The sequence below is a fragment of the Hipposideros armiger genome, unplaced genomic scaffold, assembly GCF_001890085.2.
Source record: "Hipposideros armiger isolate ML-2016 unplaced genomic scaffold, ASM189008v1 scaffold_1001, whole genome shotgun sequence".
Taxonomy (NCBI): domain Eukaryota; kingdom Metazoa; phylum Chordata; class Mammalia; order Chiroptera; family Hipposideridae; genus Hipposideros; species Hipposideros armiger.
The window spans coordinates 261,121-322,639 of record NW_017732351.1 but is presented as its reverse complement, the minus strand read 5'-3'; the positions used below and the strand labels follow the sequence as shown (position 1 = coordinate 322,639).

Sequence of the window (61,519 nt, the reverse complement as noted above, 5' to 3'; positions counted from 1 at the left end):
CAGGCGACTCACAGCAGCCCAGCTCCAGGTTGAGCTGTTGTTCAGCATCTTAGCTGTGGAGGGCAGTGTCACTGGCCCTCATATGTGGGATCCGAACCCGGGCCCTCTGGCATCTCAAGCCAGCTCTTAACCAACGCGCCACTCGGCCGGCCCCAAATAGTATATTTTAATCTTCAAAAACTGTCTATGAAGATTGATGGAAATGTAATCTATCTGTAAATTGGCATTTGTGAAATAATCACATGAATCTACATTTGTATAATGATAACATGTACCTACAAGAAAGCAGAAAAATAATCCCCAAAAAGGAAAGATTTGGAGCTCATAGCTAAAATTATAAAGGGCATGTGGTTGGCTGTAGAGTGAGCCAAAGTTGTGCCTTTAGGAAAGGCCTTTCTAGAAAAAGAAGATCCATGTGGAGTAGGGGGTCCATAATGCCTTCTGCTAACTCAAAGTCATCTTTGAACTCACATATATAGAAGTCCTCAGCTTAGAGATTGGTTACTGAGGAAATCAATATCCCAAATCTAAACATTAACAATTCACAATGCTCTAAATAGTCTCCTCTCAGTCTGTAAAATTGCAGAAAGCAAAGTTACAAAAATATTCAAATTATTACCATGTTTTCATTGACAGCATCTTTGGAAAAATCATGTCATGAATACCCTGAATAATCAACCTTAATGAAGGTATAATGGACACGATAAATTGGATTTCATGCAGACTACAGGTTGTATTACTCTGAATAAGTATCATCTGTACTTGCCCTTTCCCTAAAGGAATGCAGAGTGACAATTAGGTCATGATGAGGGATTACTTTTAGCTTTCTTCCCTTTTAACTCCCAAGGGTTCACTTTGTATTCCCCAAAACTATTACTTGAATAAAATATCTCTTAGTCTTCTAATTGTATGCTTAACATATTATAGAATTCTTTAATGAAATAGTTCTCCTCCACCCCGTTATAATTAAAGATGATTATAAATCTCACATGTGTTTTTTGAAGGCTATATAGATTTCTGTCCTTTTTCATGAAAGTCATATTTTGAGTTGTGATAAAATTGTAAGACGGTGCCCAATTTTGCCATTCCTTGGTGTACACATTCCTTCTTCCAGTTATTCAAACACTAACCTAAGTGTTGCTGTGAAGGAATTTTGCAGATTTAATTAAGGTCTCAAATCAGTTGGCTTTAAAAAGGGGAGATTATCTTGATGTGCCTAACCCAATCACGTGACATCTTAAAAAAGGACAAGGCTCTACCTGGAGAGAGATTCAGAACGTGTGAGATTTGATGGGAGGGAGATTTACCATTGACCATTGCTGGCTTTGAAGATGGAGTGGGCCACATGGCAAGAAGATACATTTCAAATTTCATAAATCACTTTGAGTTCTAGCCTTACTCCTGTGTGTGTGTGTGTGTGCGTGTGTGTGTGTGCGTGTGTATGTGTGTGTGTGTGTTTGAATAACTTGGAAACATACTGATATGATTCTCTGAAGAAATGAATGGTCAAATAAATTAAGAATGAATGAGCGAGTGGCTAAATGAATAAATAATAAATCTATTTAAGAATTAAAATGTAATCAATGGAGAGGGCATCTAGCATTGAGAAAAATAGTGTCCTAGCAGTTAGAAGACATGAGTGTGAGATGACCGCTGGCTCTATTATTATATTGGAGAAGTCACTTAATCATCTCTGGGCCTCAGTTTTCTCATTTGAAAAGTGTGTTAAGGTATATTAAATAGCTGCTAAGTTTTTCACTTCTGGTTTTAGGTTTTATGCCATTTAAGAGGCTAAGTAATGTCACTCCCCATGAACCTTCTCCTTCTAGCACCTTAGCCATTGTTCATCAGAGGACACACTGCCTTTCCATAGCCAGTTATCTACACCCTTTATAATCAGTGTACATGTTGTGAATATTTTCCACACCAAACAAAATTTATTACTTATGGCAAAATTACCAACTTCTTAATTATTTGGTCCAAACAGTTTCTGGTTTTCATTCTAGCATTTATATATGTACAAATATTACATATATATTATATATATTACATATAAATATTACATATATATTGCATATATATATTTACATATATTATTCAAAGGAAAAAAATTCTGTAAATCAATCACTATTTATTAAAAGCCTACTTAGTGCAAAGGATTGCACTACATCTTGGGAAGAAAATATTAGAAATGCCTTCTGCCCCCAGAGAATTTGGCTTATCAATATACACATGAGAAGATAAATTCTAATGAAAGAAAGAAATAAAGTGGACTACACTGGCAAATTGTAGAGAAGGAGCATGAGAAAATGAATTAGGTGACCCAGGCCGTTTTAATCTGCTTGGCTCTAACAAATCAGGTATTCTCTCTCTCAGCCTCTGTTATTTCATGTAAGGCTTATATAATAGCTGCATGACTCTCAAGGATTTATAAAATTCTTACTCTGTACCAGCCATTAGGTTTTAATGATAAAAAGATGAACAAGACTAGTCCATCCCATTGAGGACTTGTTCACAGCTACGTATAGGTTAATATACATGGGAAAAAAAATACTTGATACAATGGGATTAGCACTATTGTTAATCATAGGGTGCTACAGGAAAAGTAGACTTATTCTGTACTCCTAAATTGTGGGAATTCCCTCTAATCCTGATGTGATGCAATATAAAATACACAGCATCACTTCTGAAGTATTCTTGCCAAATGAGTTTAACCAAAATCTATTCAAGTCTTTAGATCTAAATTTAAGCTTACAGGAAATGAGGGGGATAGAAGAACAAGTTAAAACACAGCACAAGGAAGCATTCAGACTAGTCCAGAAGATGGGACATTCTAAAGAAAACTGACTTGAGCTTTTCAACAAGTCAGATTCATTAAAAAATAAAAAGGAAGCAGGACTCTTTTTATATTAAAAGAGACAAGACATAACTAAGGTGCTATGTGGTCCTTTTTTTTATGAAAAAATACTTTATTTTCTACAGTATCTGTGAAAAAGTTACACTCTTTACAGTTTAAAAAACCTCTTTAATGTCTGGCTTAATTGAAAACTTCTGGATTGTCATATATCTTCTGTATTCAATCTGTTATGATATCTTGTTTTGGCTGAAAAAAAAATTGACATGAGATATGTGGTCCTTAATTAGGTCCTGGTTTGCAGAAACCATCTGTAAATATAATAGGGACAATAGAGGAAATTTGAAGATGGATTGAGTGTTATTGAGAAATATTGTTAACATTTTAGGAGTGTTATAGTATTGTGGTTATGTTGGAAATATCATAATTGTTTATAATAATGATTTGGTGAAAGGTCATATTTTACTTCACATTAAAATATAGTAGCAAAAATGAATGAAGCAAAATGTCAACATCATGATGAATGTTAACAGCAAGAATGTTAACAATTGATAAAATGATGTGATAAATATAGGTGTGTTTTATATCATCCTTTCTAAATTTTTGTGTCTGAAAATTTTCATAACAAAGAGTTAAAAATGAAAGTTAAATGAGATAATAGATTTGAAATCACTTTGTAAATTCTAAAAGAATACACAGATAAAAGAAATTTTTTTTAAAAAGTATGGAGAAAGAAGGAATGGTCCTTTTTCAAGCACATGTGTTACTTTGGACCATACTGCTAAGAGAAGTCAGGACTGGCCACCACATGGAGCCAGGAAGTGCCTCTAGCATACAAGCCGGGAGCAATATAAAGGATCCCAGATCCTGATTTTTTAAAAACCTCCCTTCACACCAAGATGACACCGACCAAAAGTGAAGACAAATGTCTTCTCGCTGGGACAGGTAGGCTAAAGCAACTTGCTCTTATCCAAAGAGAACCAGAAAGCCTGTAAACGTTACAACAGGAGAGTAACGGTAAGTTTTTCCTTTTGCAGAGAGGTAGGATTTGGCACCCGAAGCAGAGGTTTGAAACCATGGATGCTCGCCCTTCTAATTGTGTTATTACTGATGGTAGTGGCCGTGACCATTGGTCTTCTGGCTCACTTCTTAGTCTCTGGTAGGTAAAACTATGGATTTCACTCAGTTTGATTTCATTTTTCTATCAAGCTCATATTCATATACATAAATGTAATTTTGTCCAAAAAGCATTTGTACTTTTACATGTAAATGTCCACATTCAAAATATTTTCTTATTTATTCAATCATTTCATCCACAAATAATTACTGAATGCCTGTTATGTGCAAGTACTTTTCTGGGTACTCAAGATACAGTGTTAAGCGAAGCAGACCAATTTCCTATCTCCTTGGAGCTCACAATCTATTATTCTTTCGAGAATCTACACAAAAGATTAAAATAACAGTAATTTTCTGAAATTTACTAGTAATCATAACAAACAATTCTAATCATTCATTGTATATTCAAGTTTAAAAAACTATGATAAATGAGTTATTTCGTTATTAAAATTGGTTCTTTTACTCATCATTTTTTTGTCCACCAACATTTCAAGGACAAAATAAAGCACATGTCCAATCAAATAATGAATTTTGAAATGATTAGTAAACTATACATATAGCACAATGTTGTTACTTCTTTGTAGAGAAACAATTTCACTCTTTCCAAAACAATATTCAGGCACACTTTTTATTGCCTGATATATTTATAATTGCACAAATAATATATTTCAGAATTCTCTTTTTATATTGCATCTTCCTCTACACACTGTACACCATTTAAATTTTTTGTCAAATCTCTACAATGTCACTCTGACACAGATATATGTGATAAAACAGCTCACTTTCCTCATACTTGAATGGGGAGTAAAGATTCTATTAGAAGCTTTAAAGGACTTAACATAGTTCTGGGACCAATATCACAACTTCATCTATACTTTAATTCTCAGGTCAGTTAATTTGATGGTACAAAAGCCCCTTTACTATAACTATAAGGATCAATAACAGTATGGATTATATAGATAAGTATGAGGAGGACCAAAAAGGTATTGCAAAGTCCAGAGATGTCCCACTTAGGAGATATGCCACCCTGAGATCCTTCTTTCTTTTCTAGGTCCATTGCTAGACACCCTCATTGTGTCCTCCCTGAGCCAGGCTCCCCATGGATAGAGGTTGTTTTGTGGTTGCTCTATGCTCTATCTTTAGCTCTAGTTCCTTTCCTGTCCAACCCCCACCCCCATCCCTGCCTTCACACCAAAGATTACCACATTCCTCAGGAGTCTCCAGTGCCCTCCAGTTTCTTGCCTTTTCTGGCAGCCAAGACGAGGTCTGATTGATTCACCCTGGTTACACACTATTCTCACCTCCAACAGACAGCTTTTTCCCTGCCTTTCTTTGCATTTCTTTCTTTGCATTTCTTTCTTCCTTTTTTTATTACTTTCAGGTGTACAAAACAATGTAATAGTTAGACATTTAAACCCCTCACAAAGTGATAACCCCCCTCCCCACAATCTACTGTCCCTCTGACATCGTATATAGCTGTTAAAATTCCACTGACTTTATTCCCTGGCTCTCACATTACAAATCAAAATTTACAAGGATTTTCATTTACCTCTACTTCCAGTAGAGTATAATGCCCCCTCAGTAAGGGGGCAACATGGTAATTAAATGTCTGGGTTTAAAACTTGGAATGGTGATTTACTACTTGTATACATAGAGCAAGTTATTTAATGCCTCTGTCCCTCACTTTCCTCATTTGTGAAGTGGGTTTGACATTAATCTTAGAGAGCTGGTGTGAGGAATCAATACAAGTGACCAGCACAGTGCTTGGCACATAGTAGGCACTCAATAAATACCAGCTACTGTCATTAACATAAAACAGCAATCATTATTTTTATTATGCTTTTTATGAAACGAAGTTAGAAAGAATCTCAGTAATATATTCAAGACTTTATATTAGCCTCATTATAGTTGAATCCTGAAATCTATGCCCAAACCACTTAACAGCCTGCTTTTCCTTTTCATCACAGAGCAGAAAATAGAGTATTATCATGGCACCTTTAAAATTTCAGATGTACAAATCCATAGTAATTCTGGACAAAACAGCACATACCAACTTAAGGATTTACGAGAGATGAGCGAAAACTTGGTAAGTCAGACAAAATATTTTCTATCATAGAATAATACAGATGGAAGGGATTTTGTGGATCATTTCCCATAATATTTTCAAAGCATGGTTTTCTGACCACCTGCATCAGAAGCGTCTTGCAGATCCCCAGACCCCACTCCACAGACACTGAATCAGTGTCTGATGGGATGGGGAGGTGAGGAGAGGGGAGTAAGGTAATCAGCATGCCTAACAAATGGGTGAGTCTATAAACCACTCTTTCTAATTCAATCACTTCATTTAAAGATGAGAGAACTGAGGTCAAGTTACCCTAGCCCATTACTCAGCCCATTCTGCCACACTATTACCCAAACGCGAAAGCTTAGCCATACCAGAAGCAGTTATTTGCAAGACCACATGCTTTTTTTTGTAAGACCACATTTTAAAATTTAAAGTATTTTTAAATATATGAAAAAAGGAAAGACAATCATAAATGTTCATTTTATCTTACAAATATAGTAATAAAGTTAAAATACTCAGACCTATTGTGCAATTTTTAAATGAAATGCTAATAGTTCTGTTAAAACTAAAATAAAGAATTGGTCTTCAAAGTAAAAAAGTAAACTCAGCTGTATAACTATTCTGCTCAGGATAACTGTGAACCCTCAGTCAAACACTAAGTTCAAGTTAACTTCCCTGACAAGGAAACACAGAAGCACAGTTATTTTAAAGGAGTGAAAATGACAGGTGTATTAGTTTCTTTTAGTCAAAAACCTTTTTTTCCACCCAAACACTTTCTTTCTATCTCAAATCAATTTTCTTTTTTCCATATCACCATCTGACCTTTGTCATAGGCACACTCAGTTACAACAACCTTATAATAATCAATATGAAGATGGAGATGGAGTTTATATTTTCCCAATTATCATTAAATCTTGCATGATTTTTCTATCTTGAGGTTTCATCACCCAGATCAATAATTAACATTTTAGATTGATATACATCCTTACACTTCTATATTCAGAGCACCTTAGAAAATAGAATTTGCAGCCATTTCTTGAGGAACGTCAGTACTTCCTATATTCTTCTACTCCTAAGTGACTCCATATAACCTCCTCAATGAAAACAAATATTAGTATGCCTTAGTTAAAAAGGTATACAAATTCTTTGAATAATGGGAAATGTAATTCATTGGGAAAGTTTTAAATCTGTTTTCTTTGTTTTCTGCCTGATGTTGTTGTTGTTTTAGGCTAAAACATTGTCTTTACTGACATGAATGAACAGGAATGCAATAGGCCTTTTAAAAGGAAGTGAAAGATATGCTAAAGTACATCTATAACAGAAACTGTCTGAAAGTGGACTTTTAAGTTGCAATAAAGCATGCATTTCTAGGAATGAAGAAACCTCAGATGCGAAGGCTAAGTTAGGTAATAACACATTATCATCATGAATACATACAAAGCTCTTCTCTAGTTGTCATAATTTATTCTCCTTTATTCTCATAACACCCTCCAATTCATCTCCCATCTGCAGGTGACTATTCTGTATTCCATATGTATTCTTTTGTTTATTTTCATTTTTGCAAAAATACACTTTCTTGTTTTGTGTGCACATGCTTTTAATTACTCTTTGTGCTATAAATCACTTAGTCAGTTATGGCTGCTATATCAAAGTACCATGGACTGAGTGGCTTATAACAACAGAAATTTATTTCTCACAGTTCTGGAGGCTGGAAGTCTGAGATAAGAGTACCAGCATGGTCAGGTTCCACTGAGGGCCCTCTTTCAGGTTGCAGACCACAGACTTCTCAGTGTATCCTTACATAGTGTAGACCAGGGAGTTTAAGAGCACTCTGAGTCTCTTTTATAAGGGCATCAATCCCATTGATGACCTAATCACCTCTCAGACGTCCCACCTCCTAATATCATGACATTGGGGGTTAGGATTTCAACATATGAGTTTGGGGGGAAACAAATATACAGTCCATTCCATTACTTTTTTTTCATACATTTTTACTCGGATCTGTTAAAATCTATCTATTGTATATTGCTAAATGTACATCTAACTAATTGCTCTTAACTGTAACATGATGACTCACAATGTATATCTACCATGATTTACTTTCTGCCAATCATCCAAAAAAATGCTGCACTAAATAGCCTCCTACTTATCTCCTTATGAACACATGCAAGTTCTTCTGGAAGCACCATTATTGGGTAATTGGGTGTGCATACACCTAATTTGACTAATTGGTGCTAAATTGCTCTTCAGAATAGCTGAATCAATGCACACTCCCATTGGCAGTGAGTGAGGATCCCTATGTCCCCAAATCTTTGCTAGCACCTGGTATTATTTGGCTTTCTAATTTCTGCCAGCCATTAAGTTGTATCTCATTCACAATTTAATTTCCATTTTTTATGTTACTGATGGGTTTGTGTATCATTATATATACTTGCTAGCCTTTCGCACTTTCATTTCTATAAATTGCCTATACCCATCCTTTGTTTTCTATTAGGGTTCTTTTGTTTTATTAGTATTGCTTTGCAGGTGTTCCTTATATTTTCTAGATATGAGCAGTTTACTTTGTTGTAGATATTGTACTTATCCATTCTGTCTTCTATTAATTCGGACCATGTTGTCCTTGTCCTTCATGAAACAAAAATTTATAACTTTGAAATAATCATATCCATCAAATTTCTTTGCCTTATGATTGTGTTTTCAAAGTTCTTTTAAAGAAGTCATTCCCTCTTTCTGAGTCTATAGTAAAATATTCTTGTATATTGTCTTCTATTAACTTTAAAGTTTTACCATTTACATTAGGACTTTAATGTATTTAGAGTTCACCCTTGAGTATGATACTAGGTAGGGACCCAGGTATTATTTTCCATATAATGAGTTAGTTTTCCCAATTTAAATTAACAATGTGTCCTCCCATTATATGGTGTGATTATTCAGCTCTTTACACTTCTTGGCACCTGAGTTTTGCAGAAAATGAAACATGATCTGTTCCCAATCTCTTTAGAGAGATAATGGTAACACACATGAAATTGAACAACATGATACAATGTAATTAAGGATTAAATTGTATGTTTAGGAAAATAGGTGCAAAAGGACTTAAAAGAAAAGGAAGATCAACTAGGGTTCCCAGGGTCAAGAAATGCTTTGTATTATTTTAGTCCCATTTAAATAAGACAGGTGTCCCTTTCCCTCCACTCCCCACTAAGTAACCTTTAGAAGAATTACAGGAAGGGTTCATAACTCATCCTGAGCCACTCCTGTTTGTTGTTGCTAAGTCCCAATGAATCAAACCAGATCCTTCTCTCTGTCCTATATGTGCTAACTAGATAGCCAAGAAAAACAGGTTGCAAGTCCTGTTCTTCCTCATAATTTGGGATTTACTGATTTGAATACAAACGGAGATGCAAAAGTAAAATGAATTCATGCTCAAATACTGCTGAAACCCATTCCAATGCCCTGAGATAATGACACAGACATATCTCATCTTTCACATCATTCTCCAGAGAAGGTTTCAGTAACCAGACACCAGCAATTCATGATACTCCCAAATAATAGGTAGATTCCTTGCATCATTGTTTGAATAGGATCACTGACTGAGGGAGTATTTCATTTGGAGAAATATAGTATTTCAGAAATATCAAAAAATATTTTAAATTATAAGGTCATTATAAGTGTGAAAGTTATAAATCTGTAACACCATAACAATAACAATAGCTGACATGTATTGAATGCTAAGCACCACACCAAGCACCTTGTATAGATTATTTCAGTTAGTCCTCAAAAACAGCCTTATGAAGTAGATATAATTATTATCACAATTTAAAAATGAAAAATTCAAGTTTCATAAAAGTTAATTTACTTGAAAGCATATAGCTAGCAAATACAGAGGGTGCTGAAAAAATGTATACACATTTTAAGAAAGGAAAACTGTATTAAAATTGTATTACTTAATATATACCAATAACAAAAGATGAATACAAGTCACGTTTGACTTCTGCAATTACAAGAGGTGCTCAAAGTAGTTACCATCAGTGTCCAGACACTTCTGACTACAGTGAACTACTGCCTGAGCAATGTTGACCAAAGCTTCCACTTGTATACATTTTTTTGGCACCCCCAATATATAGACTTTGAGATTACATATCCTTAATAAACTTCTATCATCCATAAGGTCATCTGTATGGCTTTATTTCCCTACTATTCCACAAAATACCATAAATCAAGTCATTAACCCAGGTACATTAGTCTCTGTGAACTATACTATTAAAATAGGCCAGTGACTATCATCTGCATTAACAATGGCAACAGTTGGGAAATTTCTTAGGGTTGCCTTCCCCAAAAAACCACTCCTGTGGTTTTTTTGTGTGTTACTCTTGCTTGTGTGTCCAAGGCAGTTCTAAATTTTATCTTCTTTGTACCCAGGAAAACCAAAAACAGGGCCTGAAATGATCCTCAAAATATCTTTGAGATTATGTGTCTAGAGTTGTAGAAAAAAAAAACTTTGAAACAGAAAGTGATGCAAGGAGATGAATGTAATTAGGACCACTCTCTAAATGAATTAGAAGACAAAAGTGAGATTTGGCTCTGATCAACATTGAAGCAGGAAGTTCTATTGAGAAAAGGCAGCTGGGTCAAGGTAAACTTAAACTTAATGAAGGTATTAGACATTTAATGCTAGAAGGTGCATGAGGTAAGAGAAGTAAACGATGGCTCATGCTTGGTGTAGGGCTATGGCCTTGTGCCTAGAAAGAAGTGATTGGATTTGGAAGATCTGAGAAAAAAAAATAAGTAGATGTTATCAAGAAACTTCATATTCAGAGGTTGGAAAAATTGGATGTAGAGTGTGAGTTAGTCCTTACTTGAGAGCTCAGATCTACATTTATTTTGTAATTGAAGATGCAACTTTACAGAATTCATTGATTAGTCCTAAAAGTCTTTTGGTACTTTATAGGATTTTCTCTATATAAGATCGTATATCTGCAAATAAAGAAAAATTTACTTTTTCCCTACTACTGATTTCTGGTTTCACACTGTGGTAGTCAGAAAAGATAATGGTATGATTTCAATCTTTTAAAATATTTGCTGAGATTTGTTTTGTGATTTACCATATGATCTATCCTGGAGAATTTTCTATGTGCACTCAAGAAGAATATATATTCTGCCACAGTGCAATAAAATGTTCTACATATGTCTGTTAGGTACGATCCATTTGGTATCATGTTTGGTCAAGTCCAATGTTTCTGTTTTTCTTTTAATAATCTATCTATTGTTGAAAGTGGGCTTTTGAAATCCTCTATTATTGCTTTATTATTGTCTATTTAGCCTTTTCGATCTGTTAGTATTTACTTAATTTAGGTGCTCTGGTGTTGGTGCATATATATTTATGATGGTAATATCTTCTTAATGAATTGACCCCTTTACCATTATCATTCTTTGTCTCTTGTTACTGTTTTTGACTTACAACCTCTTTTGTCTATATCATTTTTTGAAGAGAAAGACAACAGTCAAAGCAACTGTAATAGAGAGGAAGGAGGTTGATGGATAAATATACATATATATGTATATATATATATATATATATGTATGTATGTCTAGCATAAATAATTTATTATTGAAAGAAAGATGTGGATGGGTATTTTCTGAAGGAAGGTTTTTAAGAAAGGAAGCAATTTAGCCATCTCTAAATTTCCTGATAAAGTTGTAAATATAGCAGTCTTCACACTATAGATAATCTATTTATATTATTATTCATCATTCAGGCACTACAGAGCCTAAGAAAAATGATTCTCTCTCTCTCTCTCTCTCTCTCTCTCTCTCTCTCTCTCTCCCTCCCTTTCCCCAGAATAATCAGATTTAGACATTTTGAGGACAACATACCTGGAGAGGACAAGAATCTTCTAAATAATAATCTTCCCTTGCTTTGGGCATTCTGGTTTAAACACCTGCAACACAACTTTAAATAGATAAAAATACTTATTTTCCTCTTTTAAAAAATATAATTCAGAGATCTGGGCTTTTGCAGAATATTTAAATTTAATAATGTATTACCCATAATTTATCACCCTTAATTGCAAACATTTTAATTCTATGAATTTCTTTTGCCTGCCAATCTCAGGAATATAAACCTATTTGGGATAAGGTTAACAAATATATTATTTCTAGTTATATATGATTAGTCACAGATGTCTGTTTGTTTCCCTGACATTCTACTAAGAAACATTGAGGAAGAGCTAGTGCATTCAAATAATTTTGATAACATCACATAATGTCACAACCTACTGGATATCATTTCTTCCTGGTTTAGAATAATCAGAAAGTCACCGGCCGAGGCTCAGTTGGTTAAGAGTGCGAGCTCTGAGCAACAGGGTCACCAGTTCGATTCCCACATGAGCCAGTGAGCTGCCAACAGGTGGCAGAGTGGCTCAGCTGGTGATAGCATGTGCTGCTAACAAGTTTGCCAGTTCAATGGGCTATGCCCACCCACAACTAAGACTGAACATGGCATTTTAAGCTGAGTGACCGCGAGCTGCCACCGGGCGGCCAGGTGGAAACTGGATTTGGAGCTGAGCTAGCTACACCCTCCAGAACTAAGATTGAAGGACAACAACTTAACTGTTCCACTTCCCCAAATCCCCAATAAAATCTTAAAAAAAAAAAAGTCACTTTCTTTTTTTTTAATTAAAATATATTGGGTGACAATGGTTACTAAAATTACATAGGTTTCAAGGGTACAATTCTGTAATACATCATCTATATATCACATTGTGTGTTCACCACCCAGAGTCATCTTCTTCTATCACCATATATTTGACCCCATTTACCCTCATCTACCCCCTTACCCTCTGGTAACCACTAAACTGTTGTCTGTGTCTATGAGTTTTTGTTTCTTTATTTGTCTGTCTTGTTCCTTTGTTGCTTTCAGTTTTATACCCCACATATCAGTGAAATCATATGGCCTTTGACTTCTTCTATGTGACTTATTTCACTTAGCATGATAATTTCGAGACCCATCCATTTTTTGTTGCATGATATTGGCAGAAAAACAGACACACAGACCAATGGAATAGAATTGAAAACCTATAAATAAACCCACATAAATATGAACAGATATTTTTTGACAAAGGAGCCAAAAGCATAGAATGGAGCAAAGAAAACCTCTTCAATAAATGGTGCTGGGAAAATTGGGATGCCACATGCAAAAGAATAAAACTAGACTGTTGTCTGTCACCATGTACCAAAATTAACTCAAAATGGATCAAAGACCTAAACATATCACCTGAAATAATAAACTACGTAGAAGAAAACAGGTACTAAACTTATGGACCTTGAGTTCAAAGAGAATTTTATGAATTTGACCTCAAAGGAAAGGAAAGTAAAAGCTAAAATAAATGAATGGGACTATATCAAACTAAAAGGCTCTGCACAGCAAAAGAAACCATCGACAAAATAAAGAGGAAACCAACCAAATGGGAGAAGATATTAGCAAACAAGGCCTCCGATAAGGGGCTAATATCCAAAATCTATAAGAAACTCATACAACTCAACAAAAAAACCAAACAATCCAATTTAAAAATGGGCAGAGGACCTGAATAGACATTTCTCCAAAGAGGATGTACAGATGGACAACAGACATATGAAAAAAAGCTCAACATCACTAACCATCAGTGAGATATCATCTCACACCAGTTAGAATGGCTATCGTCAACAAGACAAATAATAATAAGTGTTGGAGAGGCTGTGGAGAAAAAGGAACTCTCACACACTGTTGGTGGGAATGCAGATTGGTGCAGCAGCTATGGAAGGCAGTGTGGAGGTTCCTCAAAAAATCAAGAATAGAATTACCATATGACCCAGCAATCCCTCTCCTGGGTATCTACTCAAAAAATCTGAAAACATTTATTCATAAAGACATATGTGCTCCGATGTTCAATGCAGCTTTATTTATAGTGGACAAGACATGGAAACAACCAAAGTGTCCTTCAATAGATGATTGGATAAAGAAGATGTGGTACATATACACAATGGAATACTACTCTGCCATAAGAAAAACGCCATTTCCGAAAGTCACACTTTCATGGCACTTCACCTACACACTCACAGGCCCCGTATGATGCTGGATCCAACTGCCTTCTCCAATAGACACAGCACTGGGTTCAAAGCTGTGGGAATTATAAAGAAAACTTGTGAAAATAAAGTGACTTGATTCCCAGAAGACCTCAACAAGCCTCAAAGTCCTATAAGCCTCATCAGCGCTCAGGTTGGTCCTGCTCTATATAGGCTTAGGATAGTGATTCACAGTTGACTTACTGAATCTTGAGTTTTGCCAAAATCTAGAGTTTTAAATAGATACAATAAGAACTTTAAAGGATTGGAATATAACTATTGAGATTATGGTGCTTACTTCTGGTGGCAAAGAAAACAGGTTACCTTTGGAGAGGAGGTATAATAGCTACTGGTCCCCTTACATGCTGCTTGCTACATGTAAGTGGAGAGAAGCTCTTAGTGAGAAACCACTTGTATGCTCGCCCTGAGGTCAGCTGGCTCACTGCTGTGTCACCTTGGACAATTTACTTACTTATCTATATAAGGTGGATAATAATCGTATTCACCTTGGAGGGTTGACGTGAAAAGCAAATGAGCTCAAATACAATGGAGCTTGTGCCTGGTGCACAGGTGGAAGACAACAATGAAAACTATTCCTCCATTATGACTAATGTAGTCTCATCATAGAGGAACTTTCCACAAGGAATCAAATTACCTGAAAATGTCAACAAGCAGAAAAAAATTACCTTCATATGATCACGGTCAATTTTCTCTTTTCTCCAGGAGCATTGATCTCAATCTAATGTAAAGCTCTTTAAAATGTTTTATAAAAGTATTCTGGTAAATGCAAAGCTTTCTGATAAATTCTCTCTTTTCATTAATTCATTCAACAAAAACATGCTGCATTCCTGTATATTGTGGAGTATGAAGATCTACAGTAGATCTTCTCGGATTATTGTAGAGTATGAATCTCTGTCCTCATCCATAAAGGGTTTGCTGTTTAATAGAGGAGGTAACATATTTGCATAAGTAACTATATTAAGAAATAGAAGGTGTAAGAGGGATAAGAAAAATTAAGACAAGTGGAAAGATTACTCTGAGGCTCAAGGAATAACGCCTCAAAAAGGTATTATCTGAAATAGACCTTGAAGGAGAGTTGTGATTTAGAAAAGCAGAGTTAGCAGAATGGGGGAGGGTTACAGACCAAAGCAATAATCCGAGAAGTGCAAATGCACAGGAAAACAAGGGCCATGCCTGAAACCATTGTTGCCGAGCCTGAAAGGTAGTGATGGTGAAGATGGGGCGGGGGTCAGTGACAGCTGGAGACACCCTTGGACCTCTGACTGTGACTAGAGGCCCAAATGAAATTGTGTTCTATTCTCTACTTCTACTTTGAGTTCAGCTGTGGTAGTAAGGCAATGTCCATTAAGCCCCATTTAGGGCTAAAGGTGTGTCTTTTAAAAAAGCATCTTTTGTACACCCTTTGTGCAATACTCATTATAATTAGGAGAAAGAAACAGGAGCTGAAGTTTTCTTCATAGAATATTTTGGTTCCTTTAGTTCTCAGGGGCTCATCTGTTGTGAAGGTGGAAGAAACTGCTTTTATAACCCATTAGCCAATTCTCAGTGGCATGCCTATCTGAAGTTTGTATTCTTAGCCCTGAAACTCCCCCTGTGTGAATACAAAGACTGCTGTGAGAGGAGTCAGTTGGGAGCATCTGACAGTGAAAAAGCAGGCAAGGTGTGTAAACAGAGTTAGTTTGGGAATGATTAATGAATGGTTGGGTGAGGTTTGTTTGTTTGAGTTGACAGCCTCTCCCTAACTCTTTCATTAAACACCCAACTAACCTCAAATTGCCCTCTTAGAACTTAATCTCAGTGCAATTTCCAGCATTTCAAAATCATCAAACATGAAGAGGTACTATCCTGAAAGGGGGGGGGGGTCTTCTGTTTAATATTAGGAGACTAGCTCCATATACAAATGCACCAGATGGGAAGTAGGATAGATTTATAAATCACTAACTCTATTAGGTAGTGTAAATAATAGATTTATAACAAGCTGGTACACAGTTTAAAAAAAAAAAAAGTGTCCTCTGAAACTTCTGGGAATTCAGATGCCAAAATGTGTTGGCAGAGTGTCTCTGATGAGGTAGGCCTTAATCTGCCAGGGAAACATGATTTGGGGGTCTCTAGAAAGCAGATTCATACATGAACTCCATTCAGGAATAAAGTTTCCTTTTGTGTTTGCTCTGCTTTTCCCCCAGTTGTAAATTCCTTTAGTGAAGGAACCCTTCTAGCCAGTCTGAGCCTTAGCATTTCTCAAAATGTTTTCCTCAGGCTACCTGATCACCTAAAGATTCTGGACCTCTCCCCAGACCTAATCAACGAGGCTGGGTCCTGGAATTTGAATTATAAAAAAAAAACTTCTTTATTTCTGTGATTACTTAAGTTACTTCTACCTAGACTCGCCTTATGTATCATTTCAGCCCCTATCTTCCCAGACAAGTGAATCATTCAAAGATGGAACTGGTACTGGGTTTAGATATTCTTCCCAGCAGGCATGTTGCCAGATGAATGTCATCCAGAGTCAAAAACCTAATCTAATACCTTCACCAACAGGTTAATAATGGCCAAGGAATCAACTGTTGTTGGAATTTCAGAGGATAATTACACATCAAACTTCTTTAAATACCCAACTGCTATTTTCTTTTCTTCTTTTTAATATTTGCCACTTTTCACCCTGTTGTTTTTTGTTTGCCTTTGCTTTTCTTTTGGATTTCCCCAAAATACTGAGTAATAGTATCGGCTGTGGGTGACAAGAACAGAAATGCTTATAACAATGTCATACTTGTGAAAACATATATCCAAAACAGTTTCATTTCTAGCATATAAAATCCACACCTCTTCAGCCCATTTAAGCTTTCCTTAAATACAAATAAAGGTATATTTCGAATACTAGCAATTTCTTTTTTTCTAAGTACTGTCTTTGATCTTAAGTATACAGCTATTACCAAATACATATCTTTACAACTTTTATACTTCATCTTTTAAAGTCAACTAACTAGTTATAAGGTACTGTTATGTGTTCTACAAAAGAAATTGAAGTAAAATGTATATCACTTTTAACAGGGAGGTTGTGTGATTGATGAGAAGAGATGGACTTACAGACAGAAGATCTAATTTTAAGTCCCAGTTTATTATCCAAATGATGCCAGAGAAATTCATATGTCTCCAAGCCTCAGTTTCCTCTTCAAACAAAATAAGAATCAAAATAATTCTTATTTCATAGAGTTATTGTAAATATTAAAGGACATCATGAATATTTTGGTTCTCAGTTAAGCATTTATGAGTCCTGATAATACTAAGGAAGTCCTTGATCCCGGAAACAGCCTTCCATTTATTTTTAACTTCCGTATTTTTCAAAATGAAAATTGGTCTTCTTGCTTCTTCCTAAAGGATGTAGGACATGTTTTTTGCACCTGTGGTTCCACTTCTATCAAATGTGAAATACAGGGCCAGCATTCAGGTGGCACAGGTGTCACCAAGTGGTCACTAGGGGATATTGCAAGCCAAATCTAGGTGTGATAAGCCGCAGCATCATAATGCTATGACAGGCAATTAAAACTGTGCATACAGACCAAAACCAGTAATTTTTCTTCTCCTTCTTTGGTGACATAAATTCAGTAACACAACCTTGATCTAATATGCAACACCACCTTACTCTTTCTTCCTCCCTGATTTATCCTAGAGCTTACAATCAACAACAATTAAAAAACCATTGGCTATCTCCTAAATCCCTAATGCCTCTTCCCTGTACTTATAGTCAAAGGCCTGCAGAGAAATCTGAGAACTGCAATGCCCAAATGGAGGCTAGGGAACAACCAACAGTTGATTACCAAAATATATCCAGCAGTTTACATGTGCTTAATCTTTAAAACTCTATGAGTAGCATACAATATCTTTCTTTTACAAGTTAGGAAACTAAGGCTCTATTGGTTCAGTAATTTTCCCAAGGTCACTCAATTTGTGACTAGCAGGATAGGCTTCAAACCCAGGACAAGGCCAAAGTTCTCTCCACTACCTCTCAAGGTCTCCCTTCATGCTCCATCTCTGCTCTGTATTTTTCTGCTTTACCTTCTATGGGGTTTTAGGAAGATATATATATATATATATATATATATATATATATATATATATATATATATATATATATATATATATATATATATATATATATATATATATATTTTACCCCAGATACCTACACCAGCATATCAGAATCACTTCGGGAGAGTCTTACAAATATGAATGCCTAGGTTCCCTCCAGACCAATTATAACCAAAACCCTGGGAAAGGAACTCCAGCAACTGTCATTTTTAAAAATTAAATACCCTGCAGGGCCGGCCGAGTGGCGCGATGGTTAAGAACTTGCTTGGGATGCCAGAGGGCCCCAGTTCGGATCCCACATATGAGGGCCAGTGACACTGCCCTCTGCAGCTAAGATGCTGAACAACAGCTCAACCTGGAGCTGGGCTGCTGTGAGTCGCAGGCGATGGCGTGGGCTGCAGCCCCTGCTGCAGTGGGTTGCCATGGGCTACCGTATGTAGCCAGCAGCCAGCGTGAGCGGCCAGCAGCCGCAGTGAGCAGCCCGTCCAGAAGCCAGCGACTGATCTGCCTCGCCCGGGAAGAGCGCAATGATGGTGCCAACTTGGGCCAGTGAAGCAACATCCTCCACAACTAGACTGAAGAACAAAACGACAGCAACTTGTGTGTTCCCCTTCCCCCAATTCCCCAGCACTGTTCCCATCCTCTCAATTCCCCAATAAAAATCTTTAAAAATAAATAAATAAAATAAAATAAAAAAAAGAACTGGCTTGGGACGCCAGAGGGACCCGGTTCGGATCCCACATATGAGGGCCAGTTACACTGCCCTCTACAGCTAAGATGCTGAACAACAGCTCAACCTGGAGCTGGGCTGTCCTGAGTCACTGGTGATGGCGGAGGCTGCAGCCTCTGTGGCAGTGGGTTGCCATGGGCTACCGTGTGTAGCCAGCAGCCAGCGTGAGCGGCCAGCAGCCAGCGTGAGTGGCCAGCAGCCGCAGTGAGCGGCTGTCCAGAAGCTGGTGACTGATCTGCCTCGCCCGGGAAGAGCGCAATGATGGTGCCAACTTGGGCCAGTGAAGCAACATCCTCCACAACTAGACTGAAGAACAAAACGACAGCAACTTGTGTGTTCCCCTTCCCCCAATTTCCCAATAAAAAATCTTAAAAAAAAAAAAATATCCTGCAAATGATTCTGTTTTACTGTGAGGATTGAGAACCACTGGTTTAAATAATGATATTACTCATGTTAAAATTTTTTTTATTGCTTTAATATTTAATCAGCAGTAGATTCTTATTATAAAGTATCTTATTAACACAAAATTTCTCTTGTAATAACAGGTGGATGAGATATTTATAGATTCGGCCTTGAACAAGCATTATATCAAGAACCGAATAGTCAAACTGACGTATGTATGTTTGGGCAAAGGTGGAGTCACAGCCTCGAGGGGCAAAGAACAAATGAGACAGAAACCCTCATATATTGTGTGCCTCTATGTACTAGGCTCTTGGCTACTGTTCCTCATACATATTATCTCTACTACAGTCTTGATATAGGGTTGCCCACCATTTTGTAAAGGAGAAAACTAAGACTCGGAGGTTAGGTGTTATGTTCAAAGTTCCCACAAGTGTCAGTTTCCCCAAGTGACAGAACCAGGCTTCAAACACCACCTATTAATTCCAAGGCCTGGAACTATCAGAATCTGTGGCCTTGGGGAAACCCAGGAGCATATCACTGCAGAAACCAAGTTGTATTCTTTTGACAGACACGTCATTTCAAAAATATGAAGAAGGAAAAGTTGACTCTAATATGAGATCTTAAGTTTTAGCTGTATTGAAGCCCTAGTAGCAGGAGGCATACCCAAAGAAAAAGATGTTTCTGTTTTAATAAATTTTCTGTTTTATGTGGTGTATAGACAAGACTCATGTCAGTTGAAGAAATTGCTCATAGGTTTCATTCAATTGTGTTATTTGGAAAGCACATAGCAGCAGAAGATATATATATAATAGGTACAAACCTATGGACTTATATGACTCATCTTCTTAAAAGAAAATGAATATATTAAGGCAGATTTATTTGAAGGAAATAACCACTTTTTTTTTTCACTAATAGACTAATGCCTTATTGGCAGACGTATTCCAATTTCCTTATACCTTTATTGAGTAGTGACCTCCAAAAAGATTTTATAATATAAATTGGATAAATTTTATAACATTGAAGAGATAAAAAGCATGTATTTGCTGAAACTTTCTAGATTCCATGCCCTCTATTTTCTGATTTGAAACATAACATTCTAGCAACATTATCATAATTTTATGAAGTTCTTTGTGTTAGTAGCCATTAGTCCTATGTAAGTTTTTGTGTGAGCCCAGAGAAATTCCACCAGGCAAACAATGTTTTCACTTTGATTTAAGAGGGAAAATTACTTGGTCATATGTTTGCCAATTTGACATAAAGTTCTGATTATTTATATCTTCACATTCCAGAGCCTAAATGGACCACAATATGTAAAAATCTGCAGAACTGATATGATTTCCTCTTTTCTGTAGTCAAAGGATTCAGGAAAATAGGCCTTTAGTGTTTTTTAGAGCTTGAATCTTTTGAAGTATAAAAATAAGAGACATGGCAGGTCAACACATAGGTTTCAATTTTTTTAAAGACCTTTAATTGTTTTCTTCTTTTTAACTCTAAGAGTATGTAAAAATTCAGCCCCACAGGTAAATGGACTTAAATCTATTTATATTAAAAAAGTTCAAGAAACTAGATATGTTTAATCTGGAGAAGACATCAGGGACCACAATATCACTGTCTTCAAATATTTTATATGGATGAAGGAATTGATTGTTTATGTTATGTCCCAACTGGTAAACCTAAGTTTAATGGATAGAAGACATGGGAAGACATATTTCAACTCAAAATGATGAACTCTCAAAATCAGAGCTGACCAAAGAGAAATATGCTTCTCTAAGGAAGTAAATTTCCCATTATTTTAATTACTGAGCTAGGGTTAGAGGACTACTTGTCATGGATGCTCTAGAGGTGATTCAAGTATCAGACGCATGAGCAATTGGTCAAAAAGATCACTAAAATTTCTTCCAGTCCTCAGTGTTTATGATTTCAATGATAATTATTTGATGTCTGAATCTTACCTAACTGCTGTAACAAGCCTTCAAATTAATGGGGAAAATGCACTCAAAACATAATAAAATTTGAAGAGGGAGCATGAAGAGAAAATGATCTTGGGTCAGAGAGTGACATATAAAAGGGTGTCATGTGAGAGGATTAGCCCTTGACACCTTCAGCAAATCAAGTGTAATTCAGGGGAAGAAAATACAGGAAAGACAGTAAGAAGATACCGGATGTATTCTTTGAATAAGCACCTTTCTCTTGTGTATCATAGTCCAGAGGAAGATGGTGTGAAAGCAGATGTTGTTATGGTCTTCAAGTTCCCCTCTGCTGAGCAAAGGGCAATAACAATGAAGAAAATCCATAGCATCTTAAATCAGAAGATAAGGAACACAAGAGCCTTGCCAATAAATGCCTCATCAGTTCAAGTTAATGGTAAGTAGGTGCCTTTCTATGCAATGTGAAGTTCTCTTTTAGGTTCATTTTATGTCTAACCTTAAACTTAGATGCCATATTTCCATTCCAGATATTAGCTAGAATTTAGATGAAAGAGAATTTCAAATTTTAAAAAATGACATTTTTAGGTTTTACTATTCTCTGAAGAAAGCATGTCTGAAGTTAGTTATGAAGTAGTTTTCCTGTAGTAATTAACTGGTGCTCATCCCAGAATAAAGGCAAACTTTTACCACTAGCAGGGAGTTAATCTGACCTAGCCACTGCCTCCATGACTAAGCAAGTGAAAATACCAAGCATTTAGCAACAACTTCTTTTTTGGGTGGGACCTTCCAGAAACAGAAACTAATGTGTTGCCTTTTTAAAATATGGATAGTCTCTGTATATACTGAAATTATGAAGTTTTTGTTAACTTCTTTCCTATGGGCATTACTTTGGAGCCACTATAGCCATCTTATAAGTATGCTTTAAAAATCACTAACCTAGAAAAAAATTTTTTGAAACTATTATACTATTATCATTCCTCTAAAAAGAGAATCAACCCTTATCAAGGCCCTTCTCTATGCCCTTTACATGCAGCATCTAATTTCTAGATTCCTATGAAGTAGGCAAATTCACTTTAATAGATGTGAAAGAGGGGCAAAGAAGGTAAGGACTCTAATAATTAAATGGAGATAAGATTCAAATCTAGATCTGTAATTTCTTGAGAGGCTCCATTTAAAAAGGGTTTTGTGGTCAAACACATTTTAGTAATTCTGTATATGATGTTCATCTCTTGGAAATTCATCCCTTATATTAGCATATTAAAGGCTCTGAGGAATCCAGACAGACAGAAACCTGATTACCTTAGTACATTAAGATGCTTCCACAAGCATCTACTTCCGGCAGACAAGTGCAGATTTCCCCTACAAATTCCAATGGGTACCACATGTAGAGTCACGGAAAATAATCAGAGTGATTCATATCAGAGGTGAAACAGGGCGCCCTGCCCTTGTAAGGGTCTGGCTGGCTCTTCAAGAGGAAACCTGAGCAGGAAATGAAAATCTGAGGGAACGGGATGGGCAGTAGTTTGCTGATTGACAAAGAGACAGCTAACTCCAGGAATAAAGCTGAGGACCTCTCCCAAACCATGAGGGAAGAACCTGTCAAGGGCTTAATCCACTTTCTTTGTTAGATGGGAAAACAAATGAATCGATGTTGTGAAATAATGGCAATTCTGATAAATTACACGATGTGTTCCATGTAATTTCCAATAAGCTGCTAACTTGCCAGTAATTAAAAAGCCTGAGCTATCTGAAACCAGAAATAAAACACGAAATGCTCAAGGGCTGCCTGGGCTTTTTGTTACTTGCAGGCTCAGTTTGAGAGCTGCAGATTATTTTAATGATGTAGTAGATTAAAATGCAGGATGTGCTGTTGGAGAACCTGATGTGAGTTGCCTGATTAACTTTAACTCTAATGAGTGATTGCAGGACCACCCAAGTATTGGCCCATGCCTTTGCCCCATTTTCTCCTCTGTAAAATTGCAATGATAATGTTTGCTCCTCCTGAAATCATAGAAATGCCCTCAGGATCTATAGGAAAACAGAAAATATAATATGGAACATATAGGCTGTTACCACTTAGAAATCAAGTAAATCATGCATATGCCTTAGAAACCTGAAAGCATTTATGCGAGTGATTAACTGATTGCAGGAAAAGCTAGAACCTTGAGGGTTCCAAATTTCTAAATGTAAAAAGAACAGTGTTTACTAGCACTTAGGAAAGGCCCGTTTAGTGGAAATCTCAAGGCGGTTATTCTAGGTAAAAACATTGTTCTCCAGAAACACTTAATTTTGGGGACCACCAAGGAATGAAAAACTGACAAAATTTTAGACTGTCTACAAGTAACCCTGCAGTCCAAGATTTAGCCATAATTTATCAAACTGTTTTTGTTTTGACAAGTAACTGTGTGGTGGGTGTGGGTCCTTCATGGGATGCAATGTGTCAAAGCAAAGCTGAAATCAACATCTTTGCATTGCAAACACCATGGCAATTCGGTGGGTATGTGCTCCAGTTCCCATCATGTTTGAGCCCAGCATGGAGAGGGCCCTGAATACTAATTACATTACTCCCAACTCAGAGGTGTGTTAGAGGGTTACTTTCAAGACTCGGGTGTTAATGTTTCTTTTCACTCCTAGATGCAGAAAGAAAAAATATTTTGTCAAAATAAGAAATCATCAATAGCTAGTTACTTGTGTATGGGTAGTTTACCTCCAGATGTAACCATTCTCCCTAAAAATTCAACCCTTAAAATCCAATTACACTCACAACCACTAAACTTAACCTGGTATCATTCCTGGAAAGAGATGATTTGCATCTTGCTCAGAAGTTAACACTAAATCAGAAGTTCTAACATTATACTATTTTCCATTTTAGTGCATTGCTAACATGGGGCATATTAAAATAGGTTTTTTTTAAATGAAACAAGAAATTTACTACCTTAAAAAATATATTTGATGGAAAATTGAGTTCCTTCCATAGCATAAGCATTAAGAATCTGTCCTGAGAAATTGATTCTTCACCATATGACGATTAGGGAATGCCTTTAAGGGTATCCTTGAATTCAACATTTTCCAACCCCCCACTTTGCAGAGTTCATCATTACTAGTTTCCCAAATGGGATTTATAGAAGGTGAGTAGAAAGGAACATTCTTATTTTGTGCAATGGGAAGTTAGGTACAGGGAATACAAGTCTGAGAAACGTGACACTGGTACAAATTAGTAAAAGTGAATCCTCATTCTGCTCAGTAAGACATTTTATCTTGAAAATCATCAGTCTTCATACAAGCTTCTACCAACTTAAGTTTAAATGTATGTGTTTCCTTTATCAGATTCCTAACTTTGTTGGAAATTAACAGAATTTAATCTTAGTTTCTGTCCAATAATTGCTTTTCATCATATTCAGCACATATTGGATAGGAATACACAATAGTTTTTTCTCCAGGAAAAAAAAACATTTTGATAATTTAGGAACTGTGTTTTAGAAGAATTTTAAATACAGTTTATGTGGGAGTTTTCAAAGTTTTATTCATTCCTAAACACTTTGACCAAAGAAAGGCTTATATGAAATCGTAAATAGAAGAGATGAAAGCAGACCTGTTCTGGTTGAGGCTGGGTTTGAGCCTTTCTCATCTACTCTCTCCATCTTACCCCATGTTGTCTATCTCCTGGGGCAAAATACAAAGAGGTTTTATCCAGTCCCACCAAAAACTAATGTTCCATATTAATACAAACTATTTGTGAGTTTAAATCATCCACTATTTGTGTTTTAATCACCCACTGCTTGAGGCATTACCCACCTAATTAGAAGTTGCCTATAAGTCTCTACAAAAAGTTTGCACATATCCTATTATTGGGTTGTCAGAAATGTCATAACGCACTTTTGCAATGAAAAACATAGAAAAAATATGTCGACTTTTCCAACAACCCAGTATTCTCCTGATGTATATGCTCAGCTGTCTAGAATCCATATATGCTTAGTACTCTGATAATTTCAGGTCACTGAGGCCAACCAGGAGAATATCAAATTATCATTCTATGTTCTATTTTGTTTTTTAGCAATGAGCTCATCAACAGGGAAGCTAACTGTCCAAGCATGTAAGTCTAGTTAGCTTATACAAACAAGTTCAATTTCTACATCAGAAAGGACAATATCTTCAAATATTAACTCATAATTTCCCATTCATGTCTCACATTTTCTTTGGGAGAGAATAACAATTGGGCAATAGATGGAAATACTTTTTTTCTGAGACCAATCTTTTTTCATGTTTTTCTTTTCTCAAAAAACAAAACAAAACATTTTAGGTCGTTCAAATTTGGGGACAATTTGAAGAAATTATGTATTTCTGGTTTGGAATAAATGAACTTGCTTTTATAATTTTCTAAATGCTATGAAATGTGCTTTCTGCTGAGAAATAAAATGAGAAAGTGATAAAGGGGAAGAGATAGACCCCATTATCTATGACTGACCTATAAAATTTGTTTAATATATCTCATCTTCATTGTTTACAGCACCTCCACTTACTTACTTCATATTATTGAGTCCTAAATTTTGAAAGCTTTTATAAAAGTGGTGATGAATTTGAGAAAAGGTATTCGTCCATTTGCATCTATGTCTTACAAACACACCACACTATATATCTTTACTTATTCACTCATCCAACAAATATCTTTTTAATGTGTACTAAGTGCCATAAAGTGAATACCATTGTGAATAAGACATGATCCTGCTTCTAAAATTAAGAGTTAAAATGTAGGGGAAGATATAAATAAATCAGGAAATGTTAAGACAGTATGATAAATGCTATGACAGAGTAAGTCCACACTGCTATGAGAGTCAATCATAGAGCCAGCTAACCTTGTCTTGTCATGTCAGGAAGTGATCCCTGAGACAGAAAAGAGGACAGGCTATAAATCAAGTGACAGGTGGGATGTGTGTCCTGGGTAGAGGGAGTAGTGTGTAAAAATGTCTCGTGAAAAAAAAAGAACATGGTCATTTCTTGTAATTGTAAAGTGTGGTTGGACCATAGAATGGGGGATGGGAGTATGGGAAAGGGGTGTGATTAATAGCGATAAAGGACCAGAATCATGCTGAAATTTATTTATTTATTTATTTATTTATGTATTTATTTAGGTTTCAGGTGTATCATGCTGAAATATTTTGACTGTATTTGGAGGGCAGTGAGAAATCCCTTAAGGTTTTTACACGTATCAGAAGGATCACTTGGTTTTCAACGTGGATAATAGGTTGGAGGAGCAAGGCTAGAGGCAGGGAGATAAACTAGGAAGCTGTTGTAGTCCTCCAGATGAGAAAAAATGGTAGTAGACTACAATAACGGCAGAGTAATTGAGATTTCTAAAATAACTAGCTACAGTTGTAATGCAACCAATACGAGTAAAATGAATTTTATTTTTTGATACTTAATTAGTTGGAACAAGAATTAAACCTACCGTATTTTCTTTATTAGTACCATATGCTAAACAGGCTTAATTCTTAGCAGCCCTAAGCAGCAACCTAATTTCTGATCTGCTGTACACAGCAGAATATATATTTATTCCCACCAATAGTGAATATGATGTTTCTGTGGAAACATGGAGCCCTCCATCTTGAACAGTGAGAAACTGGCCATGATACCTTAACCCATGCACACCTTAGGAACTCGTCACTCATAAAAATATATAGGCAAAGGAGTTCCAACAAATAGGCAATTACTTGTCTGGTTAATTCTTCTGGTGAGGACTACACATCAAGGTAACACTGCTGGATCTCCTGCAACTGGGAAACAATAACCTCAGTAGGCCCTCCTAGGACATCTATATAATTGATACTGCAAGTCTTCACGACACACACATTGTATGTAGTAGGTCAACGCTTTGCAGTTTAACATAGCTTCAGTCAGCAATATATGCTACATCTATTAATGTAAGTAGTAAGCAAAATGTCAACATATCAGGAAATATAGAGGATATTAATATTTTACATGTTTATGTAATGATAGATGCGAATATTGCATAGCAGTACTCTATGAGTTCTTTGTATCAAAAATTATAGAGACATTTCTTGTAACCTAATAATCTCATCTCTTTCAGGTTGTGGTAAACGAGTTGTTCCATTAATAGTCAACAGAATAATGTCTGGAGAAATTGCGGCCAAGGCTGCTTGGCCTTGGCAAGCTTCCCTTCAGCGTAATAACATACATCAATGTGGAGCCACTTTGATTAGTAATACATGGCTTGTCACTGCAGCACACTGCTTTAAAAGGTAAGTTATTGACCTTAAGTTGGATTCCACTACTGCTAAAAAAAAAACTCTGAGTTTTATTATGTTCTGAGTAATAATCAATGCCCTCAAATATTATTTTAGTAAAATGAGAAAAGCTTCTTTCAGGTTTTTTTCTAAAATAATGTAACTCTTACATACTTATTTGGAAAGTTAGTGGAGGTAGTAGTCATTATCCTAGTATTCACTGACCACATCCTCAGAGTTTTAAATAAAGAAATTGTATAAGGAAGCAGAAGTCATCTAATACAAAATCATTTCTCAAACAATACTCTCCATTTAACACTAGTGTCTGTTTCTGCCAAACACTCAGGCCAGTCACATGCTGATCATAAATAATCAAATTAATTACAAAGTGAAATTGAAATCTTCAGTGGGTGTAGGAAGTTGGTTAATTGTGATAATAAAGAACTGCTCAAATCAAATTATATATCATTGACATGAGGGGATCTGGTGGAATTAGAGGGGTTCACAAGCAAAATGATAAAATTACCAAGATGATAAGGACAGGTACTTTAAAAGAGATTCCTTTAAATAACAAAGGATTAAGAGGCACCCTTGGGCCACCCAATCAGAACTTCATACAATATACAGAAGATGCCAAAAAATGTGTACACATTTTTTTTTTAAGATTTTTATTGGGGAATTGGGGGATGGGAACAGCGCTGCGGAATTGGAGAAGGGGAACAGACAAGTTGCTGTTGGTTTGTTCTTCAGTCTAGTTGTGGAGGACGTTGCTTCACTGGCCCAAGTTGGAACCATCATTGCGCTCTTCCCAGGCGAGGCAGATCAGTCGCCGGCTTCTGGATGGCCGCTCACCGCGGCTGCTGGCTACACACGGTAGCCCATGGCAACCCACTGCCACAGAGGCTGCAGCCTTATGCCGTCGCCGGCGACTCACAGCAGTCCAGCTCCAGGTTGAGCTGTTGTTCAGCATCTTAGCTGTGGAGGGCAGTGTCACTGGCCCTCATATGTGGGATCCGAACCGGGGCCCTCTGGCGTCCCAAGCCAGTTCTTAACCATCACGCCACTCGGCTGGCCCAATGTGTACACATTTTAAGAAAGGAAACCTCTATTAAAATTGTAATACTCAATATATACCTATAACAAAAAATGAATACAAGTCACATTTGACTTCTGCAATTACAAGTGGTTGCAGCATCTAGACACTTTTAATTAAGGCAAACTACTGTTTGAGCAACGTTGACCAGAGTGTCCACTTGTATGCATTTTTTTGGCACCCCTGGTATGTCAAGTGCCTCTTGACAATGGTGCTGCAAAAAGCAAAGATAGGGCCGGCCAAGTGGCGCATTGGTTAAAAACTGGCTTGGGATGCCTGAGGGCCCTGGTTCAGATCCCACCTATGAGGGCCAGTGACACTGCCCTCCACAGCTAAGATGCTGAACAACAGCTCAACTGGAGCTTCCATGAGTCACCAGCGACGGTGTAGTCTGCAACCCCTGCTGCTGTGGGTTGCCATGGACTACCATGTGTAGCCAGCTGCCATAGTGAGCAGCTGTCCAGAAGCTGGCGACTGATCTGCCTCACCCGGGAAGAGCACAATGATGGTGCCAACTTGGGCCAGTGAAGCGACATCCTCCACAACTAGACTGAAGAACAAACCAACAGCAACTTGTCTGTTCCCCTTCTCCCGATTCCCCAGCACTGTTCCTCTCCCCCAATTCCCCAATAAAATCTTTAAAAAAAGAAAAAAAAACCCAAAGATAGCATTTGTGCTGCCATATGATTGTTTCAAATGAACAATAACAATTGTTTATTCATTCTGAGCATAATTACAACCTACATTTTATTAAATATAAGATAAAGTGACTTTTGCATAATTTTAGTTTTATCTTTCAAAATAACTACTCAGACCTTATTATTAATATTAATATTTGAAATTGTGGATTTCTTTCTACGTAGTTTTACTTTATGGCCTTTCTCCAGTACCAAATATCATGGTGATAACAAGGGTTTCCTGGGTTTCTGTGTAAAGCAGCAAGACTTGGTGGACAAAAAATCGACAGCAGGAGAGCTGGATCTGCTCCCTATAATCTTGGGCAAGTTATTAAACCAGTGTGTTAGGAAATAGATGGATTCAAGTTCCTTTTGAGCCCTAAAATTCTGACTTTTGATACCATAGCAAATTCTGCCTACCTATGAGTCTGAGTCTATACGGAGACTTAGAGTCTTAAATTCGAAAGACATGAGAACTCAACAGAGCAATATGTTAGAAAGCACTAAGTAGGAAGCCAGTTTAGAACTGAATATCTCAAAGTAATGGAGAGCTTACTAGCACCAATGTTAGTCAGTTTTGTGGTAGATTATTCTACTTTTTAAAATATCTTTATAACATTGCACAACAAATCTGTAACCTAATAACTCCATCCATTGATATTTGTCCTTTCATCTGGAAAAACAGGGATCAAATTTATTTCTTCATCCATAGGACAGCTGTTCCTTAGTTTCTCTTTTTTAGCCCAAACACTATAAATAAGTGAGCATTTCCAAACTATATGTGAAAATAAATTTGACTACTTTATTTCACAGCATCAACTTCCAGATGTCCTACCATCTTGGTTTCTTTGAATGTTCCTAATTTTGTAAGTGCCTCTCTTAAAACATGCTTCCAAGAACTAAACACACTTTTCAAAATAGTATGACTAATGTCATAAAGACAAAGTAAAATGGGAAGTCTTCTGGAAAAAAAAAATAATATAACTTGACTGCAAGGGTAATAGGTAGCTCAGTAACTAAACAACTCTAGCCAAAGGTTGATGATTAAGAATTGCTGTATAAAAAATAGATTGAAAACAAACAAACAAACAAACAAACAAAAGAATTGCTGGAGAAATACTGAGGATATTTTTTATGGCCCATCAAAGACCTCAACTCTGCACCACGTCCAAGACAGTATATTTTAAAGGCTTGGCAGGTGATGTGGAAGTTATTCCCAACAAAGTAGCTGATGACATATGTTGGAAAGGAAAAACCAATGTGTGGGTAAAAAAATCAGAAATTTCCAAAGGGCTTTAATTATGTTAGAGTAATAAGCAAGATCTAAATGATTAATTTTAGCAAGTATAAATGTAAGGCTCTAACTTGGGGGGAAAAAACACGAAGTATATCAGTACAGAAAGTAGATTATGTGTTTTAACATGTGAAAACTGCCTAGAAATTTTTTGAGGCAAGTTAGCCCACTTGAGTCAGTTGTTCACAAAACTACATTGTGATTTAGATTGCATTAAAAGAAATGCAGAACCCAGAATAAGTGAGATGTTAGACTCTGTTGGTCAGATCCTGCCTGGGAGAGTGAATTCTGTCCTGGATAATACACTTAAAGAGAACTTGACAAAATGAAATGCTCTTACATAGACTTGGATGGTAAAGAAAAGTGATAGTATATCCATACAGCCTTGCAACTCAATGCATGGTTCACAGACCAGCACTATTCACACCACCAGGGAATTTGTTAGAAATGCAAGAATCTCAAGACCTATCAGAATCAGGAGCTGCATTTAAATAGGCTCCCCAGGCTCTTTGTATGCACATTAGAGCTTGAGAAACACTATCCTAGAAGACAAAAATTTTATACTGAGAAAGTTCTGGTAGAGAAAATACACAGCTATAGTCATATATCTGAGGCACTTTTCTATGGATAAGAATTAGGAAATCAAAGAAGAACTTGTCAACAGTCAGAACTGCTCAAAGATGAAAGAGATTCCAAGGTGAAGAAAGGGATTCTAAGGAAAAGAAGATATCCCCACCTGCAGAAGGGTTCAAGCATAGACAATTGCCACTTGAGAGTATTCTTCCTATATATTAAGCTCCAGTATGCTACAAACATTTGCTTAAGTGCTTAAGAATTGTGTTATGTGATTCTTACACCCACCTGCTTGGGAAGTCCTTTTTCACTGAGGGAAATAAGAAAAGTTAAATAACTTGCCCAAGGTGACCATGCTTGGAGATAGTGTTGCTAAACACAAGAATATGTCTTCCTCATGACAAGTCCTATCTTTCAAGCACTGGATCAGTGAGAGGACTAAATGACTTCCTATGTCCTTTCCTACTCTGAGATTATTTGATATTATTGTAGTCTAATATTGAGTTAACACTTTAAGAAACCTCATTACATGACTGGTTTTTTTAAGCTAATAATCAACAAAATTCCCAAATCATTTTTATAGGGATGGTTTCCAGACCAGGGGTTATAACTTTAAATTTTTACAATTCATTTGGGGTTCTAAATTACTGATTTATATTTATTAATTACATCTTATTGATTTTGTCCCAAATTAAAAATTTAGAAAGTTTATTCATAATTCTCACTTGGCATCTCTCATGTAAGGTATTTCTTTCCTGTTTGTCATCTACAAATGTAATAAACACAAGCTGTACTAAATAGTGTCAGGCCATTGTTGGAAAGGGTTAGAATGATCACTCCATTTGAGTAACAACAATTCTAGGTCTGTCCTTTGCATTTCCAAGTTCAAAATACTTGATTTAGGTCCATTTCCTCTAGGTCTGATTAAGTTGAAGGAACAGATTTGCACCAATGAAACTCACAAATGACTGATTTATAAACAAAAATGTCAATATATTTATACTATATAACAAATGTGTTTATAAATCCAATCTTTATTTTGATTTTTCTAATTAGAGTATATTTACACATTAAAATTGTGTATAAAACCAAAATTTTAAATTGCCTTAAAAATAATAATAATCCCAACACAATTAACAGCTGTCAAATTGAATTTATAACACATTGATATGTTTATGTACTTTTTTCTGTGACTAGTTACCCATTATAAAATAAATTAGTTGAGAAACGAATATCCATGTGGGCAGTATCTGTCTCTTGGCTTATCCCTCATGGATGATGTTCAATTAATTAGTTAAGGAACAGTTATCTTGCTATTAATAAAGATTTTGATGGCGAACTATGTCCTATAAAAGGAAGAGCAGAGAGAAGCAAGTAGACTTGTGATACTAGGCAAATATTGGGATGTCGGAAAAGTCATGATATATTTTTGCATATAAAACATAGGAAAAATACATCATGACTTTTCCAATGACCCAATAGTTTAACTCCTCTAGGCCTTATTTCCCTTAAGTATAAGAGAAAGTATAAAACACAGGCTTTACTAGATGATCTTTCATTACTAGACAATTTTTCCAGTCCCATATGTACACCATCCACCAGTTGCTCAGGCCCACAAGCTAAAAGTCACATACTATCTCTCACAGCACTTATGACAGCTTTTACCTCATCCACCCTTCCCTCCAACAATCTATTCTCCAGAAAGAACCAACATGATTTTTTAAAAGTATAAATGAGACTGCATTACTCTCATTTTAAAATCATCCAGTGAATTCCCATATCACTTGAATAAAATCAAAGCACTTTATTCATGACTTACAAGACACTCTAAAATCTGGTTCCCACTTACCTCTGTAACTTCATTCCCCATCATTACTCCCTGTGTCCTGAACTGCCGCCCATCTGCTCTCAGGCTTTGGGAAGTTTGTCTAGAAACTTGTCTTCCTATCACCTCACAGCCGATTCCTCATCAACCAGGTATATTAGCCCAAATGTCTTGTCCTCAAAAGAGCTTTCCCTAACTACACCCTAGCATGCTTTTTCATTGATCTATTTTATTTTATTCATAGTCCTTATCACTGTTTAAAATTATTTATCAATTTCTTCATTTGTTTCATTATTTTTCCCATCTGTTTTGTTCACCACTTTGTCCCTAGCACTTGGAATATAGATCAGCACATATATGTTCAACAAATATTTGCTGACGAGATAAATGAATAGTATTTTATGTGTTTTACAGTTCTAAAATTTAATAATTGGATTAGTTGTAAGATGCTGTTTGCATATGTTTTGTCTTTCAAAATAGTAGCAGCACACTATATTTAAATAGTCCAAGAAAGCTATCATTGCAACCAAGTATTTTCAGGATGATATTTTCCCTCTTACTACCTACATACAATTATTGTAGTGCAGTTCACATACCTTGTTCATTTCTAACCTTTTCCAGTAATACAAATCCATATCAGTGGACTGTTAGCTTTGGGACAACAATCAACCCTCCGTTAATGAAAAGAAACATCAAAAGAATTATTGTCCATGAGAGGTATCGCTCGCCAGCAAAAGAGTACGACATTGCTGTTGTACAGTTCTCTCCCAGAGTCACCTTTACTGATGACATCCGCCGGGTTTGTTTGCCAGAAGCCTCTGCATCCTTCCGACCAAATTCAACTGTCTATATCACAGGATTTGGAGCACTTTTCTATGGTGGTGGGTATCTCAAAAACTATCACAGTGTCCTAAGCCTTATTTAGGGCAGTGTGATTTGATCTCCATCCTTATTATCCTGCCAGCCATTTCCACACAACTTGGATTAGTTAGGGTTTTTGTTTCATAAGTGACAGAAGCTCAACTCAGATTAACTATAGCAAAGAATAATGATTAAATGGAAAATTTTGCCTTTGTAATTTGGAAATCAAGAGATGAGCTGAGTTTGGCTTCAGACACAGCTGAATTCAGTTCTTATGATGTCATCAAGCTCTAAATCTCTGAATCTTTCCACTTCCTGGCTTTGTTTACCCCTAGGTCCCCTTTAAATGGAAGGATTCTAGCTCCATATAGTAGCAGCTCAGGATTGACGTCATCTTTGACTAGCAGATGCCAAGGGAAGAACATATCCCTCTCTTTGTTGGAATCTACATTGATCCCTGAAAAGGTCTCTTTTGGCCCAGCTTGTGTCCAGGGGTACTTGAATTGACTGGCTAACTCAAATATTCCCATCTATGCCTATACCAAGAAAGGCAGGTATGTGATTCACAGCCTGGTCAGAAGCACACTGAATGAAAGAGAAGCAGTTCCAAAAGGGTGGGCTACAAGGAAGACATAAAAGAAGCGAGTGTTTCTTCAGCAACACTAAAATCTATTTCTATGTGCCATTCTTTATGCAGTGCCAGGTGTACATCAGATATGTTGTAGTCTTTATGCCCACCTTCACTCCAAGAACCCCTCACTTTGAGCTCCATCTCTGTGAGCCTCCTCTATCCTTTTCTTCTCCTCCCTCCTGTAGTTTGCTCTATCATTTTCACTTTCTTCAATCACCTCACAAATTTTTCCTGTGCTCAGCTACAATCTCCATTTGCAGCAAAATCTACTTCAGAACTAAAGAGGCTAATTTGAGAGTAATCAGAGATAAGAATATTATATAAAGATAAATCATCTCTGATAACAGAGCTCCCATTGCGCTCTCTAAGGTGATTTAATTGATATATTAGCGTAATCTCCTAAAAAGTAAGAACAATTTTATTTTTTATTGTTTTTTGGGGCATACTTAGCCAGACACACTCTGGATTCTAAAATCTGGCCCAAGCACATCCAGATACTCATACAACAGAAAGAGGGTTTCTTTAACTACGGCTTGAGAAGAAAGGGTTTTCTGAGAAGGACCAGATCCATTCACAGAGTTCTATACAATTTGCTTAGGTACAATAAACACTAAGGAATAAACCCTTAGTTCTCCATCTCCACTAAGGAACTTAGGAATATCTTTCACTAATGTGGCCGGGAATAGGCTTGATGGTCTGTACATTTTCTCCAAATGTCCCATGTGGTTTCTTTGCCTGCACTCTCTCTGATGTGTTTTCTCCTCAGACAAAGTTGGCATTATCTGCTTTATGATGATGAGAGGGGCATCTCAGGTTCCCTTTGGCTTGGTGGGAAGAAATAGTTCTGGCCTGGAGTTTGAGGCTGGTCCAGAAATGTGTCTGCCATGATACCCTGTGACCAGCAACAGACTACAACCAACAGTTATGGAGAGTACAGTATCCTGAACAACAGAATACCCACATTTTTTAAGCACACGTCGAAGATTCACCAACACAGACCATATCTAGGTCTATAAAACAATCCCAAACAAATTTAAAAGAATTGAAATCAAAGACAGTGTGCTCTACAGTCATAAAAGAATAAAACTAGATACCAGTAACAAAAAGATAACACGGAAGTCTTCGAATGCTTAGAAATTAAACAACCACTTCTAAATAATCCATAGGTCAAAGAGGAAGCCTTAAAGAAAATTTTAAGTACACATGAATGAAAATGAAAACAACGACCAATCAATATATGCAGGATGCAACTAAAACAGTGCAGAAATGGAAATGTATAGCAAATGTGTACATTAGAAAGGGTCTCAAATCAATAATCTAAGTTTCCACCTTAAGAAACTAGAAAATAGCACAATCAACTTAAAACAAGCAGAAAGAAGGACATAATAAAGAGTAAAAAATGAATAAGATGGAAAGCAAGAAAATTAATGAAAAAGCTAACTGAAAAAAAATCAGTATTTTGTGAGAAATGTCATTAAACATTCTCACAATAGTTGAGAAACAGTTGGGGATTTCCAGGATTTATTTAAAAACAGCAATCATGATATCAACTGGGGTTGTGGTCTCATCTGCGGCTCATCTGTGGTCTCATCTGCGGGTTCTTTCCCCAGCTCACTGGTTGTTGGTGGAATTCAGTTTCTTGCTGCTCTAGAACTCACTACAGCTTGCTTCTTCAGTGCCGTTAGGAAAAAGTCTCTGAACTCAGGGAAGGCTTAAGCCCTTTCTAAAAGGGGTCACCTGCTTAGGTCAGGCCCACCTTGGATAATCTCCCTTTTGAACTCAGTGTCAAATCAATTGCATCTTATTACACCTGCAAAATTCCCTTACCTGTGCCTAATAACATATTTTAATTATAAGAATGACATCCATTATATTCACGGAGCCTACCCATACTGGGGGTGGGGAGAGGAGATCAGTAAGAAATCCTAGGGATCATCACAGTATTCTTTCTACTATAGTGCCAGTTTCCCAATGAGTGTATGTTTGATATAAATAATCCGTGAATGCTTGTGACATTGTTAGTTTCCACCATAGGCAGTTGTCTTCCTGCCATAATATTGGTTTCTACAACTCAGGATCTAGTTTATAATCTGGAGTCCCAAAACTATAATACATAAAAAATGAAATTATTGCCTTTAAATGTCATTTTATGTGCGAAAATACTTCATAAAATGTAAAGGGTAAAATAAATGTACATAGTATTGTATTATTTTATCAAGCCAAGGGAATACTAGACCTGCAAAGTTTCTGGAAACAATCTAGAGTCCACAAATACAAACTGTATTTTTAAAAAAAGGTCTTTCTAAATTCATAAACTGATTGTTTTTAAAAATAAAAATACAAAGGTTTTCCAGAAATGAAAACAAAATGTTTTGCTTGTTAATATAAGCAGTTATAAAAATGCGATAAGGATAAAAATTATTTAAATATGCCAGATTTTAAACAGATTTTTTTTTCCTCTGGAAACTGCTTACATTTACCTCATTCTGTACTGACAAAGTTTAGAAAACAGTCTGCTCACTTTATTCTAGTTAAAGATGCTGATTGTAAACACTGAAATTACTTTGTTTTTCCTGAAGGTGAATCTCAAAACGATCTTCGAGAAGCCAGACTCAAGCTCATAAGTGATAATGTGTGCAAGCAACCACATGTGTATGGCAGTGATATAAAATTTGGAATGTTTTGTGCTGGATATCTAGAAGGCATTTATGATGCCTGCAGGGTAGGTGGAGAGAGATTATTTTGATATTAACTCAAAACGTGTTTATCTGGCTTAAGAAATAGTCTGTGTTCTTTATATTAGTACAAAATAAAAACATCTTGTCAGTTCAAAAATTTCTAAATGCAAATTTCACAACATAAGCATATTTTTAATGATTTTTAAGCAAAATGAAATAAGCAAAGAGTTTCTTTGATGCTACCAAACAAACCAATATAGTTAACTTATCTTAATAACAGAAGTCCAAAGGGTTATAAAACTCCCTTTCCTTAGGGCTCACATCTAGAAAAGAAACAATCATGAACAATGAACTATGATGTGATGTTATAAATGATATAATGAAGAGTAAATATTTTTAGCTAGAAGGGAACTATTTAGAGCAAATATCAGAGAGATCATATGTAAATGAGGCCTGAAGGACAAACAGCACTTACCCAGTTACGGAATAAGGAAATAATAGAAAAGAGCATAGACACAATTCTGAAGGTGTGAAATTACAGTTAGTATTTGAGGGAAACCAGGGTAACCTGTTGGATCTCAAAACAAGGAAGATGAGAGGTTAGAAGCAATTAATGCTGAGACGGTTGATTAGCCCATGTTGTGAATATCTAGTACTCTCTGTCGTCCAATACCTGTCCTGCATGTATATTTTCTGACAAAGGTATAAAAGTGTACTTCTCCACAGAGACACTTGCTTTATAATGTGAGGTCCCTGAAAACTTCAAGGAGGTGATTCTACATGGTGAAATGATGGGAATGGTGGCAGCAAGCCCAGAGTCCCATAAATGACACACCATGGGCAACCTGTCAGAAAATACACATAGCACGGTAGGCTGGACAAGAGCAGGATCTGACACACATCTAGCCTCAGTTGTCAAGAACGTGGAGGAAGACAGCGAGAATTCAGGGAATCCAAGGAGAGGTCCTTCCCATGACAAACAAGTGAAAGGTGGCAACAGGAGTCTAGGAGAAGACATGGTATGCGTGCGGATCTAGGCAAATGGTGAGATTAGTGACGAGCCTCAAGAAGGGATGGTGGTCATGAAGAGACTTCACTGGATTGGGGCACAGAGGCAAGATTCCTACCCCACAACTGTGCAAGTGAGTCATAAGACAAAGCTGGAGTTGTAGAAAAAGTGGGGAAGTTATCGAGGGACTCAGGCACAGGAGAACAAGACAGGAATATAGTAACTGTAACTGGGATACATGGTGTTGTAATCTGTCTGAGAAAATGGAATTCCAAGCATCCTACTTAGAGTCTGAAGAAAACCAACATCAGCTTGATTTTCTGTGTTGTATACTTGAAATTTGCTAATAGTAGACCTTAGGATTCTCAGCACACACACACACACACACACACACACACACACACACACACACACACACACACCATACACGGTAACTATGTGAGGGATGAATATGTTAATTAATCTGATGGTGGTAGTCATTTCACAAAGTACAGTATGTCAAATCATCATGTTGTATAATTTAAATAAATGCAATTTTATTTCTCAATTATACATCAATAAAGCTAAAAAATAAAAAATTAAAATGTGGAATTGCACTTTAAGGCTTTCATAACTTGAAATCAACAGTTTGAATTAATTATCCTATAACTGATAATCCATATAAATGTCTAAAAATAAAATATGTTTCATCAGAATATTTTAAGTAATAAGCTTTATATTTAGCTAATTTTATTTCTCTTTTTAAACTTTTTTTTTCAGGGTGATTCTGGGGGACCTTTAGTCATAAAGGATCTTAAAGATACCTGGTATCTCATTGGAATTGTGAGCTGGGGAGATAACTGTGGTCAAAAGAACAAACCTGGAGTCTACACAAAGGTGGCTGTTTACCGAAACTGGATTGCTTCAAAAACGGGCCTCTAATTCACTATAAAAGCTAAACATAGAGAGCTGTATGCAGGCCATACGTGTATGAGAATCCAATTATTCAGTGGATATAGTTTAATGAAGCAAGATTAAATAATTGGACCTAATAACAAAAGACATATAACATGATTTATTTTAGAATTACGTTAATTGACTAATAACCCATATCCAATTTATAAGGGATTTAAATTTGTAAAGCAGTGGGTCAGTTTAGCTTGGCTTGAATAATACAGCAGAAATACTCAACTGTTTAAATCATGCAAACTAGAGTATAAAAGAGGAGCAATGCAATTCTTTGAGGATAATCCATGAGATTTTTAGAATGTTTTTGTCAGAGGTGTTCCTTTCATTGAGAAAAACTTTAAACTCTCTAAGAGTTCAGAAAACCATCATAGAAGTTCCTATCATTCTCCAGAGTTCACAAATATGGTTTTACCTATTTCCCTATTCTTCAAGATTTTCCAAAAGGATTTCCACCATAAGAAATGAATGTCCTATTTATAAACCCATTGGAGGGATTGTTGTAAAAGAAAGATTTATTAGGAAACAAAGTATGGTGATAAATTAAGCCAGAGAGCTAACTTTTTTCTGTGGTGAGCCCTCCCTTATTTTTTGGTGATTTTTTAACACACACACACACGTACCTATCTTACAGATAGACCCAGAGAAAGCCTAGTTAATGAACGAGTATATATATAGTAATCTGCTAATCAAAAGCATATTTTTGTTATAAATTTTTTGGGAAGGTAATGATAACTTCTTAAACAGTCCTAAACAATGCCACAAAAAATTGACATTTTATAGATGCATTTACATGTTTGCACCACCAGAGGGTAGCTTTGTACATTATTATTGGAAGGTTAAATGCCCAGAAAAAAAAATGAGAATTTATTAATCTACTGAATAATCAAAGAGTATTGTCTTTTGACATAGAAAGTTTATTCCTTTGTATTGCTGCAGCTGAATATCCCCTAAGGCTTGTGGCAGTAGCCTATTATAACCATGAAACTCTAGTTTTAAAAAACAATGTTTTTAAAATAAATATGAATTTTGAAGACCTACCACGCTGAACACATGAACAAAGGAATCTGAAAGAGCAAACGTACCCCTTGAGCAAAGTGAATATATTAGGAAAGCCAAGCTCATGTATTCCATGGTACAATTGAATGAAGGCTTCCTGGAAGTTGTTACTCTGCATGACAATACCTGCTAAACTTCAGGTTTGTGGGTGGGATATCATTTACTCATGTAGTTGAAATATAAGCCAAATTATTGTAAATCTGAGTTACTTTATAATATCCCTCCCCACGTGTTATTGAGAAGGTATGAAAATACTCCCAAAATAATGAAAGGGAGATTCACAAATTTACACACCAAAAGAAATTGATCCATAACTTAAGCTCATAGAATTTTAAAATTTAGGAAAGACTGTCCAAGTCATGCAGGCCAAGACACTTATGGTCTAGAGAGCTGAAGCCAGGAAGCATAAATGACTTGGTAAAGCTCTGGGTAGATTGTGTCTCCATGGGGCTGAGAACCCAGGTACCAATTTCACATGTCCGTTTCCTTGCCAAAGATACAAAGATGGGTGCCTATATTTATTGAGTCATCAGATCTATACAAATTTCAGCAAGTGCTATTGAATCTGTTTTAAATTAGGATACCCTTAAGAGAAGAATTTTAAATGGTGAGATTCACTCAGGCAGCTGGCTGCCAAGTCTCTGAATTCACTTCAAGACAGAGTTGCTTCTTCATATATAAAAATATACACAGGCATATAAATTATTCTATATTTTGGTGGTATATAATTCTGACTTTTAATGTTAATACTTAAGAGATTATCTCAGAGTTATAAACTTTGTATTTCTAAACTGTTTGGTGCAGCATTTCATTCTGGGTCACATGTAAGCACATATTGATAAATCATTTTAATAATAAAGTTGGTGGTCGGAGCATTCTATAAATAATATCACTGAATCTGTGTTGGGCCAAAGCATGAATCTTTCTTTCAGCTGAGGTTAAGTTCATTTCTTTTAAATAACTTGTTTGGATCACTCTGAAGCAGGATTTCTCAACCTTGGTGGTTTTGACTTTTTGGCCTGGATGATTGTTGTGAAAGGCTGTCCTGTACGTTGTAGAATATTTAGCAGCATCCTCACCTCTGCCTATGGATGCCTGTAATACACTCCTTCCCCCCAAACTGTGATAAGCAAAAATATCACCAGATATTAGCAAATGTCCCCTAAGGGGTAAACTTGTCCCCTGTTGAGAGCTACTGTTCTGAAAGCATTTTGATCTTTTGCAGAAATGCAAGAGATACCTCAAATTTGACATTGAGTATTCAAAAACTATAGTCTCCTGATCAAACCAAACATTCACTATGATGTTCCTAAAAGAAACAGCAGGATAAATGACTTATATTTCAGTCAGTGGCTAATTCAAATACAGACTGATCTCCCCACACACAATGCACTTGGAAGATTTTTCTCACACCTCTGCCATGACTAGAGTATACTCAGAGAGCACCATTAATCATTACCATGAAGACAGGTTTTTATAAATATACCCTTTAGTCGAGTTTCTCTATCTTGACCACATCACAAAAACATATTTTATTTTTTTTACATTACAGCTCCAGAAATACATAACAAAATACATATATGTTAAAAATTGAAACAGAAGTTTCACAAAACAATACCTTATTAAATGCAATAAAATCCAATATTTTCTATTCTGTACTATTTCATTTTTTAAAAATGCTTGCAAAGTCAACAAAACTGATGTCACAATATAACAGGTCATGACCTGCAATGTCTATAATACATTCTGGAATACACACCCATTCTTATTAATGCCATATTGTTATTATCTCACCTACTCCACAATTCTTCCATCTTCCTACTTTATCCATTTAGCAAATTGCGCCTAAATGTGGTACTACTCAATAATGTTATTTCCATGCTCTCAAATCTTCTGCCTGACAGAGTCTAAATCCATGTCACCATAGCTTTTAAGGACCTTTACAATCTTCCAACAACCAATAGAGTTTTTGTTTTGCTTATAATCAGGGCTCCTAAGTATATAAGCAATACGTTACTATCTATTTCCTGAATACATTCTTTCCTCTGGTCACGCAATGTTCTCTTCACTCTACAATTATCTATTATCCCAGACAAAATTGCTCTCTATCCAAAACCTTTTTGAATTTTTTTGTTCCTCCTCTAAAGCATTTATCATACTTTACCCTGTATTACCATGTTTATGTTCGTGCATTACCTCTAAAAATATTTTAAGTTCCATAAGGCTAAAGACTGCTTTATTCATTTTTGTATCTCCCTCGTTATGTAAGACAGTATTCTGTATATACTGCGTGTAGTGAGAGGATAAATTAACAGAGGCTAATTATAATTCCTAAGAAGGAAACAAACCTTAGTTCTCAGTTGTTAACTGCTTCCCCTATGTCACTTCCCTTTACACTGCTTTCCGACCCATACTGCCCGTGCTTTGCATATCCTTGAATGTTCCTAAAGACCTCCTGCCCTCTGCCTACACCAGAAGTAACCAAGCTACAGTAAGGCAGGCCCTTCATGCATGATGGTGACCTTCCAGAGCCTCTAACTCAGAAACTCTTCCCCATATTCCCTTAAATAAGCACATCCCAAATGCATAGGGATAGTTGGAAATAAGGCCAAAAAGCAAACCTCCCATTCCCTCTATTACTTTGTTTTTATATCATCTACCAAGACTATCCTGTCTTCCTCTTTCTCCCATGGACTTCAAAAATCTGAGTATTTCCAATGGCCACGTTAGATATGCTTAATTATATTCTTCTGATTGAAGCCCTTTCTTACTGAATTTGCCGAATGGGAGACAATAGAGATAACACTAAAAATCATATACATTATCTACTTTTTAAAAGCTCACAGAAATAAAGGAATTTGAATTTCAGGGAAAAAATGGTATTTGGTTCATCAAATTTAATTATCCATATAAGATGTGTTTTCATTTCCATTAGTAACCAAGATTTAACTGGCAAATTAACTTTTAAAAACTATTTTGCTGTTTTCCATGGTCAGGGGACTCCTCCCAAACCAGAAGTCACTAAATTAAATAAAAGGGAAAAAATCCTAAGTGGCACCCTGAAATCCAAAAATATACTACTAGAAATGATCTGGGGCTCACAGGCTAATAAAGGACTGAGAAGCCGTGAGAGTGTTAAAAGTCTCCACATATAAGGATGGGCCTGGAACATCCAAGCGTGGATAAAGATGCTACGTTTTAGGCTCAGTGACTGAAAAAGCACCTGTTGTGAACTGTGTGGTATTTGAGCTAAAGTTGGAATTGCTGAGATCATGCTGTGGAGAGAAACTAAACCAAAAGCCACTTTACAGATTGTTAACCTGCAGATTTTAGCCAGTAGGGAGGAGAATCGAGATATAAATCGACTTACATAGAAACAAGGCAAGTCTGAAAGAGAAGAAGTTCAAAGGAAAGTTTGGAAATTTAGAACCTAGTTCTTAGACAAACTAATGGTAAAATGAGTCAGATTTTAATAGAGTAATATTATAAAAATAGTATTTGTAAAACTAAGGATGGAAGAGTTAAAGGTACTCTCTCAGGTTTCTCCCTTGAAAGACCCAAATGTGCTTGTTACATTTCTAAGGTGGGAGGAGAGTTATAACAACATCTTCTTCTAGATTGTACACTTCTCAGCAGACAAAAAGAGGAGTTAGCTAGGAACCTCTTCACAGACTTGGGTTTTCTGTCTTAGGTTACGGTTGTTGGGATGTGTAGGTATAAGCTAAAGTGGGGTCTTGGTTAACTGGCACAGGGAGAGCTGAGGAAGAAAAGAGGTTTGTCGATGAATGGGGCAATTGAAGCTGAGAGTGAGCAGATTAATATTAATAATTGTCATCCCCTCAAAGGGGCCTAACAGACCTCTAGACCCCAGCACAGAGTGACTTAAATACATAATACTAAGTAAAAGAAGTCAATCTAAAAGGGCTTCATACTATATGATTCCAACTACATGACATCCTGGAAAAGGCAAAACTAAAGAGACGTTAAGATCAGTGGTTATCAGGGATTCGGGGGGAGAGAGGGTGACTAGGTAGAGTACAGAGGAATTTAGATAGTAAAACTACTCAGTGTGATACTCTATGGTTGTCCAAACCCACAGAATGTCAACACCGACAGTGACTCCTAATGTAAACTTTGGACGGTGGGTGATAATGATGTGTCAGTGTACTTGTAAATCCATTGACTGCAACACATGCACCCCTCTGCTGAGGGATGCTGATAGCTGGGGAGCCTATGTGTGGTGGGGGGCAGGGGTGTATGGGAGCTCTCTGTACTTTGTACTCAGTTTTGCTGTGAAACTAAAATTGTTGTAAACATAATTTTTTTTTAAAGCTACTAGAGCTTCAGAGAAGCAGTGTAATATAGAGGAATGTTGAGCTCTGGATGAAGGAGTACAAGCACTTAATATAGGGAATTCTGTAGCTGAAGAGTCCTTCTGTGGCTGAATTCTGTTGTTGGCAGAAATAGGAGTTTCCTAATTACCAAGCTGAAACTCTTTTTATCAATGGGTATAGGCAGAAAACAGAACTAAAAGTATTTTTCTTAAATAAATAGCAGAATATTACGTAGCTTAACATTCTGTGGAAATTGATGGTGATGGTGTGAATAAAGAGCCAGTGTGGGGACTAACAACTTCAGGAGAGTATTGGAGCCCCCCAGGGGAGTGTTATATCAATGTGAGTGGGGAACATCAGAGATAGAACACAGGTTTCAGGAGTCAGAAAAAGAAAAGAAAACAAACAGTTCCTCAGATTACCCTAATCTGTTCTTAGTCTTAAAATAGGTATTCTGAGTTTAGGCATACTAGATGGTGTTATGTACAATAGCATGCCAGGTCACTGGAAATTCCTGTAAATATTTTGAAAAAAACACACAAAAAAAACAAATCTGCTGAATATTTTGCATGGGCTATAATGATCAACCAGGGAAGCCTCATAGTACAGAAAAGCACTAGGCTGAGCACCTCCCTGACTGAGTTATGTGGTCACTGCCCTCATAGCCTAAGCTGCACGCTGGACCTGCCAGGGCCACCTCAGGAGTTTCTGGCATTCAGCTAGGCATTATTATCCACAGGAATTCTCCTGCTACTCTTTGAGGAACCATCTGCTTTAGTTGGAACCTGAGGCTAGATGATTTCAAAACAGTAGATTTCCCCAGGAAAAGCTTCTTTTCCCTATGCCTGGAACCTAGCTTCCAGGATGGAGGAGTTGTCTGGCAGTTTTGACTGTCTACTCCAGTGAAAGCAACATACCAGAAGAAATGGTGGCGTTAATTGTGGTAGTACAGGCCATGGGTGTCAAGGCACATGATTTCAAGATGCTGGTTGGCCTCAAAGAAATAGCTCTAAATCTTCAAAGTATGCTTGATATTGAAGAAATAAAATTTTGTTTTGTTTTTAATCTTTGTAGGAATGCTTTTCTGGAGAAGTTGGTATGAGTGGAGATCCCTGAGAAAAGATACATCATCAGGGATGGAAAGTAGGGTTAGTTTAGGTGAGGAAATTGGAGTAATCCATGTCATTATATATAGCAGCTAGTTATCTCTGAGGTTCCAGACAAACCTACCTTCCACATAAAGGTCTGTGTGTGTGTGTGTGTGTGTGTGTGTTTTAGAAAAGTATGAAATGAGTCACTGGGAAACCTTAAAAGTTTTTGATGAACCTTGAAGTTTCCCTCTTATAAAAGTGTTGTCAGTGATCTTGTAGGAATCATGGCCTAGTCAGCAGTTCTCAATCTGTGGGTCACGACCCCTTTGGGGGTCGAATGACCCTTTCACTGGGGTTGCCTAAGACCATCGGAAAACAAAAAGATATTTACATTACAATTCATAACAGTAGCAAAATTACAGTTATAGAGTAGCAACAAAAATAATTTTATGGTTGGGGGTCACCACAACATGAGGAACTGTATTAAGGGGTTGTGGCATTAGGAAGATTGAGAACCGCTGGCCTAGATGAAGAGAGCATTCAGGGTGCCTATCAGTGTTCTTCCTGAAACTGTACTAAAAGCGGTAATGCGATCAGACTCCATCATATACCACACCCTGGTGGTCCAGCACAAGGCTTTACTGGTGCCTCCAACACTCAAAGCTCCTCCAGCTTTCCCAGGAGTCTAGACAGATAGCTAGGAAATAGGATGGAGCATTGAGGAGCCCCCTCTAGGTCAGGACTCATGCTCACAGCTGACTAGACTTCTGTTTCCTCTCCCCCTCTATGCCTGAGGCAAGGCACCCCATTCCTCGTACAAAGCACAAACATTACTCCTGGCTTTTCATGAAAACCACTCTAAAAACATGCAAGCCCTCACTTTGCCTTTCACTGGGCCATGAACATACTCTGTACACACCATCTCCTATTTGATCCAAATTTCTCATTTCCTTTTCATTTTGATACCTCTGGAAAAAAAATCAAATCAACAGATTATAGCACAGGACAAATAACACAAAAAACAGAGACTGGATTCCAAGGTGAGCTGGATAGTTTCTCCCTGTTCCATGACTACAGACTATCCCTAATCCTCGACAACTATCACAGTATTAAATGTTCCTGTTCAAACACCTTGGAAGACAATTAAGGATGAATCAGTGGAAATGCACCAATATTAAAAAAAAACAAAAACCCCACAACAATGTGAGTACATGTTCTTCTAACAGTGAAAATTATTATATTACATCAGAGGGTGTTATGATACATTTTCATGGTTTCAAATGACCTCAGACCTTGTTCAAGTGCCTTGCTACGGTCACATATTTCACAGTTTGGTAAAAGAGTAAAACACCAATATAAAACCTGGCCATTGATGACCATTTGAACCAATTAGATTATTAATTATAGGTTCAAGTAATCTTTTAAAATATCTGTAAGAGATTACACTACAAAATCATATATTTGCTAGATGGTGGGCAGTATAACATAGAGGTAAATGTAAATGGTCAAACATTATTCTGGATGTTTCTGTGAAGATGTATTAAATGCTATTAACATTTTCCTAGCTTTATTGATATATAATTGACAAATAAAATTGTATATATTTAAAGTATACAGTATGATGATTTGATAATACATATACATTGTGAAATGGTTACCACATTAAGTTAATTAACACATTCATTACCTCACATAGTTACTGTTACAATACATTATTATTTATAGCCACTATGCAGTACAGTAGACTGCCAGGGATGGGGGTGGGAGGAATGGGGAGATGTTGATTAAAGGGTATAAACTTTCAGTTATAAGATAAGTAAGTTCCAGGATCTAATATACAACATGACTATAGTTAATAATACTGCATTATGTACTTGAAGGTTGCAACCAGAGAGCAGAGCTTTAATGTTCTCATAACAATAACAATAAAATTGTAATTATATACTGTGAAGGATGCATTAACTAACCTTATTGTGGAACACTGTGCAATATACTCGTATATGTGTATCAAATCATCACATTATACATGTTAAACTTACACAATATTACATGTCAATTATATCTCAGTAAAGCTGGGTAAAAAATAAGTAGACTGTCTTGAATTTAGCAATAAACACCTAAAAAAGAAATGGGAAAATGAACCTATTCAAAATAACAGCAAATCCAAGAAAACAAAATTAAGAAATTTACTTTGACAATCCTCATGGCCAACGTAGGAAAAACCCAAGTTCAATGAAAGGTCTATATGTCTAAAGATCTAGTAGGACATTCTATGCATATTACAAGTAAAACAAAAACAGCATTTTCAAATACCAGCCTCAAAGTGAAGATCATAAAGGCAAACATTAAATTACAAGGGTTTGATTTGTAGTCTACATAGGCAACCCTACTTTGTAGCTTATTCTAGAAAAGATAAAGTCAGGGATTTATTTATTCAAATATAAGTAATAATTCCTCAGGGCTAGATTGATATATTTCTTAGTGTTCTATCAAAGTTTTTACTAACCAAGATACAGTCAGCATTACACAATTCACTGAAAAGATTTCAGCATGTTACATACTTGGGGACAGTTAAGCTAGCACAGAAAATAACTGCTTCTGGAAATACTATGAGTCCAGATGCTTTTAGGAAAAATTTAAAATATATTTTCCATTTCTTCCATGGTTATTTTTCTGTTCAAATTTCCTAGTTCTTGAATCAATTTTAATAATTTGCTTTTTTTTCAGAAATTTATTTTCTTGAGACTTTTTTAGTGGTTTCACATATTATTTCTTATCTCTTCTACATTTGTTATTACATAACTGTTCTCATTTCTAAAATTGTGTATTTGTGTACTTTTTATCAATACAGATTACCTTCTTTATCCTGGTTGTTGCTTTGGATCTCTACCCTTACCATCTCCACATTTGCCTGTTATCTTTGTTCTTCTTCTCTTTAACTTTCTTTCTGTTTCAGTCATTTGTATGATAATGTAGAGGTCCGTGATAACTGGATTTTCTCTTCAAAGCTATCAGAAGAGCCTTTGCTTTTTAACTACATCTGTTATACATTCATGTATATTGGCATAATTTTTATATTTGGTATAACTTGTGTCACCTTTCTACCATTTGTTTATGTTTTCTTGCTAATTTCTTAATTATCAATATTTTATTCCCCAAACACACAAACATCCCTAGAGCAACACAGCCTTAGTAAATATTCCTAGGTCCTTCCCCCCTGGGGAGAGGTATTCTACATAATGATCTAATCATTGTGTTTTAAACATACAAAGGTTGTTTATTTTAAAGCATCTAAAAACAAAAGTGAAAAACAGTTTTTATGCCAATACTCTCATAATTTTATCTCCCACAACACTTCCACTTGTTCTTCCTTTCCAGCAAACCTCTCTTTGTTTTAGACCTGGCTTGTGCTCTTGCAGGACACCAATGGTGGTTCCAAACAGGGTATTAAAAAGAACACTCACCATGGAAATCCATACCCATAATTTAATACTCATAATTTAATGGGCTCTAAGTCTCCTTAAATATAGCATTGCATAGCGATCGATACATTTTTCAAAAATGACTACTTTAAAAATATTACCATATATCCAAGTCAACATATAAGGCATTACCTCTAACTTGAGTGTTATAATTACTTTTACCATATCATCTGCTATCTTTCATGATATTAATGATGTTAGAAAGAACCTTCTAAATATTACTTTCTTAATCCTGAGTAAGAACCATGTCCAAATGCTTGTGAGGTTTTTATACCGTCTTTGTACAGCTTTACTATCATTTTTAAATACCAATGCATGGTCTACTATTGCTCAAGAGTACTTTTAAAATGAAAACATAGATATAAAAAATATGAGACTGGAAAACACCCTAAGTCACACCTAAATTACCCTTAGTCATAGCCTAAAAAGAACATAGTTTATAGGAAGAAAAAAAAGAAGAAACCTGTGACTTCTCTGCATTTTGTCTCTACACATTTTTTAAAAAGTGAAAATAAATGGCAGATGGTATTGCCAAACATTCTCATTCCACTTCTAAATGAACAAGACAAGATATTTTTAATGACATGTAATAATCACAATGAAATCAGTTATTAAAGAAGTATCACCAGAAAAAAAATCCTACTCTTGATTATAAGGAATCTACTCAGTTACAATGTTCCCCACAACTTGAAAAATGCTACTGGCTAAGGTTCTCTGGGTAGGCAATACAAACTTATATCTGGTATAGATGTCTATTCCTGAGAAAAACTGGCTGGCTCTTGCAGGATGGGAAAGACTCAAAGCAGTCGACCTGCCACCAAGTGGCCACTTGAGGAATAGTGCCATTCTGTGGGTTCAGTGTTCATCCCTGTTGATAGGTTGGACATTGAGAGGAGAGGTTAGCTAGATTGGCGTTGGGAAATGAGAGTTCAAGCTCTTGGGCCCATACAGGGCCTCCATCTCTCCCACTGTGACCATGTCATTCATGGCCTGACAATTAAGTTTGTGAACTTGTTGCAATGATATTGCTAACTTTTATTGATATCAGAGGCATTATTCATTATGAATTTGTACCAACTGGACAAACAGTTAACCAAGTTTACTATTTTGAAGTGCTGAAAAGTCTGCGTGAAAAAGTTAGACGACCCAAAAATTAAAAAAAAAAAAAAGATAGATGACCTAACTTTTCGCCACAATTCATGGCTCTTGCATCACGATAATGCATCAACTCACACAGCATTGTCTATGAGGGAGTTTTTAGCCAGTAAACAAATAACTGTATTGGAACACCCTCCCTACTCACCTGATCTACTCCCCAGTGGTTTCTTTCTTTACCTAAAGATAAAAAAAAAATGTTGAAAGGAAGATATTTGATGACATTCAGGACATCAAGGGTAATACAATGACAGCTCTGGTGGCCATTCCAGTCAAACAGTTCCAAAATTGTTTTGAAGGGTGGACTAGGCACTGATGTGGGTGCATAGCTTCCCAAAGGGAGTACTTTGAGGGTGACCATAGTGATATTCAGCAATGAGGTTATGTAGCACTTTTTCTAGGATGAGTTCGTGAACTTAATTGTCACAACTTGTATAAGCTTTATAGACTTGACAACAGGAAGTAAAGACAATGTCCATCTAAGGATGTTCTATTTTTTCTACTATTGTAGAACTGTAAGTCATCTGTTGAAATCAAGGGTGCAGAGTAAGGGATAGAGACAAATACTTGGGGTAGGGTAGAGAAGATCTGAAATGGTTTTGTAAACACTAAACTAGGCACTGACCAGGGAAAACTATCTGCATTGCTGGGTGGTACTGAAAAGCCAGATAAGTCCAACAGTCATAAGTTGATAATGGGATCAAAATTAAAATAGATACAACTTATAGCAGTTACATATATTCATGCTGTTGTTATCAACCAAATAAAAAATCACTTAAAAGCCTTTTGTAGATCTAGGGGATAATTTTAATTAAGTTTATCAGCCAGACATTTCAGTTAATAAAATGACCTATGGGGTTGTATGTTAATATGTATTCTATTTGCTGTGATTACTTCTCTGCATGTGGAGGAAAAGTGCAGAAGTCAAATGTGTGTATGTATGCAGGAGGATGGGAATTACCCTCCATAGAAGAAAATGGCTCTGTGTAGCCCAAGGAGACTGATGTGGAGAGCTTAAGAGAGGAGTAAAGAATGCACACTTCTTCCTTTAACAAGTTAAAAAGGTACCTATGGCCAAGATGCTTTTTATTATTAGAAACTGGTTTTAAAAAATTACATGTAGGGCCGGCCAAGTGGCTCGTTGGTTGAGAGCTGGCTTGGGAAGCCAGAGGGCCCTGCCTGGTTCGGATCCCACATATGAGGGCCAGTGACACTGCCCTCTACAGCTAAGATGATGAACAACAGCTCAACCTGGAGCTGGGCTGCTGAGAGTCGCCCACGACGGCGTAGGCTGCAGACCCTGCTGCAATGGGTTGCCATGGGCTACCATGTATGGCCAGCAGCCAGTGGGAGCGGCCGTCCAGAAGCCGGCGACTGATCTGCCTCACCCGGGAAGAGCGCAATGATGGTGCCAACTTGGGCCAGTGAAGCGATGTCCTCCACAACTAGACTGAAGCACAAAAGGACAGCAACTTGTCTGTTTCCCCTTCCCCATTTCCCCAACGCTGTTCCCATCCCCCAATTCCCCAATAAAAATCTTTAAAAAAAATTACATGTAAAAAGCATAAGAAAATGACTGGTCGTCAACATTAAAGCTATCATAGGTTGTGATGAGCTTTGGATTTATTAAACCATGTTTGCACGAATGCCTGTTGTGGAGAAGCCAAATCACATGTGTGAATCTAGGGAGGAGGGTAGTTCACAAACATCTAGGGCCATTTTCAAACTGTACCTACTTTCCCCTCTCGCCATTATAACTGCTACATGTACACACACAAACTGCCATGAGAATTAGCGCTGAAGAAATCACTACATTACATGTTGTTGAACATGCCAGGTGCTTTATTCCTAAGTTCATTTCATTTTATTTGATTGAATTTAATCTTCACAGTTTTATGAGAATGGTATTTTAACTCAGTTTGTACATGCAAGAAAACTGAGACTTTCAGAGATAAATAACTTTTATGAACCCTGATAGGTAGTAAACAGAAGAGCCAAGATTTGATTCTAGGTGTACTCAAACTCCAATGAACACACTGTTTGCACTACAACATTCAACCTGAATAGACAATATCCTTTGAAACATAGTGGGATACACTTATTTCCTTAACTCCAACTACCTACACATAATAGTCCAAAAAATTAAACTTGGCCACACTTACAAAATCCAATTATTACTCAATTTTAAAATGTACATTTACAATAAATATAAAACTTGTATTAAATAACATTTTATATCAAATGGTGGGCATATCTTTGCTTTTCAATCATTATAATAACTCAGAGAGGTCACAGCAAATTCATCACAAACCATAGCCATATGACTGTACTGTCCTGAAATTGATGACTCAACAAACTCCAAACTCAAAGAAAACACTACTGGCCAACACCCTTTTAGATCACCTGCTTTTTGGTTGTTTTTTCCTGCTCATATTGTTATGACGGACTCCAGTGGATGATTCATATTTCTTTCAAACCTACATCTATTAATAGACATTTGTGTCTATTAATTGGAGATAGTCTCTACCATAATCTCCCCCTTTCAGCCCAGGCAGGCAAAAACAAACAAAAACAAACAGTCTCAATAGCTCATATACTGCATGATTTATATTCCATCAAAATAAATATTCTCTTTTATTTTGTTGAAGTCTGTTCCTCCTAGGTCAGGTTGCCTTAGTTTCGTGAATGTACATGAGGAGTTAAATCAAGCCTATGACAGGGAGGAAGAGGGTTCTGATATTTTTTTGTATGTTAGTCTATGTTCCTTATTCTTGCCATGGCTGCCCCTTAAGAATAGTAAAGGTCAAGGCCTATCCTGTCATTCTCTCAGGGTCTGAAGATTGAGTCAATATCTTTGGTGTTGGCTAGGATACAGAGAAAGGGAACCCTCAACTGTTGGTGGGATTATAAATTGGTGCAGCCACTGTGGAAGGCAGTATGGAGGTTCCTCAAAAAATTAAAAAATAGAATTACCATATGACCCAGCAATTCCACTTCTGGGTATTTATCCAAAGAAATACAAAACACTAATTTGAAAAGATGTATGAACTCCTACATTCACTGCAACAGTATTTACAATGTCAAGGTATGGAAGCAACTTAACTGTCCATTGATGGACAAATGGATAAAGAAGTTGTGGTACATATATACAATGAAATATTACTTAGTCATAAAAAAAATGAAACCTTGCCATTTGTGATAACATGGATGGACCTAGAAGATACTATGCTAAATGAAATAAGTCAGACAGATAAATACAAATACTATATGATTTCATTTATATGTGGAATCCAAAAAACAAAATAGATGAACAAACAAAACAGAAACAAACTCATAGATACAGAGAACAAATTGATGGTTGTCAGATGGGGGTTGTTGGAGGATAAGTAAAGAAGGTGAAGGGGTTAAGAAGTACAAATTTTCAGTTATCAAGATAGTTACAGGGATATAAAGTACAGCACAAGGAATATAGTCAAGAAGATTGTAATAACTACATATGGTGCCAGATGGTACTAGAATTACCATGGTGATCTCTTTATAAGTTATATAAATGTCTAATCACTAAAAGTAATACAATATTGAATGTCAACTGTAATTAAAAAGTCAACATCTTCTGAACTAGTCCCTGTTGAGAGCAAGTCCTTTGCATCACTAACCTTAGTTTCATGCCCCACCTCTCTGTGTTGAGCTCATCACAGGCGAGCAGGAAGTCACTTTCAGACTGAATGCAGTTTTCCCCATGCCACTCCCCTGACTAATTCCCAAGTTGTGAATAATGATGGGGTACTAGGATTTTCATTAATGCATTTAGTTACTGGACATACAAACAATATGTGCTGACTAAGCACCCAGTCATTAAAAAGGCCTTTGATGATTATTCCAGGAAATACAAAGATGGAGGAGAAAGAGTAGTTGTATATAGAAAAATGTGTAGTTGGGGGAAAGTGCTGTCAACAAAAACCAGAAGGCAAGCTTCACATCCTTAAAAAATTACTAAAACAAAAGTACATTTTAAAAAATCCATTAAAATATTTAAGTAATTTGGCCCAATAAATTATTTTTCATTTTCATTTATTTCAAGGAAAAATTGAGCTTTGGGCTGAAAAATTATATTTCTGAAGGTTGTTATTTGAAGAATCATCAACAATTAAAAAATTAAATATTTCATATTAAGAGATGGTTTCAGTATTTTATGATGAATCTGTCCAAAGTAGTATGGTTCACCCTTTAAAGTGCAGCCATTAAACTTGTTAATAAATGATTAATCTAGACACCATATTTGCAAGTTTTCTGTAAATTTGACATTATATCAAAATAAAAAAGTTATAAGATACTTTTTATATAGCTACTGGAATCATATGTAGCTACTAGAAATAACATATACAGCTACTAGAAATAAAAATTAGTAGCACAGATATATGCTTATGAAATGTTAAATATAAAAAGCATAATACAGTTATACATTATGATATAACTGTGTGAAAAAGACCTGTACATGTGAAAAGTATTGAAGTGTTAACATGTGAAATGAAAATGGTTTAGTTAACTTTTTTCAAAAGTTTTAAAAATAATATTTCATTCTTTTTACTAAAAAAAAAAGAAATACACTAGAATATCAGGCATGAGATATAGGATCTGATGAAAATATTATAATGGAAAGGTAGAGAGGAGCCCACTTATTTATGCCCCTATTGTCTGGTTTGCATTTTATGTAAAAATGTATAAATAAGTAAACACTTCTCAAGTTTCAGTCTGGAGTGAATTTATTAGCCATCAGCTAGCAGTGCCTTATAAGGTAAAGTCACAGAATTTTAGAGTTGAAAATGTTCTCTAAGGCCACCTGATTCAGCTTCTCATTTTCTCAGTTTATAAATGAGACTCATAGAGTCATAAGTGATTTTTTTTCCCCTTAGGTTGCCCAATTAGTTGGTGAAAAAGCTGAGACTAGAATTCAAGTTTTAACACACAAGCTAATTCTATTACAAACTCTAATTTTTTTAGCATTCATTATTTCTCACAAAGTAATCCCAGCATAACCTTCCAAATTTATCACCTACCTCTTTCCAACACATTAGACAAGAATGTTTTTTCTCAATTCCACACTATTCTAGCCCCTGTGAATTCTTGGGCTCGGCTTCTGCCTGCAAACACCACCAGACACTCCATTCTTACCCTGACCCCATTCATACTCATACTATGGTCTACTGTCCAATCTTCTAATAGTGAGTTAGAATGTTTTTTTAAAAAAAACATACTTAGAAACAGACAAAGTGCATTTTAGTTCCAACTATTCTGCTTGCTTATCCTACAATTTTGTATACCTACTCAATTACTTCTCTGAATCTGTGTTTCATACACTATTAAGAATAACCGTATTTTATCACAGACAAGGGACTATTCAAAGGTCATACTACTCATTAATGAATGGCAAGTGTTTTTTGATAGTTCTTGGCTTGTTGTAGCAAAGAAATGAGGTATGTGACAATATGATAACACAGGCAGTGTCACGTCTTCTTTAAATAAAAAATAATGACCCCACAGCACGTGGAGTAGTTGCCAGCTTTCACAATTTACCTGTCACTTGTTACCATGTTTAATCACAGTTTACCAGAATAAAGTGAAATCACCCTGTCTATTTCCGGTTCTGTTCCACAAGTCACATTATTAGTTCAACTTGATGTCTTCAGACTTGTTTAACAAGTTAGATATTAATCGCACGGGATTTCCTCCTGCGTCTTCAGCCCTTTCACAGGTCACACATAATACATGAGCATCACTGGAGTGGAAACCTCAGAAGAGTAGAGAAAAAGAACCTCTTCATTACTCAGGATCAAAATGTACAGGTAAGTGTTTTTTCTTCTGCAGTTTTAGAAGTTTTACTATATCTTAGAACGTGAAAAATATACAGAAGCTTAAGAAGTTTTGGCTGTGTTTAGTAGCTACTTTTCTGAAAACTTCATAAAACTCTTAGATATTTTCAGATAATGTGCTTGATATTGTTTAAGTAAGGTGCTTGGCTGCTTGGCCCAATTTTCTACAAAATGAAAAAACCTACAGATATGGCTTAGTATCATGTATCTTTAAATATAGAAGTGGTTTTTTTTCTCATGTTTAACTTTTCAAAAAGTGTGATATGTGGAATTTAAAAATGAAATCAGTAAAAAAATTCCCTTGTTTTAAAATTTTTTTTGAGAATTCTGTATTTTAACTCTCATTATGGTATCATTACTAGCTATTAAATATGCCATGAATCCTGAAGTTCTCTTTAAGAAAGTAAAAATACATTATTTGTCTACTTTTTATATACTTATTGTATCGTTATTTTCAAGTCAGTTCTTGTAGCTATTTAAGAAAAAATAGTATTTGTCTAGTTTTGTTCTAAGTTAACAAATACTTAATTTTATGTACTTTCACATAAAAAAACAAGTTGTAGAGCTCTGAGCAACAGCAGTTCGAGTCCCTGCCTGAACTGAGCTGCCGCTGAGCTAGCAACAGGTAGCCAGATGGTTCAGCTAAAAAAAAAAAAAAACAAGTTGTAGCATAATCTAGAGTCTGATAGTACAATCTCAAAATCATTAAATAATTTGACATGTTCGTGTATGCCTCATAAGTATACATATTGTTCATTTTGTTTTTCCATGACACCGAAAAATATGATTCTGAAAGTCATTTTAAAAGGGGAATAAATAAAAACATGGACATTGTGTTGGCTATGTTAAGTGTAGTGAGTTTAAATGTCCCAAATTTTAGAAAATCAAAACTCAAATCACTTTAATAATAAAATATATGTACAGGGGATTAAGAACTACAAACTGCCAGTCATAGAAGTAGTCACAGGGATATAAATTATTGCATAGGGAATATAATCAATAATATTGTAATAAATAGGTATGGTGCCAAATGGGTACTAGACTTATCATGATGATCACTTCCTAAGGTATACAAATGTTTAGTCACTATGTTGTACACATGAAACTAATATAATATTGTATGTCAAATATAATCTAAAAATAATTTTAAAAAATAAATGTACAATGTGCACTTGAATATATATAAAGGAGTAAAAAATAAATAGCAGTCTAAGTTTCTAATAATAAAGAATTAACAATAACAAAGAAAATAATATTAATTATTTCATATTCATGCAATGGATAACAAATTCATTTAAATAAGCTAAAATCTGTGAAGTAATTTATATACTGTGCTCCCATTTTACATAAAAAACAAATACCAAAAATTTATTTACTCATCAACTATCACTTTGTAAAGTTATACATGTAAAAAAGTCTAATGAGGACTATAAAACATGAATCATGTTTGTTGTATTGAAGTGGCAAGCTTATGAATTACATTTTTTTCATTATTCATAAACTTTTTATAACAATGTAATATATGAGGTCTGACAATTAGGTTCACTAACTTGCCACCGTGCGCTTACGTTGGCAGCACTGTACAAACAGCTTGGTAAGGTTTCATAACCTTGGTAATTCAGTGTCTCACAGCTGTGTTCATGTTGACATGTGGCGCTGTCTTACTGAGTGGCGTTTGTTATCATTGCTGCATGTGTTTTGTGTGCCATTGCGAGAATGTCGAGCTTGAATTACAGCAAAACACAAACATTAAATTTCTTGTTAAACTCGGCAAGAGTGGAAGTGAAATCAGGGACATGTTAGTCCACGTTTATGGGGATAATGCCATGAAGAAAACAGCAGTATACAAATGGATTAAACATTTTTCTGAGGGGAGAGAACACGTCACTGATGAAGAGAGGTCAGGGCTACCAACGAACAGAGCTGATAAAAACATTGCCAAAATTTGTGGAATATTGCATCAAAATTCTTGGTTGACTGTGAGAAGCATAGCAGACCAAGTAAACATCGATAGAGAAACAGGAAAATCTTAACTGAAAATCTTGGCATGAGAAAAGTGTGTGCAAAAAGGTCCAAAGGAGCTCACCTATGAACAAAAAAGCAAAGGAGAGTCAAAGTTTGCCAAAACCTTTTGGAGAGGCAAGACGATGTTTTGGGCTTGTTATCCCTGGTGATGAAACATGGGTTTACCAATATGATCCTTATACAAAGCATCAAAGTGCACAATGGAATTCAGTCAATTCTCCATGACCAAAAATGTTCCATCAGTCCAAATCAAGAGTCTAAACAATGTTGCTAACCTTTTTTGATATCAGAGGGATTATTCATTATGAACTTTTACCAACTGGACAAACAGTTAACCAAGTTTACTATTTGGAAGTGCTGAAAAGGCTGTGTGAAAAAGTTAGATGACCTGAACTTTTTGCCAACAATTCATGGCTCTTGCGTCCCGACAATGCACCAGCTCATACAGCACTGTCTCTGAGGGAGTTTTAGCCAGTAAGCAAATAACTGTATTGGAACACCCTCCCTGCTCACCTGATCTGGCTTCCAATGACTTCTTTCTTTCCCCGAAGATAAAGAAAATATTGAAAGGAAGACATTTTGATGACATTCAGGATATCAAGGGTAATATGATGACAGCTCTGATGGCCATTCCAGAAAAAGAGTTCCAAAATTGCTTTGAAGGGTGAATTAGGTGCTGGCATTGGTACATAACTGCCCAAGAGGATTATTTGTTCAAGTGATATTCAGCAATGAGGTATGTAGCACTTTTTCTAGGATGAGTTCACCAACTCAATTGTAAGGCCTCATATGTCATATTCTAAATCCTTTGTCATTTCAATAGGCTGCATGCCATCTCAAGAAACCACTTTCTCTGCTCATCCATAAGAAGCAACTCCTCATCCATTAAAGTTTTATTATGATTGTAGCAATTCAGTCACGTCTTCAGACTCCACTTCTAATTCTACATCTCTTGCTATTTCCACCACATTTGCAGTTACCTCCTCCACTGAAGTCTTGAATCCCTCAAAGTCATCCATGAGGGTTGGAATCAACTTCTTCTTAACTCCTGTTAATGTTGCTATTTTAATGTCTTTCCGTGACTCGTGACTGTTCTTAATGGCATCTAGAATGAATTCTTTCCAAATGGTTTCAATTTACTTTGCCCTGATCCATTAGAGATATCATTATCAATGGCACCATACATTGTCAATGAGCAGTAATATTTTTTTTCCTAAGGACTTTTTCTAAGCAGGTATAAACAGTGGGCTTAAAAAAATTCAGTAAATCATTTTTAAACAGATGTACTGTCCTCAAGCCTTTGTGTTTCCATTTATAGAGCACAGGGAGAGATTTCACATAATTCTTAAAGGCCCTAGTGTTTTCAAAATGGCAAATGAGCTTCAGCTTAAAGTCACCAGCTGCATTAGCCCCCTAACAAGAAAGTTATTTGAAGATTTGAAGTCAGGCCTGAAATACAGGATTAGTATTTCATGGGAATATTTATATAAAAATGGAAGAAATTGAGTAAACAGATACATTTGTTCAAGAGACAAAAAGGAATCCCTTATGTGTGTAGGTATTTTTGCCCATGTTGGAAGTCATTATAATGTTCACAGAGTAGACAGGGCTTCACTTCCACCATCTAATCCATTCTCTCACTTATAGATTCACTTAAAGAACAGACCATTGAAAAGTTTTGGTGCAGTAGAGAACTAATTACAATCAGCCCCTGCCTTCATTTATCTTACTGACTAAGCAATGTCATAGGGCCAGATATTATTCTAGTTGTTTTAATAAATTTTTAACTCATTTATCCTCATAACAACCACCATTTTACTGATAAGGAAATGGATAAGTTAGGTAAGTGACTTCCGAGATTCACATAACAGGTAAATGGCAGAAGTGGAATTCGAACCCAGTTACTCCAGCTTCAGAGTCTCTGCTCTCAACTGCTGCCTCTCTCATGGAGCTTTCAGTTTACTGCGGAGGGGAGGAAAGTGGGGATGGGGAGACAAACAAGGAACATGTAAGCAGACAGACCCTCTTAAGGAGCAAAGGGTTTGCACAAATTGTGAGTATGGAGTAGAGGTGAGAGAATCTTCCTAACAGGGTAGTCATGGAACTGAGAAGCCATCCTTGTGAAGGAGGGAGAAGAAAAGAACAGCATGATGGTTATAAGTAAATTCACTGATTTTTCATTTAATGATCAAGGAGAAAACTAAGGTTCAGAGAAATGATTTGCCTCATGTCAAACAGTGTTTCTCGTCACTTCAACAGTTTTACCCCCATTATGCATACTGCTTTTCAAGATAAGAGATATGTCTGCAGCATTTTCCCTGAGCTCTGAGGAATACATTCTATTGTTGCAGGTCTCAAAAATATTAGTATCAGAGACCTTGGAACTCTGCTTATTTCACTGGGACACAAAATCATCCTGAAAAACTGATACTGAGAATCTCAAATCTTTCCTCGGCTTTGTAGAGAATCTGGGCAAGAAGCCACTGGGAATAAATTCAGAAGGGGTTGAGCTCAAGATGTTGTTTTTAAAAATATATTGATGCAACTAAATGTTACTCAAGAGCGTTTAAAACAACTAACCTGGGGTTTGGTCCATGATTCATTAAAGGCCACTTTTTTCCTATGAGAACAATGATCATTTACTGCATATAGTTAAATTGAACTAACCGTAATAAATACATATGGGATTCTGATTCCAGTCTCCACTCCTCCCCCTCTAAGTAACTAGTAATAACCCTCAACTAGTTGCACTGAGAGAATAGTTCCAAAATATTTCTGGATTCTCTACTCTATCATGCCTGCTAACTTATTCCTTCCAGTTTGTGCTAAAATGTTTTCGTTGCTTTAAACCCTTTACTAATAGATTTTTACTTTAACTTATGCATTTAATAATATATTTTTTTCTTTCTTCTACCTCATCATGCATAACACCTCTTTTCCCATCTCTTTGCTCCCCAACTTATGTAAACAGTGTTAAGAACCTGGTATAAATTAAGCAGGATTGCTGCCTTCGTAATTGTCAGGATCTTTTTATATTTCGGTCTATATATCACAATCAATCAACATTGGAGGATGAACACATTTGGGGGAAAAAAATGTTGCCTTATGCTTCTCTAGAGTGTGATGTACCATATTTCTCACTTCATTGGTACACACTTTGTAGAAACAGAAATGTCCTAACACTTGCAATTAGTATTACAAATCAAGTAAGGTCCCCTAAATCCTTTACACATTTATTTCCTGTATAAAGCAAACATGTATTTAGTTCTGTATTTGGTCAATATATTTTGACAAAGCGACAAATTAAGGTTTTGAACACTTTATAATAATCTTGTAGCAAAAGAGAATTGTTTATGTAACTGGACTTTAGGAA

The 61,519-nt window shown here is 36.1% G+C and overlaps 2 protein-coding genes across 3 annotated transcripts in view; both read left to right on the top strand.

Annotated features, from left to right (window-relative positions):
- The first annotated feature begins 3,779 nt into the window (after nt 1-3,779).
- On the top strand, nt 3,780-39,239 carry TMPRSS11A (transmembrane serine protease 11A). The gene is made up of 10 exons (XM_019631459.1): nt 3,780-3,799; nt 3,892-4,013; nt 5,938-6,056; nt 19,518-19,585; nt 21,578-21,738; nt 25,357-25,395; nt 27,388-27,559; nt 33,628-33,887; nt 37,078-37,220; nt 38,945-39,239. The coding sequence occupies exons 1-10, from the start codon at nt 3,780-3,782 to the stop codon at nt 39,104-39,106; spliced, it is 1,266 nt and encodes a 421-aa protein (XP_019487004.1). The 3' UTR covers nt 39,107-39,239.
- A 16,846-nt stretch (nt 39,240-56,085) lies between these two features.
- Nucleotides 56,086-61,519, top strand: part of TMPRSS11D (transmembrane serine protease 11D) — a 51,466-nt gene continuing 46,032 nt past the window's right edge. Inside the window, exon 1 of one of the 2 annotated variants that reach the window (XM_019631462.1) lies at nt 56,086-56,094. In XM_019631462.1, coding sequence (XP_019487007.1) covers nt 56,087-56,094 — 8 coding nt within the window. In that variant the 5' untranslated portion in view covers nt 56,086. Of the gene's footprint in view, nt 56,095-58,823; nt 58,883-61,519 lie in introns of those variants that run through there. The other variant, XM_019631463.1, reaches the window with a different exon arrangement.

Bases quoted from the DNA above. Each gene is read 5' to 3' on its own strand.
- TMPRSS11A (XM_019631459.1), top strand. From the start codon at position 3,780: ATGTCTTCTCGCTGGGACAG. The intron at 3,800-3,891 runs GTAGGCTAAAGC...TTCCTTTTGCAG, and splicing joins ATGTCTTCTCGCTGGGACAG to AGAGGTAGGATTTGGCACCC. The intron at 4,014-5,937 runs GTAGGTAAAACT...TTTTCATCACAG, and splicing joins GGCTCACTTCTTAGTCTCTG to AGCAGAAAATAGAGTATTAT.